General features: G+C 40.0%; 4 protein-coding genes across 5 annotated transcripts; 1 reads left to right on the top strand and 3 right to left on the bottom strand.

The window, feature by feature from the left end:
- Nucleotides 1-2,403: 2,403 nt before the first annotated feature.
- Nucleotides 2,404-10,599, bottom strand: LOC113547330 (C-type lectin domain family 4 member M-like). Of its 2 annotated transcripts, none has more exons than XM_053230852.1 (4): nt 10,320-10,599; nt 4,067-4,191; nt 3,807-3,919; nt 2,404-3,695 (listed from the first exon to the last, which is right to left on the bottom strand). In XM_053230852.1, the coding sequence occupies exons 1-4, from the start codon at nt 10,480-10,482 to the stop codon at nt 3,575-3,577; spliced, it is 522 nt and encodes a 173-aa protein (XP_053086827.1). In that variant the 5' UTR covers nt 10,483-10,599; the 3' UTR covers nt 2,404-3,574. The 2 variants fall into 2 exon arrangements, with proteins under 2 accessions (XP_053086827.1, XP_053086826.1); XM_053230851.1 differs by lacking the exon at nt 10,320-10,599 and adding an exon at nt 5,244-6,415.
- Nucleotides 10,600-15,521: 4,922 nt separating this feature from the next.
- LOC128317630 (C-type lectin domain family 4 member E-like) lies at nt 15,522-18,227 on the bottom strand. Its single transcript, XM_053230737.1, has 5 exons — nt 18,089-18,227; nt 16,710-17,015; nt 16,465-16,589; nt 16,291-16,397; nt 15,522-16,186 (listed from the first exon to the last, which is right to left on the bottom strand). Exons 1-5 carry the CDS (start codon nt 18,225-18,227, stop codon nt 16,033-16,035), a joined length of 831 nt encoding a protein of 276 aa, XP_053086712.1. The 3' UTR covers nt 15,522-16,032.
- Nucleotides 18,228-19,802: 1,575 nt separating this feature from the next.
- On the bottom strand, nt 19,803-23,503 carry LOC117596326 (C-type lectin domain family 4 member E-like). Its single transcript, XM_053230859.1, has 5 exons — nt 23,028-23,503; nt 21,607-21,909; nt 21,362-21,486; nt 21,178-21,284; nt 19,803-21,073 (listed from the first exon to the last, which is right to left on the bottom strand). Exons 1-5 carry the CDS (start codon nt 23,164-23,166, stop codon nt 20,923-20,925), a joined length of 825 nt encoding a protein of 274 aa, XP_053086834.1. The 5' UTR covers nt 23,167-23,503; the 3' UTR covers nt 19,803-20,922.
- Nucleotides 23,504-27,904: 4,401 nt separating this feature from the next.
- On the top strand, nt 27,905-65,010 carry LOC117596658 (uncharacterized). Its single transcript, XM_053230736.1, has 18 exons — nt 27,905-28,263; nt 29,708-29,974; nt 32,088-32,224; nt 32,329-32,435; nt 32,747-32,876; nt 40,652-40,841; nt 44,408-44,593; nt 46,260-46,530; nt 46,639-46,777; nt 47,225-47,343; nt 48,578-48,851; nt 50,944-51,324; nt 51,462-51,471; nt 59,566-59,709; nt 61,177-61,350; nt 62,296-62,432; nt 62,927-63,039; nt 63,126-65,010. Exons 1-18 carry the CDS (start codon nt 28,107-28,109, stop codon nt 63,286-63,288), a joined length of 3,099 nt encoding a protein of 1,032 aa, XP_053086711.1. The 5' UTR covers nt 27,905-28,106; the 3' UTR covers nt 63,289-65,010.
- Nucleotides 65,011-65,396: the final 386 nt, after the last annotated feature.

Genomic DNA, 65,396 nt, shown 5'->3' with positions numbered 1-65,396 from the left:
GGGGAAAGCATTTTAAAATATACCCTAAATATAAAATTAACATAAAATGAACATTTTGAAGTTTTTGGTTGCAGTACCCTAAGTGTTTCCAGTAGTGTAAAGACACATCAAAAGATTTGTTTCAATACACAGTATCATTTCTAAGACCTAGTCACATTGCTAAGAAAAGTCCACAAAAGCAGTGATGTCAATAACATTCCTAAAACATATTTTGGATAAATACTCATTGAGTCTTATTTTGGTGTTTGATCCTTGCATCTGTCCTAAACTCACCTACCACATTTGCTAAACCTCCTCACTGACATTGTCTACTTTTTTAATATGTTACTGTGAATATCTAATATCTTTTGTGATGCCTGGTGAAAACATCTTCTGATTTAAATTTTGGAAAAAAAAGTGTACAAATTGCCAGCCATTGCGATATGAGTGACTTGATAAATCATAAACACTGGACATGGCATAACATAAGGAACCATTAGTAATCGGAATGAGGAGTCTATTTAGGTGAACCAGTGTATTTTGTGTAGAGAATGAAAAAAAAAGTTTGCTTTTTTTCATGAAGATGTTTTTTGTAGTGTAATGTTGTGATAATTACTTATGAATGCAGTGCAGATAAGCTAAAGCTACACTTGTGTCTGTGTACGTTTAGCCCTAGGAATCAACAATACAGGAAGAAAATGTTACAGAGTGACTGCAGTGTGTGTGGTGCTGCTGTGTGTTCTCCTGCTTGCTGCCGTCACAGTGCTGTGGATCAAATTCAACAACCTGAATACAGAAAACAAGCAGCTACAGTCGAGATACAACAACCTGACTATAGAGACAGACCAGTTACAGACCAGTTACAACACCCTGACTATAGAGAGAGACTAGTTACAGACCAGTTACAACACCCTGACTATAGAGAGAGACCAGTTACAGACCAGTTACAACAACCTGACTATAGAGAGAGACCAGTTACAGACCAGTTACAACACCCTGACTATAGAGAGAGACCAGTTACAGACCAGTTACAACACCCTGACTATAGAGAGAGACCAGTTACAGACCAGTTACAACAACCTGACTATAAAGAGAGACCAGTTACAGACCAGTTACAACAACCTGACTATAGAGAGAGACCAGTTACAGAGCAGATACAACACCCTGACTATAGAGACAGACCAGTTACTCATTACACCTTGCAGCTCACTTCTGAATGTGGCCCTAAGTGTATATGTATACAAATTTATCTCATTGTCTCAGTTGTATATTTTATATCTATGTATATGTTTAATTTCAGTCCGAAGTGTACTGTAAAACTGCAATCGATGGTCACTTATAAATATTTATCAGAATGCACGTATAAATAGTAGTAGCTTTATTATTGAGGATTACTTTTTAATCCTACTCAAATAAATATGTAAAGGCAGCTGAATACTCTTACCACTGTAAATTCGGCTCTGTACTACGTTGTGTTTTACATAGTAAGAGTATTCACTCTGTCAGAATTCATTGCCTTGTTGCAGCAGATGGATAAATTCATGCTAACATATTGTGTTATGTTTTATTTTTCTTTGTCATAGTAAGTGCTATTGTGTTGGTTTTTATTAATCTCAGCGAGCACATGCTAAGAGCATGGAGTTAAAGGTATGTGTATGGATTCCAGATACTGGTTTGATGAGGAATCAACTCATTACGGGTTTAAAGAGTTGGAACTACAGGTCATGCTCTGATGAAAAAGGTTGGATCTGTGAGAGAAGTGCTTTTTAGAGGTAAATTTGAGAACAATAAAGTAAAACAATAAAATTCTTCGGTCCATTGCACACAGTGCGCACAGCTGTGCTTTGGAGAAGGTCAAATGACCATAACAATATAATGTAGGAAGTTATGGAGCTGGAATCATGTGATCCTTTAAGTTGATTCTTCAGTTGGTTAACTGCCAGATTTTCTAGCTGTGCAATTTTCTATCATGTATTTCATATTATTCTCATCTACTTTATGTCAAGTATAATGTTGTGTGTGAATTAAGTATAATATTCACTCACACATTGTGTGAGTTTGTGTGTATTGAGGTAGTAACTGTAATATTAGTAATAAATGCTTTCGGCACATGCATGAGAGATTTCCTGACATTCTTCATTAGTCAGTAAAACTTGCTAAAAAAAGGAAAAAAATCTCCAATTATGCAATCATGCTTGAATATTACACAACCATTCAAGCATAGATGTATTTGGTCATACTTTCATACACTGAATTAGAATGAGAACAATACATGTTGATTAGATCATTGCTGACATCCAGAAACAAAATCAAGCACAGTGATGTTCCTCTATAGCATTCTTCCACCACACTTCCTGTCAATGACCTGAGAAGAAGCTCAAACTGCACAACAACTCTGTACTTCCGTAGATGACATTGTAGAAACTGAGATATAGATACAGTATGTCCACATTTGCCTTTGTTTGCAAGAATAAAAGAGACACTAATTCAACTAATTAACTGATTCAATATTTTAATTACTTGATTGCCACACAACAAGGTCTGTGTACAGGTGTTTGGGACAGTTTGGTATATACAAATTAAAAGTTGGATGACGGGACAATCAGTGCAAAATTATGAAGGCACTTTTATTTTATTCAAGGTTATTATTTAAAAAAAAAAAAAAAAAAAAAAAAAAAAGGCTACTCACAAGCAGTATACAGTCCCTTCCAAAACTAACAGCAAGGTGAATTCAGTTGTTTTAAGATCAAAAGATGCATATGAGACGAGAGGTCTGATACAAAATGTGCTATGTTCTATGTCTTTTAACACATCTACATATAAATACCAGAAAATAAAAGCTAAAATTCCAAACTCTCTTCTCATATTCATCTTTTGATCTCAAACCCAAATGTCTGCAGTCTACAGAAAAAAAAAGTGCCTTGCCGTTCCAATAGTTTCGCAGGGGACTGTATGTGCCACAATCTTTGGCGTGAAAGTCCCTAATATCTTTTACATATCACTTTAGATTTATTTAAAACATTGCATGCAAACAGTACACAGGCAAATGAAAAGTACACACATTTGAAATATAAAAATCATTCATCTTGACATTATTTGCAAGCAAAAATCATTCTAAAAATGCTTTTGTTACAGTCAGATGCAGAAGTATTGGGCCTTTTCAGGCGTGTATTTATTCTCATAGCTATTGCCTGATTTATGAAGGTCAATGCACTTTTGTTTCATTTCATTTCTCTAATCTTCTTTGATAGATAACTAAGGGATTATGGTCTCTGTCACCTCATAATTATATCCCTCTTAAGAGTTCCTCAACACTCAGGTGAACTTGAAAACATAAATATAAATGCGAATATGCATCAGTTGTAGTTTCTTCATAAAAAATTCAAGGGGTGCCAATAATTTTAATAAATATGTTTGTTTGCTCATTTTTACATAAATATGTTTTATTTTCTTAGCAAGAATTTACTTCAATTAAATATTAGATTTCACTCATTTTTCTAGTTGGAGATTAATTTTTTGGGTTAGTATGGCTACAGTTGCTGTATGTGTGTGTGTGTAATTGTAATGATGGTCTTATGTTGTTACTGGAGACGAGTTATTCACAGATCCAGTAGTAAGTTTCTGTGCATGGTCTGTCATACCATCCATCACTTCCATCATACCTGTTTACCACACAGTCCTCACTATCTGAAAAAACATTTCCAGATGACCAGTACCTGAAACAACACAGAAAAGGTCTATTGCACTGGACACACTGAGTAAATGAATAACATCCCAATGAATAATGTACAATCCTGTGTAATGTATATTAATGTATAATCTCTTACGCAGTGGTCATTGATGTTCCATCCACCCATTTAAACACTCCTTCATTATCAAGGTCAGTCAGACCAATATAAACGCCAGGTTTCTTGCTCTTGCTCAAATTATCCACAAACTCCTGTTGAGGTGTTAGAAACCTGATTAGCACAGTGCTAAAATGAATGTAACGTAGAAACTAAATGTACTCAGTGTGTTGGTTCCATAATCTGCACACACATATCCTTTAAAGCTGCATTATAACTAATGCTTAACTATGCATATGTACCTGCTCCTCTTTGCTGTTTATGATCACCAGGTCTGCTCCTCTCCCTCTGCAGTCCTGTCTGCTCTCAGTCCAGGTCTTCCTCTGAGTGGAGATGTAGTAAGGCTTGGAGCTAAAGAATATCCATCCTAAGAGACAAGAGAAATTGAGGTAGGGGGTTCTTATTTTGTTTCAGAGGAGAGGTTAATGCTGTGACGTGAGAGTCAAGAGGACACAAATAGGGAGAGACGAGAGATTGCCGATGGTGAGGAAATGGTACGGAATGGTGAGGAAATCATCTGTAATGAATCATCTAGGATGAATGGTAGGTGATTACATATCCAGCATAGAACTACAGCTAGCATGTTGGAAATTTTGGGCTACAATGACGGCCAAATGTAAGGCAGACCACATAAAAAAAATTCCATCCCAACATGCTAATAGCTTCCAGAAATCTGCGTGACGGGCCCGAGTCTTGAAAGCTCCCACAGTGTCAGTCTTGGCCAGCCAGACTCTGTGACCTGCTTGTCTGATAAGTCTAATGGCATGATAAATTGTAATGCAGCTGATTGAAATCAGAGATTGGACACTAAGCTTTTGATGGAAGAACAGTGTGGTGCAAAAAGATCAATAATTATTTGCCTAACTGGTGGAGAAACGATGAAGAGCGTGAAGAATCAGACTATAGCAATTTCAAGGGGACACTCCTCAAGAAACCAGCTGACCCAAGGTGAACTTACACAGGAGCTTATTTATTTTCTTTTGTGGCTCATGATGCAGCACAGTTACATGACACTGTCTGGTTTAGCTAGGAACTCCAGCTAGTGTAAAGATTTCAGCACAAAGAGAAGAAAGTGTAGATGGGAATTATATTGGTAGTTAATGAGGAGGTACATTAGGATGATTTTCAGGCATGGTCCTTCTCCCAAACGTATTTTATTATTTCTTAACTGCATTAGTACATAGTTGACATGGTACTAATGGACATTTGAGGGGATTTTGCATAGCAGTTAATATTTAGCCCATTATTTCAAATGATCTGACCTGCATATGTATGTGCAGCTCTTAGAAAAATATTGTTCAAGACTTTTAAAAGGGCTATCCGAAAGACTTTCAAATGCTGATTGTGCTGGTTGTAATAACACTAGCTACTTTAGATCTATTTCTGATTAATTTAAGGCATGTTAATCAAGTGACTCACCCAAATTAGTCAATTTATTCTGAAGGTCATCTCTTTGCTTCTGTAACTGGTCTCTCTCTTTACTCAGGGTATTATAACTGGTCTTTAACTGGTCTCTCTCTCTAGTCAGGGTGTTGTAACCAGTCTGAAACTCTTCTTTCGTTTTTGTCAGGGTGTTGTACCTAGTCTGTAACTGGTCTCTCTCTTTACTCAGGCTATTGTAACTGGTCATTAACTGGTCTCTCTCTTCAGTCAGGTTGTTGTAACTGGTCTTTAACTGGTCTCTCTCTTCACTCAGGTTGTTGTAACGGGTCATCAACTGGTCTCTCTCTTTAGTCAGGTTGTTGTAACGGGTCATTAACTGGTCTCTCTCTCCAGTCAGGTTGTTGTAACTGGTCATTAACTGGTCTCTCTCTTTAGTCAGGTTGTTGTAAATTGTCAGTAACTGGTCTCTCTCTTTAGTCAGGTTGTTGTAACTGGTCATTAACTGGTCTCTGTCTTTAGCCAAGTTGTTGTAAATTGTCAGTAACTGGTCTCTCTCTATAGTCAGATTGTTGTAACTGGTCTGTAACTGGTCTCTCTCTATAGTCAGGTTGTTGTAACTGGTCTGTAACTGGTCTCTCTCTTTAGTCAGGTTGTTGTAATTGCTCATTAATTGGTCACTCTGTTTAGTCAGGTTGTTGTAACTGGTCATTAACTGGTCTCTCTCTTTAGCCAGGTTGTTGTAACTGGTCAGTAACTGGTCTCTCTCTATAGTCAGGTTGTTGTAACTGGTCTGTAACTGGTCTTTCTCTTTAGTCAGGGTGTTGCATCTGGTCTGTAATTGGGCTCTCTCTTTAGTCAGGGTGTCGTATCTGGTCTGTAACAGGTCGCTTTGGTTTCTCCCCCTGTTGTAACTGGTCTGAATCTGGTCTCTTTTGTTTTTCATGTTGTTGTAACTGGTCAGTAACTGATCTCTTTCTGCAGTCAGGTTGTTGTAACTGGTCTGTAACTGGTGTCTCTCTATATTAAGGTCATTGTATCTGGTCTGTATCCGGTTTCTCTCTGTAGTCAGATTGTTGTAACTGGTCATTAACTGGTCTTTTTCTGTAGTCATGTTGTTGAATTTGATCCACAGCACTGTGATGGCAGTCAGTAGGAGAACACACAGCAGCAGTATGCACACTGTAGTCACTCTGTAACAGTTTCTTTCTGTAGGCTTAATTCCTGAAACCAAAAGACAGAAAATAGGGAATGAAATGATTTTCAAATACACTGATTGCTCATAAAAGTCATGGAAGTCACACCACCAAATCCATGTGAATGTGTGTATAAGTTAATACACACATCTTGATATAATGCGATACAGAATACAAAAATTGTCTGTTACACTTAAAATATTTCACCATATATTCCACTCAGAAGCAGTCCTCAGAGCTCTCACACTGATTAGATATAGTCTGGTAAGTCATGCTTCTAAAACCCTTTGATTCAGAAACACCATGTCAGTCAATTTATTATTCAATACATAATTAAAATAAGAGGTCCCAGGTGACTTTATGTGAAGTGTAATGTCATTACAGCTTGATGAACTTGTGATACTTCCCCACCCTCTGTGTTCTACTCACATAATTTTTTGTATGTAAAAGAGTTGTCTTATAAAAAAGTATAAAAGTAGAGCACTAGCACTTATTTAAAGTGAAAAATGTGGATTGGAGGGAAGCACCTAAAGGACAAGGGTTCATGACCAAGGACAGTGCCTCAAATGCAATCTTACATGCATATGCATATACAGAATAGTCAACTCCCTATAAACCGCCTGCCTACTAATGTATAGGTCCCCCTTGTGCCGCCAAAACAGCTCTGACAGCTCTGACCCATCGAGGCAAGACCTCTGAAGGTGTGCTGTGGTATCTGGCATCAAATCCTTTAAGACCTATAAGTTGCGAGATGAGCCCTCCATGGATCGGACTTGTTTGTCGAGCACATCCCACAGATGCTTGATCGGATTGAGATCTGGGGAATTTGGAGGCCAAGTCAACACCTTGAACTCTTTGTCATGTTCCTCAAACCATTCCTGAACAATTTTTGCATTGTGGCAGGATGCATTATTCTGTTTAATGAGGCCACTGTCATTAGGGAATAGCGTTGCCATGAAGGGATATACTTGGTCTTCGACAATGTTTAGGTAGGTGGTACTTGTCAAAGTAACATCCACATAAATACCAGGACAAGGTTTCCCAGCAGAACATTGCCCAGAGCATCACACTGACTCTGCTGGCTTGCCTTCCTCCCATAGCACACCCTGATGCCATCTCTTCCCCAGGTAAGCGACGCACACTCACCTGGCCATCAACATGATGTAAAAGAAAATGTGATTCATCAGACCAGGCCATTTTCTTCCATTGCTCTATAGTCCAGTTTTGATGGTTATGTATTGTGCACAAGAAAAAAACTTCAAGAATTGCTGTCAGTAATGTAATTTAGAAAGTCTGCATTATAGAAGCATGGCCATGTTCATGTTACTAGTTTTTCTCCCCTCAACTGCTGGTATATACACTCTCTGACCACTTTACTAGGAACACAACCACGGTGAGCAGAATACCATCTCAGAACACACAACGCATCAAAGCTTGAGGCAGATGGACTACGTGTTTTGTGAAATGAGATGCTTTTCTGCTCACCATGGTTGTAAAGAGAGGTTACCATGGCTTGCCTCTCAGCTCGAACCAATCTGACCTCTTTCATCAACAAAGGGTTTCTGCCCCCAGAACTGCTGCTCACTGGATGTTTTTTGCACCATTCTGTGTAAACTCTTGAGACTGTTGTGTGTGGAAATTCCAAGAGATCATCTGAAATATCTGAAATATCCAAACCAGCCCATCTGGGACCAATAACCAAAAGTCACTGAAATCACATTTCCCCCATTTTGATGTTTGATGTGACCATTAACTGAAGTTCTTGACCTGTTTCTGCATGATTTTATACATTCCTGCTGCTTCTACGTGATGATTGGATAATTGCATGAACAAGCAGGTGTATAGATGCTTCTAATAATGTGGTTGGTGAGTGTATATGTGGTAGAAAACCATTCACCATTTTCTGCTATATAGTGCAGGCTTTCCTAAACTGAAATAAGTTTCTCTTTTACATGTATCTCAACCACATGTAAGGTTTTAGCATTTTAAGGTTTGGCTACTAAAAAACAGAAAAGCCTGTTTCACTATAGCCTGCAGCGATCCAACTACTAGATCATAGCATGACATTCATTGTGTGAGAAAATCACAATTTGAACATGTTGAATTAGAGATATTTCACTACCATGTTTCAATGTACCTATCACAAAAGACTTTGTTAGTTTAGTAGTAAATTGCTACAACAGTGCTGTTAATTATGTTGTGAGTGTATGGGTGAGTGTGTGTATTTAGAAAATCAGAGTTTTAGGAAGTGGCATGGGTCGTTGTCATGCAGAAATTCACTGAGGCTGCAGTATTAATCTGGTAAAACCCCATCATCCTTCATTTTGCTAAGTAAAGCAAAACAACTTCTGCTAGCACTTAACTGCAAGTTTATTAGCGGCCATGTGACACAAACAGGTTTGGGTTTACTGCTTAGTCTGATTCACAATGTTGCTGACTCTCCAGCTATTTCACCTAAACCCAGCTAGCAGTTGATTGCATGCTCAGAGACAGTAATATAGCTGTTCTCAATTCTACTATAGCTGGTGAGGGAAAAACTGTAAAATGCACAATATTTGTTTATTATGAACATGTAAGTGTTCATTATTTAATAAATATCTGAACGATATTTTTAAGATTTATTAAATGTGTGAAAATTCAAATCTATGAATTATAGAAGACAAGTAGGCAGACAAGTCTTTGCTTTTATATCTTCTATTGCGATATAGTGTAACTCATACACTATATGGCCAAAAGTTTGTGGACACCTGACCATCACACCCATATGTGGTTCTTCCCTAAACTATTGCCACAAAGTTTAAAGCATGGCTTTTGAAGCTTTAGCATTACAATTTCCCTTCACTGGAACTAAGAGGCCCAAACTTTTTCTAGCATGACAATGCCCCTGTGCACAAAGCGAGCTCCATAAAGTCATGGTGTGTTAAGGTTGGAGTGGAAGAACTCGAGTGTCCTGCACAGAGCCCTGACCTCAACCCCACTGAACACCTTTGGGATGAACTGGAACACCGACTGCACCCCAGACCTCCTCACACAACATCAGTGCCTGACCTCATTAATGCTCTTGTGGCTGAATGAACACAAATCCCCAGAGCCACGCTCCAAAATCTAGTGGAAAGCCTTCCCAGAAGAGTGGAGGTTATTGGCCTATTGATCTACAGCCAACATTGATCTGTGACTTTCAAATGATTTGGACATGTGACTGTGCCTGCCATTAGTGCAAGGAAAGTATCATTTTTCAAGAAAAATAGAAGAAAGTCTGAAAACTGTGATATACATACGTTGATTAGGTCCTAAGGAGACAAACATAATTGAGTAACTATCATTTTATTCCCCTCATACCTGCTGACACAAAATCACTCTTCGTTTTATATAAAGTTATATGCTGAAACTTACACGATTTTTAATTGAGCCTGACCCAAGTCAAAGTCTTCAACCTGGTGCAGCATGTGAGCCAATATACACAACTGTGAACCTATATAGTTAAAAAAAGCACTAATTTGAAAAGAATAGACATATTCATGGTCTTGGTTTTTGTGTGAAACCGAATAACTTTTCACTTATTTCTTAAGTGGTGTAGTTCTTACATGCCTTATAACTAGAAGATCAGGGTTCTAATTCTAGTGATTCCTTTAGCCTTGCATATTTAGGTGCTTCAACATAATTTCCCTTTCTATGGTTAATTAAAATAATATTGTTGATACATAATCTTGTGTAACTCTGACAATAGCATAATTAAGTTGGAATTACTTATAAAGATCCATGCAAATTGCAAGCACATTTAATTAAGTAGAGCCAATGAATTATTTTTCAGAAATTAAGGTAGAACTTAAGGTTTTGCTCTTCAGTTCATTTGTTTTAATATTATACTGAATGGGTGACAACACCACGTATTTGTGTGTGTGTGTGTGAGCACATTCACCTGAGGTCTGGGAGTCCAGCTTGTTTCTAATCTCAGAAGTCTCTATGTTGTCTTCTGTCTTCCTGATGTAAAAATTTTCATATAGATTTTGGTTGTCATCTGAATCAGATGTGTTTCCTGCAGTAACTATTGTGTTCTTGGATATTCCCTCACTCATCTCCATTCTGCTCTTTTCAGTATTTCAGATCTCACAATAAAGTACAACTCTAACAGACAAGTCACTTTCTGACTGATCAGATTTTACACCTCATCAGCTCTCACTGGTAATTATATCTACATGATGCTTTTCATCTGGAAGTGACTCTGTGTGTGTGTGTGATGATGTTGTCTTTATGTCATTTGTAGAGGAAGTCACAGTGTGGTGAGGTGAAACTATAGTTCAGATTCTATTATTATAATTATTATAGTTCTGTATCTGCAGGTTTCTGTTCTGCAGTCCTGAAATACAGCATTTGTTTTCCCCTAAATGCTGTAATAAATGCATTAAAACAGAACTGAAACCTTGTCCTGTTAGGACATGTAATAGCACTAACACCGCTTCACCTCTACCATCACTAACACCGCTTCACCTCTATCAGCACTAACTCCGCTTTACCTCTATCAGCACTAACCTCGCTTCATCTCTATCAGCACTAACACCGCTTCACCTCTAACACCGCTTCACCTCCACCATCACTAACACCGCTTCCCCTCTACCATCACTAACACCGCTTCACCTCTACCATCACTAACACCGCTTCACCTCTATCAGCACTAACACCGCTTCACCACTACCATCACTAACACCGCTTCACCTCTATCAGCACTAACACCACTTCACCTCTACCATCACTAACACCGCTTCACCTCCATCATCACTAACACCACTTCCCCTCTACCATCACTAACACTGCTTTACCTCTATCAGCACTAACACCTATTCACCTCTATCAGCACTAACACCGCTTCACCTCTACCATCACTAACACCGCTTCACCTCTATCAGCACTAACACCGCTTCACCTCTACCATCACTAACACCGCTTCACCTCTATCAGCACTAACACCGCTTCACCTCTACCATCACTAACACCGCTTCACCTCTATCAGCACTAACACCTATTCACCTCTATCAGCACTAACACCGCTTCACCTCTACCATCACTAACACCGCTTCACCTCTACCATCACTAACACCGCTTCACCTCTATCTGCACTAACATCACTTCACCTCTACCATCACTAACACCGCTTCACCTCTATCAGCACTAACACCGCTTCACCTCTATCAGCACTAACACCGCTTCACCTCTATCAGCACTAACACCGCTTCACCTCTACCATCACTAACACCGCTTCACCTCTACCAGCACTAACACTGCTTCACCTCTAACACCGCTTCACCTCTATCATCACTAACACCGCTTCACCTCTATCAGCACTAACGCCGCTGTGTCACTTACAGAGCATGTGAGCAGAGCAGAGCAAAGCAGAGCAGGAGCGGAGTGCTGATAATTCCACCAGAGCAGAGCGTGAAGTTGTTTCACATTGTTTTAATGAAGTTGCAATCCTTATACATAAATGCACAGTAAAAATCAAAGTTAAGAACAAGGAAGGAGAAGAAATTGAAAGGGAGTGTGGAGAGACTGTAAGAGTTAGCAAAGATTTCTTTTGGAATCTTAAGTGGCACATTGCCTTTTATATATGTTTACCAAGGGGCTAGCTAGACATCTGTTAAATGAATCGATTTCATTTAATAAATGTAAATAAATTAAAATTAATCAAAGGCATATGCTGTAATGGAATGTCACACACAAATATCATAATTATTATCTCTACTACTGTAATTGAGGCGTTTATTCATGTTCCAGTGCAAGATATACTTCAGCTATCTGCCTGTACAGAAAGTGAGAGTGAGTGAGTCAGGTTAGCTTGGCTTACTGCCAGAGCACATAAATGAGCAGAAATCCCAGTCACCTAAGGACACTCAGGCCTAAGTGTGAAGAGAAGTGTGTTCTGACAAGAGAGGACCATCCTCTGGAAATATTTAGGGGGGCTCAACCCGAGGATGAAGTCTATGCTGAGGCATTCCTTGTCCAGCCATAAATCTAATAATTAATAATAACAATAATTGTTAATGATAATTACTTTACTATAATAAATAAAAATGACTGGAATTGCTATTAAACTGCTACAACAGTGCTGATAATTATGTTGTGAGTGTATGGGTGAGTGTGTGTATTTAGAAACCCAGAGTTTTAGGAAGTGGTCATTATCATGCAGAAACTCACTGAGGCTGCAGTATTAATCTGGTAAAAACCCATCACTCTTTTATGGTAAAAACCCATCACCATTTTGCTAAAGAAGGCAAAACAACTTCTGCTAACACTTAAGTGCAAGTTTATTAGCCGCCATGTGACATAAACAGGTTTCGGTTTACTGCTTAGTCTGATTCACAATGTTGCTGGCTCTCCAGCTATTTCATCTAAACCCAGCTAGCCGTTGACTGCATGCTCAGAGACAGTACAGGTCTTGTAGACTCCTCACATGTCCATCTCCATTCTTATCAGTTCAGTGCCTAATATCCAAGCTTCACAGTGCTTATTCATCAAAGCCAACTGAAATATTTCCAGTCAAATTTGTGAGTGCAGACCCACACTTTTAGCTGGGACGTTAGCTAAGAGAGCTTCCGAACTTCACTTGTTGCTTAATTAATGATGATATAATACAAACAGCACACAATATAGTAGCCTGTGTTACGTTGTGCATCCGAGCGTCGAGTTACATTCAAAGTGCATACATTCTAGGCATCGCTGTTTTACTCTGAATTTAGCTGACTGGTGTCTTTCACATACCTGGTGTGTGTCCACTTTACACAACACATTAATCATTATTTATACCATGGAGCTGCTGAAATCTCAAATCTGATTGGAGGGTTACTTTTCTATAACAACAGCTCTAACAGTAGTTCAGCTGTAAGACAAATCACAGTTTTATATTAATATGCTAATTCTAATATAGCTGGTGAGGGAAAAAATGCACAATATATATGATTATTGTGGCCTCTGAGAAGGTACACACGTGACCAACAAATACTATTTGGGGTCATTTTATTCCTATTAACTGTTTAAGAAATTGTTTCCCTTTATGTGGAAGGGGTGTCGATAAAATAACATACAGAGCCAAAATGTCCTCTGATGGCCAAACTTTCCATCACTAAATGAAAGAGAATACAATTTGCAAAAGGAAAGCAATCTTTTTTTTGTGGTGCGCAGTATAAAATAAAATCAAACAGCAAAACAAAAGCAAAAAAAAAAAATCAAACAGTAAAACACACTCGCACAGCCACGCAATCCTGCATCAGCATCCAAATCACTGTACATCACTACACACGGAGCATATCCCCTTCGTGACTTAATCACTGCGCCACTCGCATGCACGATGATGTCAGCCAGTGACTATTAAAGGCCCCTATACGCCACTCTCCACAGATATGTGTATAATGTACATTACAGGAATTAATGCCTTTAACCATCACCTGATTACATTATTATGAACATGTAAGTGTTCAGTATTTAATAAATATTTGAAAGATATTTTTAAGATTTATTAAATGTGTGAAAATTCAAATCTATGAATTATAGTATTATTTTAGCAAACTACAACAACAATACTACTACTTCTACTACTACTACTAATAATAATAATATGAACTTAATGGGTGAGACAGTGGGAGACAATTCTTTAAGAGAAGATAAGATAAGATAAGATAAGATACCTTTACCTTTATTGATCCTCCGTAGGGGAAATTCAAATTGACACAGCAGCACAAGTACAGTAGGAGGATTAACATCAAAGAAAAGAAAAGAATTTCCATAAATCCCTATACCAGTGGAATGAGCTCCCCACTCATCTTAAAGCCTGTACAGATTATAATATCTATTCCTGCGAATTACGTTTAATTGTCAGTCATGTCTGTATTCAGTTACTGGATAAAGTAATCACAGATATCCTCTTTTAATCTAACCACTGATTTTTAGAATCATAAAGTGTGTGTGTGTGTGTGTGTGTGTGTGTATGCTATGTATTGATGGTAGTTTGGGGGAGGTATGGATGTGGAGAATATGGATTGTATGGCTTGTAACCATGATGGTGTAATTTTTAGGTATGTAGTAGTTTTATTATTGTTTGTTATTCTTTACACTGCACTGTAAAGCATCTTTTTTTTTTCAATTGATTCTCAATTAATGTTTTTTCTACATAAACACAACTCAAACATAACAGAAACCACAAATGTAGCACAAACATAAAAACATGTGCATATCTCTCTCTCTCTCTCTCTCTCTCTCTCCCCCCCCCCTCAGGCATCTTTATCATTCTCTCTCCCACTGATTAGACAACTCAGTGCCAGACGTGCATCCTCACAGCCTGGCCCCTCCCTCCTCCTCATCACAATGTCTTACAGGACAAATGTGTCCATTTCTATTAACAAAAAGTGAGACTGCATGTTTGATGGCGGTGAGAGCAGTGGTTTTAGTTTTAGTGCAAATGGAAACGAGCATCTCCAAATTAGCTTGAATTCTTGTTTCCATTGTAATATTATACTGTAATTTCAGTGTATTCAAATGCAGCACCATTTTGCAGGCATTATTTTAGTTGCTATGTTTTTTTTTATTTATTTATTTATTTATTTTTTTTAAAATGCTGTTTAATTTGTCACACAAGAGCCCAAGCAGCAGAACAGAACAAACACATAGCAGGATAAAAAACAAATACAAGAGATGCATGAATTAAGTCACCATATTATTGTAAGGCACAGTCTAATTTTAACGTATTCATTTATCTACACCACAAATACAACTAAGCAGAAGTAAATATTATACTGAAAAAGACAGACGTTAACCACTTCCCTCCATCTCAATGCATCTCAATCATGGATGTAATATTTCCCGTTTATGACGCATCGTGTTCAGCCAGTGATGGTGAAACATGGTTTCCCGACATAAAATAAATGATTTATATAAAATAATTAAAATTTAAATAGATAACATACAGCTGAAAAGGAATCTAAGGAAACAAGGATTACTCCCAAACTGAATTTGTGTTAAAAGTTAGAGATAAATCCCTATTACTGACAAACTTTTTTTTTTTTCCTCTAGACTAGGCAAATATTGATACCTACATTATCACAAACACACGATATGAATAAACAATAACATTTTACATTAAGCTTAGCCCACATTATAGGCTGGAAAGTAAATTCATTTCATTTTTTGTATTTTTATTTTTGTATTTTTGTATTAGACAAAAAACAAAATTCGAAAAAACAAATAAACAAAATTCAAACAACTGCTCACAAATTCAAACTACCCGTCCCACTTCCCCAAAAGGTGATGGTATTCCTTCAAAATATACTTTCACCACTTAAATGCATTATTATTATTATTATTATTATTATTATTATTATTATTATTATCATTATTCAAACTGGGAAATCTTGCTGTAGAGACCACTGTGTCTCACTGTAAAAGGAAAGCAGGCATATATACAGCTGATGTATCAAATATTAGATTAGATAAAATATTCAGCATTCAAATTCAGATTTAACCCAGCATAAGCATGAAACTCCACTTTCTTTCTGTTCCACACTTTGGCTCAGAGATTTTTTTCCCATACAGATTCTGAGGAAAGAATGATCATGAAACAATCATAAAACTTTTCAACCCCTGTGTGCTCAGTTAAATATTTTCATCTCACAAATCCCGACTACAGGGAAGTCACAGGGATAATCACCCCAGGTCAATATGTTAGATTCAGCCTTTCTAAAGCCTGTTATAACACAGTCCTCTCTGCTTGCAAAATCATTGGGTTCCCCTTTCCACCAGAACCTGAAAACACAGAGAGAGTCAGAATGTCTGTTATTTAACATCTGAGGCTTCAGACTGAGAGAAAAACTGCATCATGAGTAAATTTCAGTTCAGTGATGTCTTACTCAGTGGTCAGTGGTTTACCGTCCACCCATTTAAATTCCCCCTCTGTCTCTCTGTCAGTCAGACCAATCCAAGCTTCAGTACCGCCAGTATAATTACTGATGAACTCCTGTAATTGTAATAGCACAATATGAATATAGATACTCACTTATTCTCTCTCTCTCTCTCTCACTCACCTGTTCCTCTGTACTGTTTATGATCACCAGGTCTGCTCCTCTGTCTGTGCAGTACTTTCTGCTCTCATCCCAGTACTTCTTTTCAGTAGAAATGTAATAAAGGCTCGAGCTGAAAAATCTCCATCCTCGTATGGAGTATTTACATAAATATTAACCCATACCACATAATGATTTATTCATAATTCTTCAGATTTTAGTGTAAATGTGAGTTTTTAACATTCAACATATGTACAATATTCACTTACCAAGTTTAGAAAGTGCACTGTGCAGTCCAGATCTCTCCCGCTGTAACTGGTCTCTCTCTATAGTCAGGTTGATGTAACTGGTCTGTAACTGGTCTCTCTCTATAGTCAGGTTGTCGTATCTGGTCTGTAACTGGTCTCTCTCTATAGTCATGTTGTTGTAACTGGTCTGTAACTGGTCTCTCTCTATAGTCAGGTTGTTGTATCTGGTCTGTAGCTGGTTGTTTTCTGTATTCAGCGTGTTGAATTTGATCCACAGCACTGTGACGGCAATCAGCAGGAGAACACACAGCAGCACCACACACTGCAGTCACTCTGTAGCACCTGCTCCATGCAGCGTTGAGTCCTATGGGAGGTAATGGACACAGACGCACAATTATTTGAGTGAGGAGTTAAAACCCAAATTATGCACATCATTATTCAAACTGCAGACTTGTGCCCAAATTGTACAGGTCAGAGTTTGCTGAAATCCGAGGCGGTCTCATTTATACAAGATTTTGACATTTGAACTTTTAAAAGTCAACTTTACATTCACAGCTTGCCGCAGATGACCTTATCCAGAGATCGACTTATAGAAGTGCTTTGTATTCTCCATCAAATGCATACAGGTGTGACCTACACACAGGGAACTTTAATAGACTGAATGAGTGACAGAGGAAATGAGCTTATGGATGAGCTGAGTACGAAACTATGAGACTAAAGTATTGTCTTTCTCTTCCTCATTCCCTTCTCCTTCCTCATTTTAATAACAGATTAATTAGCACTTCTACATGGTACTTTTTTACTCTTTTTCTTTTTAATTACTATTTGTGGCTTTTAATAACTTCTTTGTCTTTGCTGTTAGAAGTTGTGGCGTTAAGCGTGTTTAAATAAATCCTGTGATTTGCCTTGCAGCCAGAGCTATTGTCATAGCTGCTGTTATAGAAAATTAATCAACATTTTTATTAAAATTCTATTTAATGGAATAAATGAATCTGACCAATCCGAATCCAGATTTCAAAAGCACAATCTGACTTGTCAGTGGCATACTGTATACAGTATAATGTGTAGAAGGCACTTATTATAGCAGCGTATACTAAAAAAAAAATAAATACACACAGTGAACATCGACTGAGTGTACAGTGTGTGTGTGTGTGTGTGTTCAAGGTTCAAGGTTCTTTATTTGTCACATACATATAACATACTTGTGATGTATTAATATTGTGAAATGTTTTTCGTTAGTGCCACAGTACAACAGTGATACATAATAAAACAGAATATAATAAAAGCATTATAATAATAATGAATAAAGTAGAAAAATAAAATAGAACAGAATCTAGTAGACAAATATAGTGTGTGTGTGTGTGTGTGTGTGTGTGTGTGTGTGTGTGTGTATGTTGCACCTGAGTTCGCAGGATCCTGGTTGTTTCTTTTCCAGCGAGTCTTCAGTTTCAGCTCGTTCTCATAAATGCCATTATCTGAGTGAGATGTGTCATATGCAGTAACTCCCACGTTTGTGTATACTTCCTGACTCATCTCCATTCTGCACTCATCACTAATATTGATCCTTCATTGAACATCGTTTAGAAATCGACCTTAATTTAAACCAGATCAGTCCGGAGTGCTGTCTAAGTCTGTGCTTTGTTCTCAGGCTAGAAGTGACTGTGTGTGTGTATGTATGTGTGTGTATGTGTGGTTTGGGGGCGGGAGGAGGCTAATGGCACTTGTAGAGGAAGTACCAGTGATAATGTTAATCCAGGCTTCGTCACTCTGCTTCACCTGTGGTGTCTGTTTCTGGGTTTGTGCGTCTCTGTATTTGTTAGTCTCTGATGGAGTGTTGAGCTATTATTGTTGATGAATTGTTGCTGAAACTAGAAACAAAAACAGTGAGTAATTTAGGAATTAAATACTTAGAATAATAATCAATGATGAGGTCATGTGATGCAGCTGGATTTGAAGCAGAGTTACTGCTATCACCCCAAATCTGATTATTTTCCTGTCACAACACGTCCTAAAGTGTTTTATTCTTCTTGTACAATGGCAATTTTAGCAACAATTAATAAAAGAAAGACTGATCATACTTTTTATCCATTTATAGTTACATTCAATGTTGTGGAATGTCAGTGAAAAAAAAAAGCCTCATGTTTTCATTTACATTACAGCAGGTATAAACTATCATTCACTCCATCATCGGCCTCTCTTTTTCCTCGCTCTTTTACGACAAAAAAAAAAAAGAAAAAAAACCGTCTGTCCCGAAGACTTTCTTGTGGTGGAAAACTTCCTGACACTGGTAACTCATTCCATAAATGTTAAATAAATGTCTTGTTACAAAAAAAACTTCTCTATACCAATGTTTCTATGTTTTCATTTGTAAGTAAGTATATCGAAGCTCCACAGTGCTTATTCATCAAAGCCAACTGAAATATTTCCAGTCAAATTTGTGAGTGCAGACCCACACTTTTAGCTGGGACGTTAGCTAAGAGAGCTTCCGAACTTCACTTGTTGCTTAATTAATGATGATATAATACAAACAGCACACAATATAGTAGCCTGCGTTACGTTGTGCATCCGAGCGTCGAGTTACATTCAAAGTGCATACATTCTAGGCATCACTGATTTACTCTGAATTTAGCTGACTGGTGTCTTTCACATACCTGGTGTGTGTCCACTTTACACAACACATTAATCATTATTTATACCATGGAGCTGCTGAAATCTCAAATCTGATTGGAGGGTTACTTTTCTATAACAACAGCTCTAACAGTAGTTCAGCTGTAAGACAAATCACAGGTTTATATTAATGTGCTAATTCTAATATAGCTGGTGAGGGAAAAAATGCACAATATATATGATTATTGTGGCCTCTGAGAAGGTACACACGTGACCAACAAATACTATTTGGGGTCATTTTATTCCTATTAACCGTTTAAGAAATTGTTTCCCTTTATGTGGAAGGGGTGTCGATAAAATAACATACAGAGCCAAAATGTCCTCCATCACTAAATAAAAGAGAATACAATTTGCAAAAGGAAAACAATCTGTCTTTGCAGTATGAAAGAAAATCAAACAGTAAAACCCAAGCAAAAATAAATAAATAAATAAATAAAACAGTAAAACTCCTTTTACAGTTTACATTTTACATTAAGCTTAACCTACATTATAGGCTGGAAAGTAAATTCATTCCATTTGTGACTCTTTTTTTGTATTTTTGATTTTCCAACAAATTTATATACATTATTAGCGATGTAAATAAACTTATTATCATTGTTGCTATTATGTGCCTAATGAAGTAAAATCAGGATGTAATGGTACATTTGCTAGTTATCACTTATATATATATATAATGAATCATTAGCTAATACATCTATATTGTGTAATTTGTCCACATTCAGCAAGACTTAATATTGATGTGTCCCCCCAAGCAAAGCCGTGATGTAAGTATATGTACAAGTTATTGGTTAAAATATTTATATAGCATTCATTTATAGTGTACAAAATTGTATCCTTTACACAACGGGACAAGTTGCTCCGCCTCTTAGCCTTAGTTGAACTGTGGTAAAGCTTGTGACATTATTCTTTCTTAAATATCTCCTGATACAAACATAAATCATGTACTTTACTTTACCTGGCTCAGGTTCATCTAGAAAGATCTGCTTGTTATTAGGCCTGTGTGTATTCCAGCTTTATTCTAGTGAAGATTACGTTTAAGCTCTTAATGTCGGTTCTTTTGTTCTGTGTACTCTGCCCTAAACATTCGGTTGTAAACTGCTGATTACAAAAAATAATAAATAAAAGATATTTACGAATATGTCATTTCTTTCACTGGAGTAATTTATTCTCTTGACCTCAGCAAAATTACAGCTCACATTTCAATGAGATTTTCAGCTTCGTGGCAGTAGCTTACTGTACCGTTAGACAAAAAACAAAATTCAAAAAAACAAATAAACAAAATTCAAACAGCTGCTCACAAATTCAAACTACCCGTCCCACTTCCCCAAAAGGTGATGGCATTCCTTCAAAATATACTTTCACCACTTAAATGCATTATTATTATTATTATTATTATTATTATTGAAACTGGGAAATCTCGCTGTAAAGACCACTGTGTCTCACTGTAAAAGGAAAGCGGGCATATATACAGCTGATGTATCAAATATTAGATTACATAAAATATTCAGCATTCAAATTCAGATTTAACCCAGCATAAGCATGAAACTCCACTTTCTTTCTGTTCTGCTCAGTTAAATATTTTCATCTCACAAATCCCGACTACAGGGAAGTTACAGGGATAATCATTCCAGGTCGATATGTTAGATTTAGCCCTTTTATAGCCTGTTATAACACAGTCCTCATTGTTGTAATCACTGGGTTCCCCTATCCACCAGAACCTGAAAACACAGAGAGAGTCAGAATATCTGTTATTTAACATCTGAAGCTTCAGACTGAGAGAAAAACTGCATCATGAGTAAATTTCAGTTCAGTGATGTCTTACTCAGTGGTCAGTGGTTTACCGTCCACCCATTTAAATTCCCCCTCTGTCTCTCTGTCAGTCAGACCAATCCAAGCTTCAGTACCGCCAGTATAATTACTGATGAACTCCTGTAATTGTAATAGCACAATATGAATATAGATACTCACTTATTCTCTCCCCCCCCCCCCCCCTCTCTCTCACTCACCTGTTCCTCTGTGCTGTTTATGATCACCAGGTCTGCTCCTCTGTCTGTGCAGTACTTTCTGCTCTCATCCCAGTACTTCTTTTCAGTAGAAATGTAATAAAGGCTCGAGCTGAAAAATCTCCATCCTCGTATGGAGTATTTACATAAATATTAACCCATACCACATAATGATTTATTCATAATTCTTCAGATTTTAGTGTAAATGTGAGTTTTTAACATTCAACATATGTACAATATTCACTTACCAAGTTTAGAAAGTGCACTGTGCAGTCCAGATCTCTCCCGCTGTAACTGGTCTCTCTCTATAGTCAGGTTGTTGTAACTGGTCTGTAACTGGTCTCTCTCTACAGTCAGGTTGTTGTATCTGGTCTGTAGCTGGTCTCTCTCTATAGTCAGGGTGTCGTATCTGGTCTGTAGCTGGTTGTTTTCTGTATTCAGCGTGTTGAATTTGATCCACAGCACTGTGACGGCAATCAGCAGGAGAACACACAGCAGCACCACACACACTGCAGTCACTCTGTAGCACCTGCTCCATGCAGCGTTGAGTCCTATGGGAGGTAATGGACACAGACGCACAATTATTTGAGTGAGGAGTTAAAACTCGAATTATGCACATCATTATTCAAACTGCAGACTTGTGCCCAAATCGTACAGGTCAGAGTTTGCTGAAATCCGAGGCGGTCTCATTTATACAAGATTTTGACATTTGAACTTTTAAAAGTCAACTTTACATTCACATTCACAGCTTGCCGCAGATGACCTTATCCAGAGATCGACTTATAGAAGTGCTTTGTATTCTCCATCAAATGCATACAGGTGTGACCTACACACAGGGAACTTTAATAGACTGAATGAGTCACAGAGGAAATGAGCTTATGGATGAGCTGAGTACGAAACTATGAGACTAAAGTATTGTCTTTCTCTTCCTCATTCCCTTCTCCTTCCTCATTTTAATAACAGATTAATTAGCACTTCTACATGGTACTTCTTCTTTTTCTTTTTAATTACTATTTGTGGCTTTTAATAACTTCTTTGTCTTTGTTGTTAGAAGTTGCGGCGTTAAGCGTGTTTAAATAAATCCTGTGATTTGCCTTGCAGCCAGAGCTATTGTCATAGCTGCTGTTATAGAAAATTAATCAACATTTTTATTAAAATTCTATTTAATGGAATAAATGAATCTGACCAATCCGAATCCAGATTTCAAAAGCACAATCTGACTTGTCAGTGGCATACTGTATACAGTATAATGTGTAGAAGGCACTTATTATAGCAGCGTATACTAAAAAAAAAATAAATACACACAGTGAACATCGACTGAGTGTACAGTGTGTGTGTGTGTGTGTGTTCAAGGTTCTTTATTTGTCACATACATATAACATACTTGTGATGTATTAATGTTGTGAAATGTTTTTCGTTAGTTCCAGTACAACAGTGATACATAATAAAACAGAATATAATAAAAGCAGAATATAATGAATAAAGTAGAAAAATAAAATAGAATAGAATCTAGTAGACAAATATAGTGTGTGTGTGTGTTGCACCTGAGTTCACAGTGATACATAATAAAACAGAATATAATAAAAGCAGAATATAATGAATAAAGTAGAAAAATAAAATAGAATAGAATCTAGTAGACAAATATAGTGTGTGTGTGTGTGTGTTGCACCTGAGTTCGCAGGATCCTGGTTGTTTCTTTTCCAGCGAGTCTTCAGTTTCAGCTCGTTCTCATAAATGCCATTATCTGAGTGAGTTGTGTCATATGCAGTAACTCCCACGTTTGTGTATACTTCCTGACTCATCTCCATTCTGCACTCATCACTAATCTTGATCCTTCATTGAACATCGTTTAGAAATCGACCTTAATTTAAATCAGATCAGTCCGGAGTGCTGTCTAAGTCTGTGCTTTGTTCTCGGGCTAGAAGTGACTGTGTGTATGTGTGTATGTGTGGTTTGGGGGCGGGAGGAGGCTAATGGCACTTATAGAGGAAGTACCAGTGATAATGTTAATCCAGACCTGGTCATTTCACCTGTGTTGTCTATTTCTGGGTTTGTGCGTCTCTGTATTTGTTAGTCTCTGATGGAGTGTTGAGCTATTATTGTTGATGAATTGTTGCTGAAACTAGAAACAAAAACAGTGAGTAATTTAGGAATAAAATACTTAGAATAATAATGATGAGGTCATGTGATGCAGCTGGATTTGAAGCAGAGTTACTGCTATCACCCCAAATCTGATTATTTTCCTGTCACAACATGTCCTAAAGTGTTTTATTCTTCTTGTACAATGGCAATTTTAGCAACAATTAATAAAAGATAGACTGATCATACTTTTTATCCATTTATAGTTACATTCAATGTTGTGGAACGTCAGTGAAAAAAAAAAGCCTCATGTTTTCATTTACATTACCGCAGGTATAAACTATCACTCACTCCATCATCGGCCTCTCTTTTTCCTCGCTCTTTAAGATAATACGACAAAAAAAAAAAAAAAAAAACGTTTGTCCCGAAGACTTTCTTGTGGTGGAAAACTTCCTGACACTGGTGACTCATTCCATAAATGTTAAATAAATGTTTTGTTACAAAAAAAAACTTCTCTATACCAATGTTTCTATGTTTTCCTTTCCTATTTAATCTGTCCATTATTAGTCTTAGATTACGTTTAGTGTCCATCATACAAGTGTGAATTAGCAGCTCCTACAGAAACTAACATATAAGATTTTAATTAGTGTCAAAGCTACTGTTATAGAAAATTAATCAATACCTTCTGACCAATCAGAATAGAGAACACAGCAACACAGCAGTCTAGTAACACAGACAGAGAACAAAGTATATTACCTCATGATCTAATCAGTTACTTGGTAATATAGACATTTCCTTTAGATATGATGAAACATTACTTTTTTTTTATTTAAAATAACGAAGAACAGAGAATTCTGAAGTCTAGCAGAAAGAGAGGAGATGATGAGGTGACACTGATGAAGCCCGTGATCCAGAGATGCAGGACATCAACATTAACAGAACATGCACAACCAGGCATAAAGAATCAGAACCTGTAAAGAGAAATGAAATCTCGTTCTCAAACAGAGACCATATGCACACCTCAGTGTAAATACACATAGACACTAAAGTGAGCATGTACAGAGATGGGCTTCTGAAAGCGCTCCCTGTGGTTTATGTGGCTCTCAACGTTCTGGAGACTTGGGTGACCAGAAGCCATAAGTGAACTATGACCTCAGGTACACACACACACACACACACACACACACACACTTAGATCCTTAAAGATTGAGTAGTTTGACTGTTCTAGATGTAAAGTGTGATTATTACCTTTAAATGTATACATGAACTAAAAGCTAAAAGTCCCCTCTAGGACTCAACACTGCAGGGGGCAGACTGACTGCAGTGTGTGTGTGCTGCTGCTGTGTGTTCTCCTTCTGACCGGCATCACAGTGCTGTGGATTAAATTCATTACAGAGAGAAACCTAACCAAGCAGTTAAATCAGGAGAGAGATGAACGAATAAAATCTTTAAATTAGAACCATGTACGCTCGGGAATTTTAAACATACATTTGATACATTCCAGTATTTACAGCCTGGTATTTTTACTTATTACTTTAGTATATGGTTTATCAGAATCCATTAAACCCCAGTGTTATGCTTTTGTAAAAAAAAAAAAAAAGTGTATGGAAATTTGCTGAGTGTTACTGCACACGTCTTACTGTGTGATCAGATATGCAGGACAAGCTGAGATGGACAAACTTCAATTCAATTCAATTCAATTTTATTTGTATAGCGCTTTTAACAATGGACAATGTCACAAAGCAGCTTTACAGAAATAAATGGATTCACAAAAAATATATTGTAAATATGTGACTTTATCCCTAATGAGCAAGCCAGAGGCGACGATGGCAAGGAAAAACTCCCTGAGATGATATGAGGAAGAAAGAGGAACCAGGCTCAAAAGGGAACCCATCCTCATCTGGGCGCAACGGATAGTGCAATTATAAATAAACCCCTTCAATTATTGTGTACTATATGGACAAATAATGTGCAACAAGTAAATTCATCACAGTTTTTGCAAGAAGTCCGGTTGGTTAAAATTTATCTACTGTCCACTGATGGAGTCCTGAGTACGAAGGTGCTCGTGGCAACTGAAGCCTCAAAGCCACTAAAGCAATGGCAGTCCCAAGCCATTACAGTACAGCTCCCCATATGTGATCCCCATGCCATCTCCACAGCCCCCAGGTGGCACCATCCCCAGCAATCCAAATGGTTCTTCAGGCTGTCCATATGGGGCCACCCCCAGCAGCAGCGAGCGAACTCAACCAATGAGAACTCCAACCAGAAGTAGGGCATCAGGATGGGTCAGGCAGGTCCGGGGAGCAGAAGGGGTCAGGATCACTGACATCTCAGAAGTAGCATGTGTAGCTCGACAGAGAGTGAGGGAGAGAGAGAGATGGAGAGAGAGGGAGAGATTGTTAGGTAAGCTTTTGTCCTCTAATGGCTAAGGACAATGTACTTTGCGTGCAGAGTGCAAGCAGGCACTCCGGCAAGACTAGCTATGACAGCATAACTAAAAGGGAGAGCCAGAAGCTAACACAGACATGAGGGAGTCCTGGGACATAAATCAGCCAGCCACTCCACCGTCGACAAACCTAAGTGAACGTGTGAGAGTGGGGGGGTGACAGCATCCAAACATCCCAGTTCACCACAACACTCTATGCCTGTGAACCCTCCAGACCTGCCCCTGTACCTAAGAACTACTCACAAAAGGCTTGACTAAACAAATATGTTTTCAGCATAGACTTAAACACTGAGACTGTGTCTGAGTCCCGAACACTAAGTGGAAGGCTGTTCCATAACTGTGGGGCTATGTAAGAGAAAGCTCTACCCCCGGCTGTAGCCCGCACTATTCGAGGTACCAACAAATAGCCTGCACCTTTTGATCTAAGTAGGCATGGCAGATCATAAAAGACCAAAAGTTTGCTCAGGTCTAGTTTTTCATTTTCTTTTAACTGCAACAAAATAAGAACAGTGTAGCTCAACACTCCACCAAAGAGACCTGCAAATAGAGAGACTCACAAACCCAGAGACAGTGCAGGCAAAATTAAAAAAAAATTCACACACACATTTATCTTAGCCAGTCCAGCTAATGGCATATTTTTAGAAAGTGGGAGGAAACAGGAGAACCTGGAGTAAACCCACATGGACACAGGGAGAGCATGCAAAGAACCAGTACAGAGCAAATTGAGAGAATGAACAGAAAAAAAAATTGCAAATTAAGTTGCATTGTTGAGTCGGACTTGAACTGGAAACCTCAAGACTATGGCTAGGTTGACGAGGCAAGGTCAACCTAGCGCAGAGGAAGGACTAGAACATAGATCTAGTTTTCAAACACCAGAAATTACTGGCCAAGTCTTTCTGGACTCTGAAACAAAGACTGAATGCATGACAGCCTGCATGCTACTCTTAAGTAGCCAGGAGGACAGGTGTAGCTCATCGTTCCTGATTACTTTGGAGTGGCCCTGTGCCTGCCTCTGGTGGCCAGAGATGAGCTGTTACACAAGTATAGTCAATTTCTTAATTGTAATATAAGAAATTACAAGAAACAGCTCAAAAAGTCATTTTACAAATGTGTACATTAGTGCTCAAAGAGCATCATCTTGTACTGCAGTTGAACTCAACAGACCAACCATGGTCTGTTTACTCCTCTACCATCTGGGAAATGCTACAGGAGTCTTTGCTGTCGCACTAGCAGACCCAGGAACAGTTTCTTCCCATCAGCTGTCAGCCTTCTGAATTCTGAACTCAGGTGCTGAAGTGTACACCCATATTCTGACCCATGTTATGAAGTCATTGTATAGAGAAAAAAAAAACACTGTACTGTACAATATTAACGCTGCTTGCACTCTTAAATGCCATCTGTATCTTGTCATTTGCACTACCATGATAACTTGCCCTTACACCTCATTCAGAACTTGCCTCTTTGCACATTACTGACTAGTTACTGCATGCACCTTCTATATGTGCACTGAGCTGGTCTCTACTTTCTCTACCTCATACCATGCATATGTATATATATACATATATATTTATAGACATATTGCTATTTGCACTTCTGGTTAGATGCTAAACTGCATTTTATTGGCTCTGTACTCGTACGCTGCACAATGACAATAAAGTTGAATCTAATCTAAATTTAATCTAGTCTTGTAAGGTCATGGCTTTCCTAATAATGATAAGCTTCAGCATGCAGATAAAGACTATTGAATGCCAGTAAAAGAAGAGGCCAAACTGCAGTAGGTTCCTGTGGTCAAAGTGTGAAGACACTATAGAAAAAATAACTTATTAGAAGGAGTGCATTAATATAGAAATGTGATTTGCCTTCACTTATGGACTCACTGCATGGACCCATTAATCCATGCAGGTCAGTGAAAAACATTTAGGATCATCATCTGTGATTAACTTCATACTAATAAAATGTACAGAAACTCCTCAGGGGGAGTCTGGTAGTCACATGACTGTGTAGTCACATGAGTCACTGCTGCATTAAGGACTTCCTGCATAAAGTGTCTTCACACAGTGTCAGTTTCACACCCAAAAATAAGACAGTCACCACATTTGCTGCTCGTTGAATGTTTAAAATGAATAAACCAGGAAGTAGGCTTTCAAAGTAACAACCACTCTGTGTAGTTTTAGACAATTAAATACCGGTACAAGTGCATCTATAAGGACTGCAAAGAGAACAATGGAGATGAGTGAGGAGATTTATGCAAATGTGGAACCTGCAGCAGACAATGGAGCTGAATCCAGTGACGATGAGAACTCCTATGAAGATGTTTATGTGCATGAGGACAATTTAGAGACTCAAAACTCCAGACGCCTCAAGCAATCTGAGAGCTCAGGTAAAATACATTCACACTCAGAAATATGTTTATATGTACGGATCTACTTAATTTACTTTATCTGTGTTAAATGTAACCATCCATTAAAAAAAGAAAGGCAAAAATCTGTAAAATTGAACTAAATGGACTTGTTTGTTGCTTTAAAAAGACACTATGTTATATGAACAATCCAAAACACAAATCCAAAATCCGAATGAGCAAACACAGGCACGGGTCAGGCAATCAGCAAACAATCATAAATCATACAGGCATTATAATGAAATGCAGTTTAAAGGACCCCAGTTTGACTTGCAACAGCATTGCATCCAGCTTTACAGTAGATTCTGATGTGTCCAGCTATTTTTTCTGATCTTTCTGGAATATAACAAACCCAAACTAGTAAATCTGATCAAATATTACTAGATGGTTAATGTTGTCAACAGTAGCCTAAATAATAGTTTCTTGATTTGGGAAAGACATCAGTGCTTTGAAAAATAGATAGATTACTTACTCAGTCACATTAGGAAGAAGAAAGAAAGTTTACCAGAAAGTTCCACAGGGCATTTGTTTGAGGAGTTGAACTATGTTCTGCAAATAGTTATTTGTTATTATAATTTGTGAATGAAAAATTACTTTTTATACTTTTTCGACTGTTTTCCAGTGTTTCCAGGGCATAGTGGTAGGATTAACATAAAAACCCCTTCCGGTACAGACCATACCCATTCCAGTTTAAATCCAGGACACAGGACACAATGTATTTTGGCACTCCATACTATATGTTGCTTGTTGTGTGCATCGATTTTGATGGCAACATTGGTTTTTAACCATGTTAACCCTTAATTAACACTACAATATAATAGACAGTTTCCTAAACGTGATGTGTGTTTATGCTCAGTGTGCAGAGCTATCAGTAAATTTATTACTCAGATACGAGGCATGTAGTTGCTTCATCATTTGGAAGCATCAACAGTCAAAAGGTCATCACCACTAATTTGATGCGTAATAGAATGCCAAATTCCCCCTATTTTGTCATGAATTGGGATTGACCTGAAGAGGGAGAATGAGCCATAATTTGACTGATAAAATATCAAAATATTTAAAATATTATACATATATTAATTAATATTAACCATATTTAGTTGAACTAACCACTGGGAAAAAAAGAATGCAGAATCATTTGTGTTTACAGTTCAAAAAACATTTATTTCGGTGTTACCATACCCTTTAAGCTCAGAGTACCATTAATTGCATGTTATTTGTTTTATATATGTTTGCTTTTATCCATCTTTCTGAAGGGAGTTAACCCTTATACTGTATATAACCTACATATTTTACCAAGATCTGTAACTTACACCATGGTGGTGGTATATATTTCCTGGAGTTCCCTCATTACTCTTCTGAGTTTGACTCCTGACCAACTGATGTACAAATTTAAAAAGTATTAAGTTACTTAATTTCTCTCTAGTTACAGGAATCAACCGTGCAGGGAATAAATGTTACAGAGTGACTGCAGTGTGTCTGCTGCTGGTGTGTGTTCTCCTGCTGACTGCTATCACAATGCTGTGGATCAAATTCAACAACCTGACTACAGAAAACGACCAATTACAGACCAGTTACAACACCCTGACTAGAGAGAGAAACCAGTTACAGACCAGTTACAACATCCTGACAACAGAGAAAGACCAGTTTCAGAAGCAAAACAATGAATGTCAGAAGAAGGTGACTGATTTGGGTGAGTACATGCATTAAAGATGGTCAGTGTTTGTAACAGATCCATGGACAGGAACTGACAGAGACCATGGATTATGTACAGTTATGTCTTTAAAGATTTGTTGTTGTTTCCATCAACACCTTAGTGCCCTGCTCGAAATTTTCATTCTATGGTCTATGACTTTCATGACTATACCTGCTCTCCTCTTCTCATGGCCTCTTGATTCTTGACTTGGTCCTCAGAGATTTTGACATTTCCCTCTAATACAAAGCAATTTTACAACCCTCCCCCTCTTTGAACTTCCTCTGTGTTTGTTTAGACATAATATCCGTCCACGTCTCCTTCCTGCAAGCGTGCTTAACCATATCATTGTTGCCATGTTCTGCTTTGTTGATTTTCCACATTGTACCAAAATTCAACTTTTTTCAACCGCCTCAACTACGCAATGCACATCATATCTCTTCACTCTTTCATTTGCTGCTTCTTCAGTGTCTCCTCATCGGTTCCCTCACTGTATAACAGCATTACCCTGGGTGATGCCTATTTCACAGAACACTGAAAACTTGCAACTCCACCCAGAGACTGCTCCATCCACTGGTTTCGGTTGGTATATACAGGAGATCATTGGTTTACTTCTCCATGGCCTCTTGAATTTACTCACTTGCACAACGAATCTTCCATGCTCTGGGAACCTTATCCCATAACGATCTCCTCCCTCTTCTAAGGGCATGAATGGACAGGGAATGTAATTTTGATCTACTCTGATAACTCGGCCATCATACACATCATTAATAAAGAAGATTTAAAATCCTTACACATCATACCCTTCCTTTGCTGTCTTACATCCTGGGCCACCCAATGAGTATCACTGACATCCTAATCTGATATCTACAAACAATACATTCAGCATTTTCCCCCAGTGGTCTCTGTAACTTTGGAAACCATCTTCCTTTTCACTTTCTTCAGCTTCTGAGATGTTCTGAATATATCATACAGAAAATGTTGGTCCCACACACGATCCAAGCCACATCGCATCATCTTTAATTAAGACACAATGGTCTTTACCTTCAAGCACAGTAAGATTGCCCAACAGGAAAAAACAACATCACTCTACATATTAAAAGTGAATTCTCACCTCTGATACTGGCTCCATCATCATTGGCTTCCATGCCACAGGTTTTTACAATCAATTGTAATAAGTAGTTACCACTCTGAACAATTCTCTGGTCACTCATTCAGGATCAGCACAGCTTCTATTTCTTTAAACATTATGCACTCTATCATTGCACTCCTGGTGCTCTCATAGGGTAAGTGGTTTGGTCTGAAAGCTCAAAAACTCTTACCTCTGTCTTTCTGTCAATGTTTCTTTCCCATCGCCTTTATGGACAAGCTTAAAATCCACATATGCACTTTTATGAAGCATAAATAATCCTGGGACCAGCTAATGGTGTTGGACAATTCTTTGATGAACTTATCTATTGAAATACATTGTAATTTTGTGAAATTTATTGGCTGTATTCAGACTTATATCAATCAATATTTACACATGGAGATTTGTCCAAATTTAGATTTGTCTACACACCTGTTTAAACCAATTTTCTGGGAACGCCATTCAAATTATGCAAATTACCTGTGTGTAGTTCACATAACTAAGGTTACCAGATTCTTCTTCAGTAAAAGCATCTGAAATGGGGATTTTCAATAGCTTGTAGACCACTACCTTGCCTTTGAGCCCGAAAAAATTGCGGACTGAAAACAGAAATAGTGTTAACGTCTAGTAAGTGTCGAACATATTGCAAGTGTATTTCTGCATGAAAGTCTATTTCTAGTTGTAATTATGAAATTAATCACTGCAAATTGTGTTTAAATTGTGTTTAAATCATAGTGTTTTTGGGTGTATGTATAATGCACAAAACATAACACTATAGACTTAATACTGCTCCTCTCTTCAACCAAGCTTAACTCAGACTGTTTTATTTATTAACTCTCATGTAACTTCTGAATAGTGTTCAAGTCTGTAGTTATGTCGAATTGGTCTGAATATAGATGTGCACAATTTCAGTATTAAATCTTTTCTGGGTACACTTTACCCAACTCTGAATACAGCTCTAAACATCTTATTCTGTGTGATCAGTTTCACTTTTCAAGTGGAGATGTTTCGACTTCAGTATTTACTACATATCAACGGAGAGGAAAACCTGGACTGAGAGCAGACAGGACTGCACAGAGAGAGGAGCAGACCTGGTGATCATAAAGAGCAAAGAGGAACAGGTGAGAGAGAGAGAAAGAACAAATGAGTATCTATAATCAAATTGTGCTATTATAACAGTTTATAGAGAGAGAGAAATACTTTGACATTGTTCTCTCAATCACAGGAGTTTATCTCTAAACAGCTGGGCAGCAGTCGGGCTTGGATTGGTCTGAGTGACAGAGACACAGAGGGCAAGTGGAAATGGGTGGACGGAACAGAACTGACCACTGAGTAAGAGACCTGTGTTTATCTGTATTTATTCCCAAATATCTTCCCATTTTACAGAGTGCTACAATTACCAGGCCGTCTAAATAATCACATTCATAACGTGACAAAGTGGTTTTGTCTGATTGATAATTTTATACAACGTTGAACTAAATGCTAAGTTAATATCATTCACGTTTATATTCTCATCACAACAATAACTATATTATAGCTATGGTTGTTAAGAATCTCAGTAAACACAAGCTAATTACTTGATTTAAATGTGTGGAATTGAAGGTAACTGAATACTGAACTGTTTCTAATTCTCTGCTTTTCAGGTACTGGGGTAAGGGGGAACCGAATAATGAAGGTGATGAGGACTGTGCTGAGATTTCGGGTGATCCAGATCAGAAGAGATGGAACGATATGCCATGCTCGTATAAGCAATTATGGGTCTGTGAGAAAAGAGTTTTTAGTTGAGTAGTTCAGATTGGGTTTTATTGTATGTAATGTTTAAAACAATAGACAGAAAGCAGCATTATACAAGTATTCCTGTATTCTCAGGCCTTTTCATGGAAAACTATTCAGGAACTAATACCAAACAGGTACACACAATCAGAACACAATAGGGAGATAAAGCAATGACAAGAAGTTGCAGAGAAAAGACTCAATGCACATGGCTATATAAACAAAGAAGCACAGGAAGGGAAATCAAAATCATGGACTGTGCGTGCTGCGCTGACGAGGAATTTGTGACAGAGAAAATGAAGAACAAAATATATGCATATAATCACAAAATATTAAGATTATATTTTCCTATGATGTAAAGAAATTGATTTTTATTCACTTATGCTTGCATTCAGTTACTGGATAATGTAATACTCATATATTAATAAACTTGTGTCCAATAGGTTTATGTTTACTGAGTACAGCATATATGTATCTTCCTTTAACATTTTGTATTCTGTGCTATTACTTATTCTGTAGATGATCATTTGTGTGTATGGACAGATAGGTGACTATTGCTGTGTGTGGGTGAGTGTATGTTATGTATTGATGGTAATTTGGGGGAAGCAGGGATATGGGTTGGTAGACTTGCGTGGGGTTGGAATTTGGGTTGCAGCCATGCTTGTGTAACTCTTTGTGCAAATCATCTTTTTTTTAAAATTGAGATTTTTTTTTGTACATGATCCCTGACAAATGAACTTTAAGCAATATTTTTTACAGCATAAATATGTCAATTTCTACAAATAAAAAGGTTTTCAGCAAGCCATGGTATGACACTGTATGTTTGTTAGACCTGAATGAGTAGTGATTTCCATTTTAGTGAATGAGGAGTAATTCAATGTTTTAGTGAGTCTTTTATAGATTAGAGATATTTCAGTATGTTTCTGAGTGGAGATGATGGTGAACAGTTACAAGTGCAAAAGTTACACTGTTAAGACTGTTGGTTTTCAATCTTCCAAAGCTGCAGATCTTCAGGAAGGAACCTTAAAAACTTCCACCTCGTCTGCTTGTCACACTTTCACAACACTAAAGTACAACTACATTATCATTTAATATTCTGTGCTCATATTACAATTAGTGACGATATGTGACACAAAAAATACCTTTCTCAGGACCACAGAGAATTTCATCATAACCCTATATCCAAAAAAAAAAATAAAAAATTTGCTGTTTCCCCTTTAAACCCTCAACAGCATCCAATATTAGGCTAATTGTTGGGATTTGAGTTTGTCTGGAATTAGTGTGTGAGGGTTTTCTTATTGGTGACCAGTTGGATGTGAACAATAACACAAACACTGTAAGTTATAGGCCATTTGTGTAACGTATACGTGTTTGAAATTAAAAAAAAAAAATCATTCATCTTGACATTATTTGAAAGCAAAAGTCATTCTATAGGGTGTCCTAAAAGTGTCCATACATAGGGGACTATGTATGTCAGTACCACATCGGTTGTGCCTTTGTGGACGTCCACTTCTCGGTTGATCTGTAACACTTCCAGTCTTTTTGAATTTGTTAATGAGTTTGGCAACAATGTTGTGTGATGTGCTTGCCATGTTTCCTGTTAACGTCCATCACAACCTTGTGACAGCTTCTCGATCCAGCCATGAGAATGATTTCAATACGTTCTTCTTTTGTCATTTGTAAAGGCTATCTGAAAACAATATATAAATTAAGTATGAAAAATATTTTAAGAGATTTTGCTAAATAGTGTTAATTTCCGCTATGTATGCTTCCTGTATCAGGAAGCATTTTCAAGCATGTATCAATTTATCAATTACCTCATTTTCTGTTATCTCATATTTATACACCAGTAAAACAGTCAGGGAGTTCCTAAACTTTAAAATATTTAAATATAAATGGGAACATGCTTCAGTTGTGTTTTGTTCATTAAAAAAAAATCCAGGGGACCAATAATATATTCATTATATTGTTGTATCTGGTCTGTAACTGGTCTCTCTCTTTAGTCAGGTTGTTGTAAATTGTCAGTAACTGGTCTTTCTCTATAGTCAGGGTGTTGTAACAGGTCTGTAACTGTAACTGTTCCTGCAGTAACTATTGTGTTCTTGGATATTCCCTCACTCATCTCCATTTTGCTCTTTTCAGTATTTCAGATCTCACAATAAAATACAACTCTAACAGACAAGTCACTTTCAGACTGATCAGATTTTACATTATCAGCTCTCACTGGTAATTATATCTACATTATGCTTTTCATCTGGAAGTGACTCTGTGTGTGTGTGTGTGTGTGTGTGTGTGTGATGATGTTGTCTTTATGTCACTTGTAGAGGAAGTCACAGTGTAGTGAGGTCATGCTGTATTTCAGACTCTGAGTTTACTATAGTTCTGTATTTACAGGTTTCTGTTCTGCAGTCCTGAAATACACCATCTTTTTTTCTAAATGCTTTTATATATGGATCAGTGCAGAATTGAATCATTGTCCTGTTAGGATGCCACATAGATAACATCTATCATCACTATAAACCACTTTACCTCTATCAGCACTAACACTGCTTCACCTCTATTAGCACTAACACTGCTTCACCTACATCAGCACTAACACTGCTTCATCTCTATCAGCACTAACACCTCTTCATCTCTATCAGCACTAACACTGCTTCACCTCTGTCAGCACTAACACCTCTTCATCTCTATTAGCACTAACAGCGCTTCATCTCTATTAACACTAACATCGCTTCACTTCTATCAGCACTAACACCGCTTCACCTCTATCAGCACTAACACTGCTTCACCTACATCAACACTAATGCCACTTCACCTCTATCAGCACTAACACCACTTCATATCTGTCAGCACACACACCGCTTCACCTCTATCAGCACTGACACCGCTTCACCTCTATCAGCACTGACACTGCTTCACCTCTATCAGCACTAACACATTAGGCTACTGTACAGCTGCATGCGTTGTGCCGAAACAGTTTAGAGACTCTTCTGATTTTGCAGCCATCCTGAAACTGTCACTCAAAGACATTAAAGCACTTATACACTAGTATACAGCCTTTTGCTCAGAGTGCTCACTATTCATTGAGCTAGTTATGAAATAAACAAATTTATTTCATACAAAATAAATCTCACATTGTCCTTAAAATTTGAAGCTAAGATTATCTAGATATAAACTCATGTGCCCATGTGTAACACACAACTGCTGATGGCATCTAGCAGGAAAATCACCTGGGCTACTTCCTCATTCTTCTGCATACATGAACTGTGATGGACATGGGTGTGCCATCCCTCCTATCCAGAGGCCATGGCCAATCTCCTGACGATAGAATGAACACTTCTCTGTTACGCCACTCAGAAAGCCATGTAGGAATTCTGACACACAGACACTAACAATAATGCTGAGATGTTTTGGTGACTGTTTTCAGCTACACCAGGCTAATGTAAATAAACTTAAGCTAGTTTTACACTAAATACAAATTCTTCCCCAAGGACTTTCAGCAGGATAATATAAAGAAACATCATTAGTGTATGGAGCATCTTTTAAATAAAAATCCATCTAGTTACTAATTCACATTGAGGCTTCAAGAACTGGCCTACATGAAGATGTATTTAGCAAACCAATTCCTAAATTAAATACTTGTTTTTGTACACTAAATTACCATTATGATGGCAAAGTCATTCATTCATCTTCAGTAACTGCTTTATCCTGGTCGTGGTGGATCCAGAGCCTATCCTGGGAACTTGGATGATGTAGTAAATTCACCTAACCAGGAGGAAACCTGTGAATCTAGAGGGAACATGTAAAACTCAACACAGAAATAACCGGAGCTCAGGATTGAACTGGAATCCCTGGAGCTGTGAGGCAGCATCATTACCCGCTGCACCACAGATTGCTTGTGAGTGCTTAGAAGGAGTTATCAACCATGTTGATCTCATTAAATTCACATATAGCTACAGCAAGTAAAATATAACTTGTATTCATTTTTTAAAGGGTTAAAAAAAACACAATATATAAGCACATTACAATACAAAAGAAATGCAATTTCAATAGACAGACTTTGAATGAGGTTCAGATAGAAAGTAATTATCTGGCATATTAAGTTCAGCCAAACAATCCCCTGTTAAAAGCCCGAAAAACATTCTTTTCACATATCCGGCCATAATTGAGAGAGCATGCACCATCATTCCATGTATTTAAGAAATCTGTTGTTCCACCTTGTGGGATGTAGCCAGTTAAAACATAGTCCTCATTTCCTCCCTGATCACTGGGTTCCCTCTGGCTCCAGTACCTGAAAGCACACAGAGAATCAGCACATCTGGAGCTTCAGACTGAGAGAACTGAGAGCATCTTGAGTTCAGGTCAGTGATTTCTTACCCAGTGCCGCTGGTCAGTTCTGTACCGGCCACCCATTTCCACACCCCCTCAGTGTCTCTGTCACTCAGACCAATCCAAGCTTGTGCACTGAGCAGAGTTTTATTGATGAACTCCTGTTGTTTGTAGTAAAAAAGAATAATAACATCTCGATAAACTCCTACTGAGGTATAATACCTGGTAGTGCACTTTAGCATTTTAATACATGTAATGTGATTGTATTTTAGGCCGATGTGTAAGCAGAATTTAAAATGCTAGAACTTTACTTCTGGTTGAGCTACATGCAAATGACAAACATATTTTAGTTCAGGAAAATGTGTAGTTATATATAGTAGATCATATCCAAATTTGACCCTGTGAAGCATTTTTGCAGCTATACAGTATATGCTTTGATACAACTACAAGAAATCCAGCTCATTAAAGCACAGTAAGAGACTATAAACAGCATCACAGTCCAGACTCAGCTAAAGAGCTGAGGATAGATGTTTCTTAGTTACATAAAATAACATTTACATCCATTGTGCAGTGTATGCCATTACAAAGGGATTTTTCTCACTCCAGTACTCTTGGTTCAGCTTGTTTCTGGAAATGTATAGCTAGCTAGTTAACATTAATGGACATAGAGTAATCCAATATAGCACTGAATTTATTAGCTGTGTTTGGGGGTGTTTGCTGCAATATGAATAGTGCTTCTTGTGATTCAATTCTGTTTTTCTTTTTATTCTATTTAAATGCAACCCTGGTGTGTTCTGCCCCTTGGTGCTGTTCTTTAGGCAGGTGAAAACAGAGAAACCACAGCTGGGGTCTGAGAATGTCTTAGAGAGTAGGTCTCGGTCCGCTTCCAAGTCAAGACTAGCAGTGAGCTAAACATGCTGTTTGTTTTGAGGGTTTTCTTTTTGGTAGATGCAAGCTGCTAAACATGAGCCAAAGGACAGATCTGTAGTGCTGCAGAAATGCCATGTGTTCTGGAGATTTGGACAAAATCTCACAAAAGGTTTTAAACTATTTATTTGTATAATCATATATTGAGTCCATTTCAGCCCTATATGTCCCTTAGCTAGTGCTTTTTGTCTTATGTTCATCACTAGATGAATCCATCTTCTGTAGGAATAAACTACCACAGGAATTTTTTTGCATGGATTCAGCATTGGCAAGAAGTGACAAAAGAGAAAGAAGCTAAAAAAAGACAGACACCTGTTTTTGTAACGACTTCTTTAGGCCTGCAGCCAGCCTATTCTACCTAGGCCTCCAAATGAGCAGTAAACTCCTACTGAGTGTATCATCATCTTTTGGCCATAAAATTTAAGAACAGGTGCTTGGGTAAGAGCTGCCTTCAGATTATTCAGTGCTACACCACGCTGAGAGCTCCACCGCCACATGCTGTAGCATCCTTCATAAGAAGTTGCCTAAGTGGGGCTGTTACCGAAGATTCCTTTTTTGATGTACTAGGATAAGTACCTGGTCAGGGCAGTGTAAACATTTAAAAATCACCATGTATCTATAACTGCATATTAACGAAATGCTATGTAATCACCCATGGAGAGTTTCATACATGACTATGTAGTGTCATGTGTAGGCCTATGCACAATATCCAATTCAAACACAGCAATTGCTGCACTTAATAGTTGTGATCTGGTCTCAAACAAACAAACAAACAAACAAACAAATAAATAAATAAATACCCTTACCCAGCAGGTAAGGGTGACGAGTGTTGTATCTTGGTAAAAACTGCACAAGAATCAAAGTGCACAGGGCAAAGCTGTTCTGGTAATGAGAGTTTTGTCCACACATTTTGCTGGTTGTGAAATACGTAACTGAAATTAATAAAACAGGAAATAGGTGCAACATAAAAGCATTCAACATAACAGCAACACACATAGTCACTTAGGCACTTAGGTTGCTGGGGCTAGGCAGCCAGCACCTGACCACTAGCTCTTGCCATGCTGGAGAGCCACAGCCCAGCCAGGGAGGAAACTGGCTCTGAAGCCTTCATTCATTTAATTCGAGTTCAAATTTGATGTCAACCTGTCCACACCTTGATGTTTTAATTGGCAGTGTTATAGATTTTTGTTTAATAGATACTGGGTCAGTGGTATCTACCATTATGGAAAGTTGTTTTTTTTCAGTATTTTGAACTGTGGGGACAGGATCAGTTATGGTCATATTCGTGGTTGCAGCTTAGGGCTGCGTATGGGCTTTCCATTCCATATATAGGTTACCTTGAGATGGATATCCAGCTCTGTGGCAAAGTCATGCTGCATTGCGGGGTGTTAGTGGTCCAGGATCCTCCTCGTGGGTTGTGTACTCGAGTCTGGGGATGAACGTACTTGGGCGATACTTCCAGGAGCTTTTTGGGCAGCATGGTTCCACTTTGCCAGAGAAGTAGTGCTCAATCTTTCCAGGAACATACGACTAAGGTAAGTCGTGTACGGTCCTCGGGCATGTTGTGTTCCGGGCGGTATCATTAAGTTGGTTGTGGCCACCAGTGCAGAGCAGTTGGCTGGCGATACAGTGCTTCTGGACCCTCCTGAGTTAGGGTTACCAGAGGGCTTATTAGTTTCTTCTGCATTGGTACGTGTGACTGGAGGCACTGTGTATGTACCAGTGGTCAATGTAGGCACCACAGATGTCCTGCTTTTTATGCGTAGGGTGGTAGGTACTCTGGTTAGGGTGCACATAATTAGCTTCCCCATAGGGGTTACTGAAGTCAAGCCTGCAAATACAGGGGCTTGTTCTCAGCCTTTTCAGGCAGCTGGCTCCACTGTTCATGAACAGGTTGCAGAGATGGATTTGTCAGCATTGTCAGCACAAGAACAGAGTATGGTCAGGGTGTTACTTATGAGGTACCAGGCCGCATTTTCTCTGTTTGAAGGTGATTTTGGATGCATGAAGCTCATTTCACATGACGCTTCTAGTTCCAGTGAGACAGTGACATCATTGTATTCCCCCTTCTATGTATGAGGTTGTGAGAGACCACATTAATCAGTCTCAGGTAATTAGGAAGAGTTGTAGTTCCTCTGCTTCCCCAATTGTTCTGGTTAAAAAGAAAGATGGTAGCTTACGCATGTGTGTTGACTACCTTCAGTTGAATGCCAAGACAAGATGGGATGTGTTTCCCTTGCCTCAGATTGAGGAGTGGCTGGTCGCATTGACAGGGGCCTGTTGGTTTTCTACCATGAATTTAACCAGTGGGTATAACCAGGTACCTGTCACAGAGGGGGATAAGTCTAAGACCCTTTTTTTGCACTCCATTTGGCTTATTTGAACGGAATCAGATGCCATTTGGGCTCTGCAATGCCCCCACATGTTTCAGTGGCTGATGGAGAGGTTGTTTGGAGACCAGCAGTGTTGGTCCTTATTGTTGTATTTGGATAATATTCTGGTGTCCTCCTCCTCTGCAGCACTTAGAGAGGTTGAAGCTGGTGTTAGGACATCTAGATCGGGAGAGGTTGAAGGTCAAGCTGGAGAAGTGTGCCTTCGTTCAGCAGGAGGTGAGGTACCTGGGCCACATCATTTCGCCTGGGGGTGTGGCAACTGATCCCAGTAAGATCGAGGCTGTGGTGCTGCTGGGTTATTTGCTTACTGAGCTGGGTTTGTTGCAAGTAGCTGACCCAGTTATTTGGGAAGTCCTGGGTTTTTGGAGGTGAGGTAACTGTCTGGGGCCGATTAGTGGAATGGGATGGTTTATTGTATCACAGAATTTGCTGCTCTGAGGGTAAGGAAGAGGTATTGAGGCAGTTGCATCAGCAACACAGACATCAGGGCATTAAGCGCACCACAGAGTTGGTGTGGCAGAGATGCTATTGGCCTGTCAGAGGATGTATTGCGCTGGGGCCAAGAGTGCGAACGGTGTCAGGTCACTAAGGATAACCAGTCACATGCCCTGGGTTTTATGGGCCATTTGTTGGTGTCTAGGCCGAATGAGATTCTGGCCGTTCATTTTACAGTGTTAGAGCCTATGGATTCAGGTACTGAAAATTCGATTCAATTCAATTTAATTTTATTTGTATAGCACTTTTAACAATGGACATTGTCACAAAGCAGCTTTACAGAAATAAATGGATTTGCAAAAAATATATTGTAAATATGTGAATTTATTGCTAATGAGCAAGCCAGAGGCGACAGTGGCAAGGAAAAACTCCCTGAGACAATATGAGGAAGAAACCTTGAGAGGAACCAGGCTCAAACTCATCCTCATCTGGGTGCAACAGATAGTGCAATTATAAATAAAGCCCTTCTATTATTGTGTATGATGTGGACAAATAGTGCAATTGTGCAACAGTAAATTCATCACAGTTTTTGCAAGAAGTCCAGCTGGTTAAAATCTATCCACTGTCCACTGATGGAGTCCTGAGTATGAAGGTGCTCGTGGCAACTGCAGCCCCAAAGCCACTACAGCAATGGCAGTCCCTAGCCATTACAGTACAGCTCCTCATATGTGTTCTCCAAGCCATCTCCACAGCCCCCAGGTGGCACTATCCCCAGCAATCCAAATGGTTCTTCAGACCGTCCATATGGGGCCACCCCAAGCAGCAGCGAGCGAACTCAACCAATGAGAACTCCAACCAGAAGTAGGGCATCAGGATGGGTCAGGCAGGTCCGGGGAGCAGAAGGGGTCAGGATCACTGGCATCTCAGAAGTAGCATGTGTAGCTCAACAGAGAGTGAGGGAGAGAGAGAGATGGAGAGAGAGGGAGAGATTGTTAGGTAAGCTTTTGTTAGGTAAGCTTTTGATTGTTAAGTAAGCTTTCCTCTAATGGCTAAGGACAATGTACTTTACATGTAGAGTGCAAGCAGGGACTCCGGCAAGACTAGCTATGACAGCATAACTAAAAGGGAGAGCTAGAAGTTAACACAAACATGAGGGCACCCTGGGACATAAGGCAGCCAGCCACTCCACAGTCGACAAACCTGAGTGAACGCATGAGAGTGGGGGGGCGACAGCATCCAAACATCCCAGTTCACCACAACACTCTATGCCTGTGAACCCTCCAGACCTGCCCCTGTACCTAAGAAAAAACTATTCACAAAAGGCTTGACTAAACAAATATGTTTTCAGCCTAGACTTAAACACTGAGACTGTGTCTGAGCCCCGAACACTAAGTGGAAGGCTGTTCCATCTGTGGGGCTTTGTAAGAGAAAGCTCTACCCCTGGCTGTAGCCCACACTATTCGAGGTACCAACAAATAGCCTGCACCTTTCGATCTATGTAGGTGTGGCGGATCATAAAAGACCAAAATTTCGCTCAGGTACTGTGGCACGAGACCATTTATTGCTTTATAGGTCAATAGTAGTATTTTATAATCAATACGAAATTTGATTGGGAGCCAATGCAGTGTGCATAAGATAGGAGTGATGTGGTCATATCTTCTGATTCTAGTAAGGACTCTTGCTGCTGCATTCTGGACTAACTGGAGCTTGTTTATCCATCTACTGGAACATCCAGACAGTAAGGCATTACAATAATCCAACCTAGAGGTAACAAAAGCATGAACTAATTTTTCTGCATCGTGTAGTGACAATATATTTCTTATTTTAGCAATATTTCTGAGATGAAAGAAAGCGATCCTAGTTATATTATCTACATGAGCTACAAAAGAAAGACTAGAGTCGATAATCACACCAAGGTCTTTTACTGCTACACATGATGAAACAGAAAGGCCATCCACAGTTATTATGTCATCAGAAAGCTTACTTCTAAGTGCATGTGGTCCTAGTACAAGTACTTCTGTCTTGTCAGAATTAAGTAAGAGAAAGTTAATAAGCATCCAGTTTTTAACGTCTTTTACACATTCCTCAACTTTATTAAACTGGTGTCTGTCATCTGGCTTTGCTGAAACAAACTGTGTGTCATCAGTGTAACAGTGGAAGCTAATACCATGTTTATGAATAATTTTGCCCAGAGGTAGCATATATAAAGAAAAGAGCAGTGGGCCTGAAACAGAGCCTTGCGGGACACCAAACTTTACCTTAGTATCAGAAGTCACCATTTACGTTTACAAACTGATAACGATCAGTCAAATAAGACCTGAGCCAGGAAAGGGCCGTTCCCTTAATGCCTACTACATTTTCCAGTCTATCGAGGAGAATAACATGATCGATGCTATCAAAAGCTACACTAAGGTCAAGCAGCACAAGCAAGGAGACACAACCCTGATCAGAGGCCAGTAGTAAGTCATTTACCACTTTAACCAGTGCTGTCTCTGTGCTATGATGAGGCCTAAATCCTGACTGATACAATTCATGAATGTTATTCCTATGTAAGTATGAGCATAGCTGCTGTGCTCATGTTTTGGTGATGACCAACGTTTGCAGTAAGTATACTTTGGCTGTTCCAACATGGGATCAGTGGGCTGAGAAGGTGGCTCAGCCTCTGGTGACCAAGTGGTTTTATAAGTTTGACATTCCAGGTCGCCTCCATTCAGATCAGGGTCGGAATTTTGAGTCATTGTTGATTTGCCAACTGTGTGGGCTTTACGGTGTGGAAAGGTCTTGCACTACTCCATACCATCTGGCTGGTAATGGCCACTGCGAGCATTTCAACTGCACATTGCACAATTTGCTGCGCACTTTGTCAGTCTCTAGAAAGCAAGATTGGGTGGCCTGCCTCTCTCAGATAATTTTCAGTTACAATAGTACTCCTCATCAAGGCTACAGGTGAAACATTGCTTTTCCTGATGTTTGGCCAGGACCTGTGGTTGCCAATTGATTTCCTGTTGAAATCAGGAAATGGAGGAAGTGTGCATGATTGGGTCTTCGAACACCAGACCAGGTTACAGGTGGCCTTTGCTGGGGCATGTGAACAGTTGCAGGTCATAGCGGCCAGGCACAAGGCCCAACATGATCAGCACAGTGCCACGATACTGCATTGGTGGAGGGTCATTTGGTGTAGCTTTGGGAGAATGAGGCAAAAGGTTGCCATAAGATCCAGGACCTGTGAAGCCCAGTGGTGTATCAAGTGGTAAGAGCACCAATGAAAGGGGGGTGGTGTATACCATTGCACCCGTGGATGACCTGGCCAAAGTAAGCAATGTTCACCGCTCCCTGCTAAAGAGCCAAGTGTGTAGGGAAGAAGTGGCTGTTGACCAGGCCAATAACCCACAGGATCTGGTGGGGGATATACCCTCCCGGATGATGAAGTGGACTTGTTGGCTCTAGTACAGGGCAGTGATCAAGCTGGTTTTGAACCAGAGCTTAGGGAGTTAGCCTCTGATGGAGAAGTTGGTCTTCAGGAACAGTCGAGTGTAGTCAGTCCTATTTCTGTGGCCCGTTCAGAATTACAGACTCCAGTAGAGAATCCAGCCAGTTCACACGAACCCCCACTTGGAGACCTGCCTAGAGCAGGTGAGATGGTTTTGTGCAGGATTGAGCGATTAACAGTATGTCGACACTCAAACTTGCATCATCTTCCCTGGCCTGCGGGAAAGATGGTTGAAGCCTCTTCTCAAAAAGCGTGCAGTAAGGTAGCAGCTATTTTTAGGCCTTGGGATTAGGTAACAGTGGTTAGTGGCATGGATATGAAGCATTGCACTCATCTTTTATATATATATATATGTACACACACACACACCGATCAGCCATAACATTAAAACCACCTGCCTAAGATTGTGTAGATCCTCCTTGTGCCACCAAAACAGCTCTGCCCCATCAGGACATGGACTCTACAAGACCGCTGATGGTGTGCTGTGGTATCTGGCACCAAGACATTAACAGCTGATCCTTTAAGTCCTGTAAGTTGCGAGCTGGGGCCTCCACAGGATTGGACTTGTTTGTCCAGCACATCCCACAGATGCTCGATCAGATTGAGATCTGGGGAATTTGGAGGCCAAGTCAACACCTTGAACTCTTTGTCATGTTCCTCAAACCATTCCTGGATCATTTTTGCAGTGTGGCAGTGTGCATTATCCTGCTGAAATTAGGGAATACCATTGCCATGAAGGGGTGTATTGGGTCTCCAACAATGATTAAGTAGGTGGTACGTGTCAAAGTAACATCCACATGAATGCCAGGACCCAAGGTTTCCCAGCAGAACACTGCCCAGAGCATCACACTGCCTCCACTGGCTTGACTTTTTCCCATAGTGCATCTTGTTGCCATCTCTTCCCCAGGTAAGCGACACATACGCATCCGTCCATCCACATGATGTAAAAGAAAACGTGATTCATGACTATGCCACCTTCTTTGATTGCTCACATGCTCATTGTAAGTGCTTTCGGTGGTGGACAGGGGTCAGCAAGGGCACTCTGACCAGTCTGTGGCTATATGCACTGTGATGCACTGTGTGTTCTGACACCTTTCTATCATAACCAGCATTAACCTTTTCAGCAATTTGTGCTACAGTGGCTCTTCTTTGGGATCGGACGAGACAGGCTAGTCTTTGCTCCCCAAGCCCATCAATGAGCCTTGGGTGCCCATGACCCTGTCGCCGGTTCACTATCTGTTCTTCCTTGGATCACTTTTGGTAGGTACTAACCACTGCATACTGGAAACACCCCACAAGACCTGCCATTTTGGAGATGCTCTGACCCAGTTGTCTAGCCATCACAATTTGGCCCTTGTTAAAGTTGCTCAGATCTTTACGCTTGCCAATTTTTCCTGCTTCCAACACATTAACTTCAAGAACTGACTGTTCACTTGCTGCCTAATATATCCCACTCCTTTACAGGTACCACTGTAATGAGATAATCAATGTTATTCACTTCACTTGTCAGTGGTTTTAATGTTATGGCTGATTGGTGTATGTATATATATATATATATGTGTGTGTGTGTGTGTGTGTGTGCCTGTGTCATGCCTGGCATTGAGTTGTCTAATCAGTGGGAGAGAGTAATAAAGGAGTGGCTGTAGATGCCTGGGATAGAGAGAGATGCCAGTGGGTTTTATGTTTGTGCTATGTTTGTTTCTGTTATGTCTGAGTTCTGTTTATTATTAAATGTTATGTTTGAGTTCACTCGGTTCCCACCTCCTCCTTGCTCGTCTTTGACGATTGTTACATTGGTGCCGAAACTAGGGAGGGAGGAGGGACGTGCTGTCATAGAGTCCTCGCTGCTGCATGAGGATAGTGCTGGTGTTGTGGAAGTGTGGTGCTGGTGCGGTTGCTGGAGGACGGAGGAGTTGCTGCCATCCACCAGGAGGCAGAGGTGCAGTTGCTGTCTGCCTGGAAAGGGGGGGAGGGGGGGCACAGCCGTCCACCAGGAGGTCCAGTGCCAGCTCCCGGCGTCTTGGGGAATCGCTTCCTGGCTGGCCAAGGACCAGATGACAGTGTGTCTGAGGACCTGGGAGTCAGTTTTTCCTTTTCTCTCTCTCATCCCTTTCCCTCTTGCTCTGACTCTCCTGCTTGCTCCTTCTCTCTCCCCTTTTCCCCCTCTTGTCTCTCCTTTCGCTCCCAGAATGCGGGGCCGGCCAGCAGAACGACATAGCCGAGAGGGCAGCACCGCTCCTCCTGAAGGAGGAGGAGGGGGTGTACATCAGGCTGAAGGCCTGATTCTGGCTGCAGAGGATTGCGATGAGGAGGACGGAGGGACCAGGGTGGGAGGATGCATGCCTGGCACTTGATTAACTTTACGTTTGAGTTCACTAGGTTCCCACCTCCTCCAGAATATAAAACACAAACATAAGGCAAACATAAAACACGAGTGCGTCAGACGTTTCCAGTCGCTCCTCGTAACCACATTATCTTGATCAGGGTTGTGGTGGAACGGCTAACACCAAGGTGGTGGTTTAATTTATTTGCTCTCTTCACAGTGTGGCTTTAACATTTAACAATAACATTATTAATTTCTTTGTAGTGTCAGGAATCAACCGTGCAAGGACAGACTGACTGCAGTGTGTGTGGTACTGCTGCCGTGGGTTCACCTGCTGACTGCTGTCCCAGTACTGTGGATCAAATTCAGTAACCTGAATTCCAGAATTCCATAAAAAGACCAGTTACAGACCAGTGACAACACCCTGACTATAGAGAGCGAACTGTTACAGACCAGTTACAATAACCTGACTAAAGAGAGAGACCAGTTACAGACAAGTTACAAAAACCTGACTAAAGAGCGAGACCAGTTACAGACCAGTTACAACAGCCTGACTAAAGAGAGAGAACAGTTACAGACCAGTTACAACACCCTGACTAAAGAGAGAGACTAGTTACAGAGCAGTTACAACAACCTGACTAAAGAGAGAGATGAGTTACAGACCACATCCAACACCTTGACTAATTAGCAGATTAACATATTAACAGATCCACAGACAAGAACTGCTCTGAGTCTGACAACAAACATTGTTAACATGGATTATGTACAGTTAAGAGTTTACAGCTTTGTTGTTGTTGTTTAAAACACTTCCACAAAAACACTTACATTTGATATAAGATGATTGATTAGTTTACATTTCTTAAAAAGTGTCTGTTTTATCTCTGCAAACAGAGATGACACTGAAGAGAAACCCCACCTAGAAAAAAAACTTTTTATTTAAAATATGATCTTCAGTGGCATTCAATATACTGTACACATTCATCTGTAATATATTTTTCAGGGTGGAGTTTTCCTTTAAAGTTTGCTGTGGATATTGATATTTGCAAACTTGGTCTTGTGTTTAGCACATTTTGCTTACAAAAGAAAAAATCTAGACAAATGTTGGGATGTATTTAATAACAGAAAATAATATTTCATTGTAAGTTTGCAGCTTTGATATACAAAAAGTCAAAGGTAGAAGCTTAAATCTAACCAAACAAGGTCTACAAATATCTATAAACAATTGTTCCCCTTCAGGAACTCGAGCTGCGTTGAAACGCTATGGGAATGCCTTCAGCGTGACCGCGCTCTGAATAACATGTGTAATCAGTCCAATGGATGGGCGAGACTTAACGGGTGGGGTGACGTAGCGACCCGGAAGCATAAAAGCCTGAGCGGCAAACGCTGTGCTAGCTTTCTGTCATTCAGCAAGCGCTCTGTGTGATATTGTCTGTCTATTGTTTGTCTTTCTGTGTTGTCTGCGGCATGCCTAAAGCCAAGGACAAAACGAAACATAAACGGGGCGAGAGCGGACATCGTTTTAGGCTGTGTGTTCCTCCCTGCCTGCGTTATATTACCGGCGGGGATACACACAGTCTTTGCGTTGTCTGCTTGGGAGTGGGGCACGCAGAGTCGGCTCTCGAGGGAGCTGGCTGCTCGCATTGTGAGTGTTTGCCGCTGCCCGCGCTTCGCTCCCGAAAGGCTCTCTTTGAGGAGGGAGCCTTCACTCCGAGGCAGAGCGGCGGTTGCGCTCGTGGGGCTCGCAGATGGATCTGGCCGAGGGAATGGAGACGGGTGAGTCCTTTTCTCCTTCCTCACCCTCCAGATCCACTATCCGCTCTCTGGGTCCGGAAGCCCGCTCTGCGGTATCTTCCCCCCGGGGAGCAGGCCCGGCGCTCCGCCTGTCTTCATCCGAGGAGGTTGACGTGGAGGGCGCCGACTCTCATCTGCCACAGTCTCCTCAATATTTCCCCGACCTCCACACTGAGGTGTCGAGGTCATGGAGGAGGCCTTTTTCGGCCCGTTTATTCAGTCCCGCCTTCTCTTACTATGCTAACGTGGCGGGGCTGGACCAGACTGGCTACAGGGCGATGCCCAGGGTTGAACAGACGCTAGCTAGCTATCTGTCCCCTGGTGCGGCATCGTCCCTGAAGGCTCTGGCGCTGCCCACCAAGCCGCTGCGGACCACCTCAACGCTGGTGGGCAAGGCGTACACGGCAGCGCATCAGGCTGGTGCGTGTCTGCACACCATGGCGGTGTTACAGGCGTACCAGGCCGACCTGCTCAAAGAGCTGGATGAGCACGGGGAGATGCAGTCTGAGCACGTGACAGAGCTCAGGCGGGCCACTGATCTTTCTCTCCGCGTCACCAAGGAGAATGTTTTTGTGATTTTGCTCCGGGGCAACCGCAAAGTGAATTATATCGACGACTGGTTGATATTAGCTCGATCGGAGCAGATGGCGGTTCGGCATCGAGATGTCGTTCTCGCCCATATGAAAGAGCTGGGGTTAAGCCTAAACGTCGAGAAAAGTGTGCTTTCTCCAGTACAGAGAATCACTTATCTGGGCGCGGTGTGGGATTCAACCACGATGCAGACACGCCTGTCCCCTGCTCGGATCGAGTCGATCCTCACAGCAGTCGCGAGAGTGAGAGAAGGCCGGTCACTCACTGTGAAGCAGTTTCAGAGACTGCTGGGTCTGATGGCAGCTGCGTCCAACGTAATACCTTTTGGCCTGCTGTACATGAGACCCCTAAAGTGGTGGCTCAAGACCAGGGGGTTCTCCCCGAGGGGAAACCCGCTCCGCATGATCAAGGTCACGCGACGGTGCCTACGTGCCTTAGACATGTGGAGGGAACCTGGGTTCTTGTCTCAGGGCCCGGTGCTGGGAGCTCCTTGTCGCCGTGTAATGCTAGCAACGGATGTATCTCTCACTGGATGGGGAGCGGTCATGAGTGGCCGCTCTGCCCGTGGTCTGTGGAGCGGCCGCCATCTCACTTGGCACATCAACTGCCTGGAGATGCTGGCCGTGTTTCTAGCACTGAAACACTTTCTCTCGGACCTAAGAGGTCACCACATGTTGGTGCGCACCAACAACACGGCAGTGGTCTCTTATATCAACCACCAGGGAGGTCTGCGCTCGAGCCCCCTTTACAGGCTGGCGCTCCAGTTCCTTGTGTGGTGCCAGGGGAAACTCCTCTCTCTGAAAGCAGTTTATATCCCTGGCTGTCTCAATATGGGAGCAGACGCCCTGTCGAGGCAGGGGCTGATGCCCGGGGAATGGAGGCTCCACCCCGAGGAGGTGGAGCAGATGTGGCGTTTGTTCGGCCGAGCTCAGGTGGATCTGTTTGTGACTCAGGAGACCTTGCACTGTCCCCTCTGGTTCTCTCTGACTCATCCAGCTCCCCTAGGAGTGGATGCTATGGTACAGACGTGGCCGAGGCAGCGTCTGTACGCCTGTATGTCTGTACGTTCTGGAGAGAGTGCGCCGGGATGGGGTCCGCTTGCTGCTAGTAGCCCCGTTCTGGCCAGGCCGAGTATGGTTCTCGGACCTGATTTCCCTTCTCGACGGCTCTCCATGAGAGATTCCCGTCAGGAGGGACTTCCTCTCACAGGCGGGGGGCGACATCCTTCACCCCCGCCCGGAGTTGTGGAAGCTGTGGGTGTAGCCTCTGAGGGGGCACAACTCAGATCTTCCGGTCTCTCAGCCGAGATTGTTGAGACCATCCTCCAGTCCAGAGCTCCCTCAATGAGGAAACTGTACGCCCTGAAGTGGAAACTTTTCACTTCCTTGTGCGGAGACCGCTGGCTCGACCCTGTTCACTGCCCAGTTGGTACAGTGCTGGAGTTCCTGCAGGCCAGTCTCTCCACAGGGCTGACCGACTCCACCCTGAAGGTCTACGTGGTGGCTATTGCGGCCTGACACGCCCCCCTCGGTGGTCAGTCAGTGGGCAGGCACCCCCTGGTTACACGTTTCCTCCGCGGTGCGCTGAGGCTCAGACCTCCAGTGCGATCTCGGGTCCCTCCTTGGGACCTGGCCGTGGTTTTAGAGGCTCTCTGTAAACCCCCCTTCGAGCCCATAGAGGAGATTTTGGACCGTCTTTTGACGTTGAAAACTGCTTTTCTCTTGGCGATTTCCTCTCTTAGGAGAGTGGGGGATCTTCAGGCCCTCTCTGTGGCCCCTTCTTACTTAGAATTTGCGCCCGGTCTGGCCAAAGCGTTCTTGTACCCCCGAGTGGGGTATGTACCCAAAAGGTCCCTCCTCGGCACCATGGCCATTCGTGCTGCAGGCCTTCTTTCCTCCTCCCTTTCGGGAGCCCGACCATCGGAAGCTTAACTGTACATGTCCAGTGCGAGCACTGGATGCGTACGTCCACAGAGCTCCCCTGTGGAGGAGGGCGGACCAATTGCTTGTATGCTTTGGTCCCCCGAAGAGGTGTCTTCCTGCTACCAAGCAGACCCTCAGCCGGTGGATTGTGGAGGCCATTTCCCTGGCTTATGAGTCCTCTGGTCTTCCCTCACCCTTGGGGGTCAAGGCTCACTCGGTGTGGCGGCCTCGATGGCCTTTCTCGCAGGTGTGTCCATGAAGGACATCTGCAACGCGGCGGGTTGGTCCACGCCCCTGACGTTTGCCAGGTTCTACGGCCTGGATATGTGAGCCACTCCCGGCTCTTCTGTCCTTTTGCCTTGAGCTGTGCCCTTTCCACACTAGGCAGGGATTTGTAAGTCTGGCGGCGTGGGCATACTCGTTCCCATAGCGTTTCGACGCAGCTCGACTTCCTGAAGGGGAACGTCTCCAGGTTACGCATGTAACCATGGTTCCCCGAGGGAACGAGATGCTGCATCTCAGTGCCACACTTCCGGCATCCCTGCCGCACTTGCCTCATTTCTCAGAAGCTAGCGCAGCGTTTGCCGCTCGGGCTTTTATGCTTCCAGGTCGCTATGTCACCCAGCCCGTGACGTTATTCAGAGCGCGGTCACGCTGAAGGCATTCCCATAGCATTTCGACGCAGCGTCTCGTTCCCTCGAGGAACCATGGTTACATGCGTAACCTGGAGACGTTTGTCATGGCCCCCAGGGGTAGTTCCACCTTGGGCCACTAGAGGGCACCCTGACCTTCCTTGTAGAACAACAGGGGGAGGTTTCTGTTACTGTAAGCCCTGTGCATAGTATTTAAGCTTTAGCCTAGCTCCATGCGTCCTAGTTCCTGGTTTCCCTGTATCCCTGGTTCATTTCTGTTGTTTTTTTGTGTTTTTATTAAAGAAGTTCTTTTAATAAAGAACTTCACATGCACCTGCATCTGTCTCCATGGACTCCGTTATGACATTGTTTCACTGTCCTCTTTACAAAAACACATGGATTTTCAATTACATGGATATATCTTGTGAAATTAATGTCTTTAGTTTTGTTAGGCATGCAACATTTGTAAGAAGTAAACCCAGACTTTTTTCTTTTCCTGTCAATGGGCCTCATTTATCAAGCTGAGTACAAATGAATTCACCCGTAAATTTTCATAGGAACGTTTACAGGAGAAACTTGGTATTCATGAAAATCCTATCCTGTAACTTTAGAAAAACAGTTGTATTCTACTCAAGCTCCTGAGTGTGTGTGAATTTACACATAAGACTAACTAATTGATCAAGTAACACTTGATTGATCAGCTTTAATCTTGTAATCTAATAATTGACTGCACTTTTACATATGGATTATACTGTCAAATTTAAATTACAATTACCCAGACAAATGTGAAATATGAAAAAAGGAGGATGGTCTTCTCTCTGCTGTAAACCTGTAAGCCTATAGTTGCTAAAAGTAAGAGAGAAAGAGTTTCCCTGTGTGATGTGCTTGGTGTCCATGATCACCTGGGGACAGAGTATGTATCTTTTTTTTTCTTGCCTTTCATGTCAAATCATTTTCTCCTCACTCCACTTAATTCACACATAACTCACATTTTCTGTAATTCATCTCTGGATTTTGGCCTTTTTGGGTACTATTACAATGCTAAATAAGGTTTTAATTTATATATATATGTATATATATACAGTCAGGTCTGGAAGTATTTGGACAGTGACAGAGTTTTTGTGATTTTGCATTTTTACACCACCACAATGGATTTGAAATAAAACAATCAAGATATGACCAAAATGTTCACTTTCAGCTTTATTTTAAGAGGTTCCACAAAAATATGGCATTTACCATTTAGGAATTACAGCCATTTTAAGCAAAGTACTTCCATTTTCAGGGGCTCCAATAGAACTGTTTTGTAATAGAAAGATGTGTAAGTAAAGGCAAATGAGCTAAAGTCTAATTCTGATTCTTTGGGTTTCAGGTACTTGAATGTGGGGGAACCAAATAAGATGTGGGGATATTCAGATAAGAATAACTGAAAAAAATTACACAGTGCCACAGAAGCAGATGCAGATTTATTTATAAATACTGCATTGAAATTTAAGCATCATCATCATCATTATGATCATCATCATGACAATAAAACAGTTTAGGCTTTAAAGTAATTCTTCTTTCCCTCTAGGCTCATTGGTTTCAGCTTTCAGTTCAGTTTCAGATTTTACAATTTCTGACCTATTTAAACCAAAAAGAAATCACTTCATGGTAATTTGATATTATGTTCTCACCCTACATTATCTGATCAATTATTCCAATCAGTTTTTTTAATGTCCATTTCTAGTAAAATCTAGAAATGGATCTAAGTCTATTTACAGGCCCTTAGACACAGGCATGACACAGCCTGAAGCTTAGCCTTACTGAACAAAAGAGGGAGACTTGTCTTGTTTGCATTTGTTTCATACATCACAAACATATGAATATGACAGAGCTATAAGATACAAGCTATAAGATACAATAAATGACAAGGATCAGTTTAATTTAGAATTACAGGCATGGTGTGAGCAGACAAGAATCATCTCAAATCCAATAAGCATCTTCAGCAAAAAAAAACCAAAACAAAAAAAACATCCAAACACTCTTTCTAAGAAAAACAAGAACAACAAAGGAACCTGGAAGGACATTGTGGACTAGTTTTTATTCTGCAGTGAAATATCTCAAATTATTTACACTGAGAGCAGGTTAACTGAGAGGGTCACATGATCTTCACATGATCGATACAAAGGGTCCAACTGCTCATTACATAAATTTGATATGTTTGCAAGCATTTTATAATTTTGCTGTCGGTTCTAAATTTACCACTTAAAAATATTTTTCTCACAGATCCACTTTATTTTAAATGAACATGGTCTGTCATTCCAGGCCTTCCTATCTGGAAACTTCAAGATCTCAGCACAGTCCTCATTATTACCTTGATCATTCGGTTCCCCCTTATACCAGTATCTGAAAGCCAGAGAATCAGAATCAGTGTTCAGTTATGTTCAATTCCACACATTTAACTCACTGAGATTTATAACAATTTTAACAACTCCATAACACTGACCAATAAGACTATAACAGGAGATAAAGTTAGCATGGCTTCATCTATCTGCTGCAGTGCACAGGAAGTGAGACAGTCTGATAAATAGACAAAGATACAGAATTAATTTCAGTCTCTTACCCAGTGCCGCGCATCAGTGGTGTACCATCCACCCATTTCCACTCTCCCTCTGTGTCTCTGTCACTTAGACCAATCCAAGCCCAGGTGGTGTCGCCCAGCTGTTTAATGATGAACTCCTGTGATTGAGAGCACAATATGAAAATATAACTGCAAACAGCGATGATGGGCCCAATCACTAAGGTGCCATCGCCACCCGGTGGGTATATGAAAACAATGCATAGTGAAGCGAGCGATGTAGAGTAACTTGTTTTGCGCTGATGTTTTAGGTTAAGCCCAGGTCTAAGGCTTTACAACAGCTTCCATGTCCAAACATACAGCTTATATTTGGTGAGATAACATGAAGAAGATAAGAGATATATGTTGTTATACTTATTAGCCATTAATTAATTGTAGTGAATTAATGTGTAGTGGGCACATGCATTTAAGGGGGTGCAACATAGCACTGTTTATGTGCCTAATTATAGCTATATTGTATATGTCTTTTCTGCAAACTTGCAGTGCTTGGGCCCTAATAATCCATAGGAAAACAATATGGCCCTGAGCACTTTCCGTGCTAGGGCCTTAAAGATTACACTGGTTTAGACTTTCTCCAGCATACACACACACAAACATACACACACACGCACCCATTCCTCTCTGCTGTTTATGATCACCAGGTCTGCTCCTCTCTCTCTGCAGTCCTGTCTGCTCTCAGTCCAGCTCTTCGTCTCAGTAGAGATGTAGTAAAGACTTGCGCTGACGAATCTCCATCCTTGTTTAACAAGATCTGATCACATAGAAGGACACAAAACACTCAGGGTGTTTCTTTAATAACCATTTTTAAATGTACATCCCTGGGTTTTAATAGATTTTGATAAACTATGAATTTATTTAAATTATTTGCTCACCTGTAATAGCCAACATGTAACTAGACTGACACTGGTTTCTCTCTATAGTCAAGGTGTTGGATGTGGTCTGTAGCTGGTCTCTCTCTTTAGTCAGGGTGTTGTAACTGGTCTGTAACTGGTCTCGCTCTTTAGTCAGGTTGTTGTAACTGGTCTGTAACTGCTCTCTCTCTTTAATCAGGTTGTTGTAACTGGTCTGTAACTGGTCTCTCTCTTTAGTCAGGGTGTTGTAACTGGTCTGTAACTGGTCTCTCTCTTTAGTCAGGTTGTTGTAACTGGTCTGTAACTGGTCTCTCTCTTTAAACAGGTTGTTGTAACTGGTCTGTAACTGCTCTCTCTCTTTAGTCAGGGTGTTGTAACTGGTCTGTAACTGGTCTCTCTCTTTAGTCAGGTTGTTGTAACTGGTCTGTAACTGGTCTCTCTCTTTAATCAGGTTGTTGTAACTTGTCTGTAACTGGTCTCTCTCTTTAGTCAGGGTGTTGTAACTTGTCTGTAACTGTTCTCTCTCTATAGTCAGGGTGTTGTAACTTGTCTGTAACTGCTCTCTCTCTATAGTCAGGTTGTTGTAACTGGTCTGTAACTGGTCTCTCCCTATAGTCAGGTTGTTGTAACTGGTCTGTAGCTGCTTGTTTTCTGTATTCAGGTTGTTGATCCACAGCACTGTGATGGCAGTCAGCAGGAGAACACACAGCAGCAGCACACACACTGCAGTCAGTCTGTACCATCTGCCTCCCGTGGTGTTGAATCCTAATGGAAGAACAGATACAGAGACATGTGTGTGTCCAGGTTAATACCTAGAAATGCTCATAAAACAATAAAAACACACACACAAAAAATACAAAGTTTCATAAGTAAATGTGTAGGAAAGGGCCGTTTGCATTGAAATTGTGGAGTAGTGTATTACTAGTGGAGAGGATGAAGCTAGACACAGACTTAGCGACGTTGCTCCTGGACAGGTGTGTAAATGCAGTAATGCTTTAAATTATTTAAATGTCCTTTACATAACAATTCAAGTAGACAGTTGACGTACACTCCCCAGTTTTTGCACGGATGCATGCATGGGAAACAGAGAGACAGCCAAAGCTGCAACAGGTAATGCTAGTGTAGTTTCTTCCAGCCAGTCAAATACAATAACCCAAAGCAGTCAGATACTTTATTTGCAAGGATTATTGCCCCATTCACCAGCCCAGAGTTCATGTTAAGGTAGCTTGTTAGTGTTAACCAAAAGAACCAAGAGTTTGGTTGGGTTAGGTTCAGTTTATTTACGTACGTCCAGTGGTAGCTGGTGGTGATAGTAGATGGGAGGGCATCAGTAGCTTGACAATTAAACTATTAGAGTTAACCAATATATTATATCCAGAAGTCTCATTGATGATGATGGTGATAACAACATCAGTAACAACAACAACAGCAACAACAACAACAATATGTAAGTCTCTCTGGATAAGTGCATTTGTTAAATGCAATAAATTAAAAAAAAATAAATAAATGTGTGTGTGTGGGGGGAGGGGGGATTATTACACACACACACACATACACACACACACACACTTAGACAGTAAGTAGTATGCTCTACTGGGTTCATGCTGCATTTCCCCTGAATAGCAAACACAGTAAACAGAAACATTGTTTGTTGTGTGTCCCACTGAGTAATTTCTACTTCAGTTAGACCAGGTGTGCTCAGTCTATCAACTTTTAGCTTCTCCTCCAAAAACATTTTAGCTTAAAAATGATGAGACATAAATAATCCACCTCATTCACATTCATTACACCCACAATTGAGTCCATAACACGCCTACTGATGACTTATAACAGAAGCATCACCAAAACGGGCCAAAAGATGGATAAAGCCTGTATGGATAAAAACTAGGGTGTCACTCTGTGTAATAAATAGACACAATCATGAGTCTAACAGCACTGCTTGTGGTGCTGTTGCACTCGGCTTCACAAAAATTCAAAATAATACTCTTAACAAAACGTTCGTTAACCGGAAATAAGATGATGTGGTATCATGGTAGTGTGTGAGCCTTATCTGCAATCAGTCATGTAGTTTGCACACTGCTACGTGTGAGAAATTTTCCAGAGTCAGACAATTGTGTAGTGTTCACGAGGCATTAGTGTAACAGTTTTATTGATTTAAAGCCTGGTGCATTAATACTAAAAATTAGTGTGATGTGATTAGAGCTGTGCGTACATTGAGGATGTTAAAACAGCTTTGAACACAGCTTGTCCAATCAGATTTTAGAACAGAAACTATCTATTTCATAAACATGTATTTATGAGTGTGAGTATATTTTACCTGAGGTCTCAGACTGCTTGAGTCTTCCGGTCCGCTGGGTCTCCAAATTGTCCTTGTTCACATAAATTTCTTCATATGAACTTTTATTGTCACTGGAATCAGCTCCGTTGTCTTGAGTACCACCTGCATTTGCATAAATCTCCTCAATCATCTCCATTCTTCTCTTTGCAGTAATCCCGAGCTTTCAAACGAACAGACGCAGTTGTACCGGTATTTATTTGTCTAAAACTACACTCAGAGTGGCTGTCTGAAGAAACACTGCCTTATGTGTCTGGGCGTTGGTGTTATATTGTGGGCATATTTCCTTTATAACTATTTTTGCTTAGGTTTTTCACAACCAGCAACATGTGTGAATAATGTGTGACTCCTAAATGCAGATCAGACAAAATGTCAAGATACTTTAAGCACTAAGGCCTCATGACCAGAAGACCTTTTTGGTGTGCCCTAAACACTTCATTTTTGAGATTATTATTATTATTTTTTTTTAAATTTGGGGCCTGATTACAACTATTAAGTGCAGCAACAATGATGTTTGAAATTACAAACTTGTATAGGTCTACACATGACACTACATATTCATGTGACTCTCAGTCTCCCCCTGGGGAGTTATATCATTAGGATTTATTTGCAGCAAAGTCATTAAAATATCCACCTAAATAAAATCCAAGTTCAAGACCAAGAGACCAAGACCATATTGAGCGATACAAACACTAGTAAGTCTGAGACAAGTCCAAGTCAATTCAGGAAACTTCCCAAGTTTTTAGCCTTGGCAAAAGCTGGCAAAAGAGATTGCAAACAGTGAATAGCAAAAAGCAGACTGCAAGCCACTGCAAAAAGTGTAGGGAAAAAACATGGACTGCACCAGTGCCCAGCTTTTGCAGCACTATGTCACAAATGCATCAAAAGCAATCATTTGAATGTCAGTAAGTGAAGAGGACTTCTTATACATAGGAACAGTTGTACATGCCGAAGTGAATAACCTGAGCCATCAGAAGGATCGTGCATGGTATACAGCCAAAATAAGAAGTGTTTCACTAAAATTGAAGCTCTACACAGGGGCAGAGGTAAATGTGCTATGTCTTTCCATCATTCAAAAGATTCCACGCCCTCTTCAGCTATAGCTTAAAAAAGCCAGTGCAGTTTGCTTATAGAAGTCCCTGTCTGACACTGAAGCAAACTGTGTCACTGATGTGTGAGATGCCAAATATTAGACATTAGTTTTATGTATTTACTCAGTCAGACAAGCCGTCATGGTCAGGGCACAAATGTCTCACAAATGAAGCTCAAATGTCTTCATACTTTGACCACAAGAAGCCACTGATGCTCCGTCCTCTGTTGTAACTTCCTTTACTGACAGCAGCACATTGAATTCAGTGTACACTAGTAAGGAAGTGCAGCCATTCGCTCATGCTCTATAAAAAAAAAAAAAAAAAAGAGAAAGCATAGCACAAACTCCTCTGTCCTGAAGACTCTCTCATGAGGGAAACTTTCTGTTCCAATGTGCCGACATGGGAAACTCCTTCCATACTGCATGCCTGTGTGTGAGTCTGTGTCAGTGTTCACGCACCATGTGTGTGTTCTGTTGGTGTGAGCGTTTTTCCCATACTGATGTGTGAAAGAGAGCAGTGTTTAATGCTGATCTTAGATCAGTGGAACTTCACAGTAAAGCTGCATAAAAGCTTCGGTCTCCACAAATAATTCCAGATCTACTGTTAGAACATGTCAATTAATTCATATAGCATAATTTATACTGCTAAAATATATACATGAATCTTAAAAGCAGCTGGTAAAAAGTATAATAGCATTGTGTAATGACGTTATACATCATTATATAACACAACAATGTGGTTTTGATATTTATTTAACTGCTGAACAGGAACATCTAAAGTATTGTTGAAAAGTGCAGCTCAAATGTCTTCATACTTTGACCACAAGAAGCCACTGACGCACCGTCCTCTGTTGTAACTTCCTTTACTGGCAGCAGCACATGTATTGCAGTGTACTCTAGTAAGGAAGTGCAGCCATTCACTCGTGCTCACGCAGAGACGCAGTAATTTAGTGTTTTAGTGAGTCTTTTATAGATTAGAGATGCATCAGCGTTCTTTTGAGCAAATAGTTATCTATGAGAATGCAAGCGCTGTTAGAGGTCATGACCCTGAAGCAGAGAAGAAAGGCAGTGACACAAAGAGAGACCTAGACACAGATCCACACACAGGTAAGTGTTTAGGTTTGCAAGGCCAAATGTGTATCTACATGCAGAGATGCAATAATTCAGGCGCTTATAGATTAAAGACATTTCAGTGTGTTTCTGAGTGAGTGGAGATGATGATGGATGTCTATGAGAGTGCAGATGCTGTTAGAGGTAACACAGAGAAGGAAGAGAGAAAATTCCAGTTTTCAGCTCAAGAACAATATTCAACATTTTGCAAAAGTATACCCCAGTGCTGTTGAATTCTCAAAGCTGATTGGTCAGAACTTGTTTATTTTCTAACTGCAGCTCTGACAGTAGGTCTACAAAAATGTGTATTGGTGGAGTGATACTTTGTGTCTTTTGAGTGTTTTGTGTGTGTATATACTGTATATATGTCAGTGTGTGATTGAGTCGAATGGGAACATGACAGTGAGTGTGTAGGCTGGGTGTTGCAATTCAAAGTGGCCATGTTTGTAAGCCATGAAGCAGTCTGGGAACTGGAGTTCATTGCCAATTCCAGCATTGTCAAGACACTGGAAGGGTATCCAAACCTTTGCGCATTTTAAACAAAAAAGTGTGGCTTTCTGGGAAACTGATTAAGACCCTCCTTAGTAAAGGAATATATCATGGCAAGAAAGAAAATGGATAAACAAAGAGCTTCAGTTAATGTTCATATCAAACATTAGAATGGGGGAAATGTGATCTCAATGATGTTGACTGTTGCATGGTTGTTGGTGCCAGACGTGCTGGTTTGAGTATTTCAGAAACTCCTAGGATTTTAATGTCTCTAGACTTTACACAAAGTGTTGCAAAAAAAAAAAAACTAAACACATGCAGCAGTTCTGGGTGAAGAAATGTGCCTGAAGCTTAGAGAGGTAGAGGAGAACTGGTTAGAAATGACTGGAAAAACATTGCCTTTTTTCCACAAAAGAGCACAAAGACCAGGCCATGTTTATCCAATCTTCAACTAGTTTCACTGAGTCTGTGTCCACTGTAGCCTCAGATTCACCAGCAACCATGCTACAGTCAAGGTCACTGAGATCACAGTATTTTCCCTATTCTGATGTTTGTTGTGAACATTACCTGAAGCTCTTGACCTGCATCTGAATGCATTGCGCTACTGCCACAGGATTGGCTGCTTGGATAATTGCATGAAAGACCAGGTGTACAGATGTATTACTAATAAAGTAGCCATGGTCTGTGAGTCTGTGAGTGAGTATACTACACTATATATAAATAGTGTACACATACTCATCAAGTTATTAGCTGTTCAGGAAATGTCTCAACGTCCAATACACATCAAAGCTGCTGGATATTTTAAAGGTTTTCCAATGACAGCAGCACGATCGTTAAAGAATGTCAGCGTAAAGTACATGAGCAGAGAGTTGCATGTTCATTTTACACATTTGCCAAATAGTTTTCATTTTGCAAAATAGTTATTTAATTTCATGACATGAAAAGAGACATGTCTCTGTGGCCATTCCCCTTTAGGAGGAGACACTGCATGGAGCAGATGTTACAGAGTGACTGCTGTGTGTGTGCTGCTGCTGTGTGTTCTCCTGCTGACTGCCATCACAGTGCTGTGGATCAAATTCATCAACCTGACTAAAGAGAGAGACCAGTTACAGAAGGATAGAGAGGACCTCCAGAGGCTTTCTAAACTAGGTGAGTAATACTTCACTGCAAAACTGTCACATATTCTCAGAAGAATCAGTGTCGAGTACCTTAACAACTCAGTTATGTAATAATTTCCCTCCAAATGTATCTAAAAGCTGAGCTGTGTAGCTTTTATACACTTCCTGTTATTCAAACACTGGAGGATTCTGAGATGTTTTTATTAATATGTAAATTAGTCTGGTCTCACCTTTAACCCATCTATAACTGATCTCACCACCGAGACTGGATAATAAAGTTTTTATAGTGAGATGGAAGTCCAATGAAAATAAAAAATGTTATTAAAAAATTCAAAAAACATGGCCGCCATCAACCAATTACATTTCAGCAGGCAGTTGACAGGCTTAGCATTGACCTATTGTCACTATACTTACTCACTTAAAAGGAAAATGATGATGGTCTCAAAACCCAAAGGCGGAAAACTGTCCTGACGGTCTAAATATTAATACTAAATCTCTTTGTGCCCATAATAACAATATTGATACAATAATAATATTTCCTTATCCCGTGGTTTCCAGTCCGTTATTTACTATATGTTCTTATCAGAAGTCCCAGTGCCGCCTCAAAACTGAGAAATAAACAGTTTATCACATTTGCTCTTCCTCTTGCTTTGTATTCCTGCATACAATTTCAACTGTTCAGTTTTTCTATCAATGTATTGTGCATTCTGAGATGCTTTTCTGTTCACCACAGTTGTAGAGAGTGGTTATTTGAGTTACTGTAGCCTTCCTGTCAGCTCCAATCAGCCTGCCCGTTTTTGTATGATAACGTGTGATAACATGTCGTAGATGGTGTGTGACCACAAAGGTATAACAACAAGAAAAAAGGACACTGGAATTACTGTTTAACAGACTGATTGTTGGATGAGTATATTTACCCTCTTAATGCACTACTTTAATGAAAGCGCTTGTGTTTATGAAAATATCTTCCTGTCAGTGAGAGATATTGGATGGACCTACTTCAACTCCAGTCTTTACTACAAGTCTACTGAGAAGAAGAACTGGACTGAGAGCAGAAAGGACTGCAGAGAGAGAGGAGCAGACCTGGTGATCATAAACAGCAAAGAGGAACAGGTGAGAGAGAGAGAGAGAATGTGCTGTTTATAAAGGGATATTTGAGGAAAAATAAACAAATGAAGATGCCTTTACAATGGTTACCTCTTTTGTTTCTCAATTCACTGCTTCTCAGTGATCTCCACAGTGATGGAGTGACGAAGCTCCTCAGCTCTTTAGCCGAGTCTGGACTGTGATTCTGTTTATAGTCTCTTACTGTGCTTTAATGAGCTGGATTACTTGTAGTTGTATCAAAGCATATATGTGTGTATATCTGCAAAAACACTCTACAGGGTCAAATTTGGACATGATCTACTATATATAACTACACATTTTCCTGAACTAAAATATGTTTGTCGTTTGCATGTAGCTCAACCAGACGTATCTGCTTACATATGGGCCTAAAATACAATCACATTACATGTATTAAAATGCTAAAGTGCACTACCAGTTATTATACCTCAGTAGGAATTTACTGAGATGTTATTATTCTTATATTTTACTACAAACAACAGGAGTTCATCAATAAAACTCTGCTCAGTGCAAAAGCTTGGATTGGTCTGAGTGACAGAGACACTGAGGGGGTGTGGAAATGGGTGGACGGTACAGAACTGACCAACGGCACTGGGTAAGAAATCACTGACCTGAACTCATGATGCTCTCAGTTCTCTCAGTCTGAAGCTCCAGATGTGCTGATTCTCTGTGTGCTTTCAGGTACTGGAGCCAAGCGGAACCCAATGATCATGAAGGAAATGAGGACTGCGCTATAACTGGCTACATCCCACAAGGTGGAACAAGAGATTTCCTAAATACATGGAATGATGTTCCATGCTCTTTCAATTATGGCCGGATATGTGCAAAGAAATTTTTTATTTAGATGGAAGCTTTTAACAGAGGGTAGCTTGGCTAAACTTAACATGTCAATGAATTACATTTTAACTTCTCAAACCTCTTGAAAATACATTTCTTTTGCTCAAAAGCCTGCATCCAAATAAAATGTGTTTTATCTTCTAACCTTTGTTTAAAAAATAAACACAATTTATAGTTTATTTGCTGAATCTACATGTGAATTTAACGAGATCGACTTAGTAGATAACTCCTTCTAAACACTAACAAGTAATTCTGTGGTGCAGTGGGGAATGAATCTACCTCACAGCTCCAGGAGCTCCAGTTTGATCCTGAGCTCAGGTTACTGTCTGTGTGGAGTTTTACATGTTTCCTCAGGGTTCTCAGGTTTCCTCCCAAAAAAATACCAATAAGTGGAATGACTAAATCATTGTTATAATTTAAATAATGGTAATTTAGTGTACAAAAACAGTACTGTTGTTTGTACTATAGTACAAAAGTTTGTACTGTAGATAGCTCTTCCTCAGAGGGTGTTAAGTTGCCCTGTGATGCTCTGATGCTGCCTATAATCTAAGATTAATAATAATTAGATTAAAAAATGTACTGCTGTTTAACAAAAAAAAAAGTGTAATTGTTGATATGTTCTGTTAGGAGACGTTAATTCAGCATTTATGGAAGGAGTCTCCAATGTCACTCCAGTCTCGAGTGGCACTCTCTCAGACATGGTAAAATATTCAGAACAGAGGAGATTGCATTTCCCGGTTTCAGGGTAACATGATAAAATAAGCATTTTTTGTCAATTATCTTAAAGCTCAAGAAAAGAGAGATGCTGGTGAATCAACAATTGTTTATAAATAGATACTTATAACGTAAGTGATAACACCAGGTAACTTGTTTCAAGGACATTCCACAACATGAAATGTAACTACAAATGTATAACGTTGCTCTTTAATAATAATAATAGAGTAAGATACTTTACTGTCATTGTATACAATACAACGTAATTTAGTGTGGATACTCTCAGAAAGCAACAAAGGACACAAACATTACACTTAACATTAAAGAGTTTAAAAATAGTGAATTGTAAAATATATACATATATATATATAGAGATATATATAAATATATACAGTACCTTTATTTTAGTTAGAATCCTTTAATAAATTGGTTGTCTAATGTTAACATGGCCAACATTTTCTCTGCCCTGCTGCTTAAAGTGTTTTGATGGATCTGCAAAAAAAGGTCCATGTCTGTAAATACCCAGTACAACATTATGGAATTTCACTCAAGATTTTTTATTAAAAGACATTAGAGAATTTCACTTCATTTTGTCTTGTCATTCAACTATTTTTTGTATATACTGAGCTGTGTTGAACACCTGCACCACTGATCCTGTTGTGTGGCAATAAAGAAATTAAAATATTAGATTAGTTAGTGTGTGTGTGTGTGTGTGTGTGTGTGTGTGTAGTCATAGTAGTAGTAGTAGTGCACACAAATTCAGGGTTTTATAAAATTCTTAGCAAGCTGGATACCCCCATGATAGCAAGCAACAACTGTATAGTTTCTGCTAGAGCTGAAATTTCATTATTGAATCTGTATGTTTACTGCCCTCTAGTGTTTAGTGATTGTTTTTCATCAGGTTTTGTGGCCTAGAAGTTCCAGTGGGAATAGCAAAGTTATTTGTGAGTTTAGGCTCATACTGGATTTCTCAGTGGTTGTGGGAAGGGGTATTTTTTTCACATATGTCACTAGTTATAATATAAGCACTGCTCATTAAATCATCTTAAATATATGAAGCTGTTTTGTTATGCTTTTGAGTCTTCTTTTTGAAATCATAGTAGCAATAATCTCTAAACATTCGCACTTTCATAGATATCCACCACCATCTCCACTCACACATAAACACACTGAAACATCCCTAATCTGTTAAAGACTCACAAAAACACTGAATTACTCCTCTCTATTTCTCTGAGGACGCGACTATACAACTGCACCTCTTTACTCAAGCGTGCTGTGTGCAGATAAAGACTATTAATTGCTCGGCTGCCAGTAAAGGAACAGACGAAACTGCAGTAACTTTCTGTGGTCAAAGTGTGAAGACAGCAGAACATTATAGAAACAATCACTTATTAGAATGAG

Source organism: Pangasianodon hypophthalmus, chromosome 28, assembly GCF_027358585.1.
Source record: "Pangasianodon hypophthalmus isolate fPanHyp1 chromosome 28, fPanHyp1.pri, whole genome shotgun sequence".
NCBI classification, from domain to species: Eukaryota; Metazoa; Chordata; class Actinopteri; order Siluriformes; family Pangasiidae; genus Pangasianodon; species Pangasianodon hypophthalmus.
Note: the sequence above shows the minus strand (reverse complement) of the source record. Positions and strands in the feature narration are given on the sequence as shown.

Excerpts from the sequence above, each read along its gene's own strand:
- LOC117596658 (XM_053230736.1), top strand. The coding sequence starts at position 28,107 with ATGGAGATGAGTGAGGAGATTTATGCAAATGTGGAACCTGCAGCAGAC. Across the intron at positions 28,264-29,707 it reads CAAGCAATCTGAGAGCTCAG|TTACAGGAATCAACCGTGCA; the intron begins GTAAAATACATT and ends ATTTCTCTCTAG. Across the intron at positions 48,852-50,943 it reads GCTACAGGGCGATGCCCAGG|AATTTGCGCCCGGTCTGGCC; the intron begins GTTGAACAGACG and ends CTTCTTACTTAG.
- LOC113547330 (XM_053230851.1), bottom strand. The coding sequence starts at position 6,318 with ATGACTACAGAAAAAGACCAGTTAATGACCAGTTACAACAATCTGACT. Across the intron at positions 4,192-5,243 it reads GAATAAATTGACTAATTTGG|GATGGATATTCTTTAGCTCC; the intron begins GTGAGTCACTTG and ends CTTGTCTCTTAG. Across the intron at positions 3,696-3,806 it reads GGAACATCAATGACCACTGC|GTACTGGTCATCTGGAAATG; the intron begins GTAAGAGATTAT and ends GTGTTGTTTCAG.
- LOC117596326 (XM_053230859.1), bottom strand. The coding sequence starts at position 23,166 with ATGGAGATGAGTCAGGAAGTATACACAAACGTGGGAGTTACTGCATAT. Across the intron at positions 21,285-21,361 it reads TAAACAGCACAGAGGAACAG|GAGTTCATCAGTAATTATAC; the intron begins GTGAGTGAGAGA and ends TTACAATTACAG. Across the intron at positions 21,074-21,177 it reads GGTAAACCACTGACCACTGA|GTTCTGGTGGATAGGGGAAC; the intron begins GTAAGACATCAC and ends CTGTGTTTTCAG.
- LOC128317630 (XM_053230737.1), bottom strand. The coding sequence starts at position 18,227 with ATGGAGATGAGTCAGGAAGTATACACAAACGTGGGAGTTACTGCATAT. Across the intron at positions 17,016-18,088 it reads CCAGGATCCTGCGAACTCAG|TGCAGTGTGTGGTGCTGCTG; the intron begins GTGCAACATACA and ends CTACAGAGTGAC. Across the intron at positions 16,398-16,464 it reads TAAACAGTACAGAGGAACAG|GAGTTCATCAGTAATTATAC; the intron begins GTGAGTGAGAGA and ends TTACAATTACAG.